Source organism: Telopea speciosissima, chromosome 3 (genome assembly GCF_018873765.1).
Source record: "Telopea speciosissima isolate NSW1024214 ecotype Mountain lineage chromosome 3, Tspe_v1, whole genome shotgun sequence".
Classification (NCBI taxonomy): domain Eukaryota; kingdom Viridiplantae; phylum Streptophyta; class Magnoliopsida; order Proteales; family Proteaceae; genus Telopea; species Telopea speciosissima.
In genome coordinates this window covers 35,721,200-35,793,288 of record NC_057918.1, presented here as the reverse complement: position 1 = coordinate 35,793,288, position 72,089 = coordinate 35,721,200, and the positions used below count along the sequence as shown (strand labels likewise).

The following is a 72,089-nucleotide window of genomic DNA, read 5'->3' as shown; positions in this document are numbered from 1 at the left end:
CATTAAATTCATTATTCATTACCCTAAGGTTTGGTCAACCAAGGTCAGGGCTCCAGCTAGTTTCACAGCAAGGTCGAGGTAAGTCATACTTGTAGTACCAGAGAATCACTCGTCACACAAGTCCAAGGTTCTAAGGGATATCTATATATATTTATCACACCAATATGTAGGCATAGATTCAATAATTACATTCAAATCCCTATGGACATATCTGTCATCTAGGTCAATCCACAAGAACAAGAAGTTCTCGTGCGGTTCGCTAAGTCCTTTCTTTGGAAAGTCGAATCACGGTGTAGGACTTCCTCTATGAGTCTAAACAAGGTTTGGATGGACCAAGTAAAGTCCAAATAGAGTCATCACTAGCTTGAGGTGTTATGAGTGACTTCCAAATACACGTGACCTTCATGGCTTACTCAAATAAACAGCCCAAACCAGCCTATTACTTTCCTTTCCTAGTACCTACCCACAAGTTTAGATTCTACGCACCCCCTTAAGGGTCTCTACCCGCATAGATTTAGGTTTCCCTATCCATAAGGTTTGAGTCCTTACATTCATAGGGTCTAAGGATCTTCATCCTCAAAGGTAACTCTTCTTCCTTTATGTAAGAGAGGAGTCACAAAGGTTACCAATGCCTGCTACTTTTTATTAGCTGGTCCAGTCGGGTACAAGTCCTAACCTCTTTCAATTCGAGGTATTGACTAGACTTAGGTGGTTCCCACCAATGGGTCACACAACGGGGTGTCCGATCTAGGGTATAGGCACATAATCATCACATATAAGTGTGGTCAAAAGGTCTCCAAAATAGGCTCAAAATCTTAAAAGAAATCGGGTGGACTCACAAGCGACGTCAGCATTCCGGGTGCGTTCGTGACTCCTCCGTGAAAATAGGTAGAGCGGATTAACGGGCGGATGTGGAATGCAAATCCGTTCATTCGTCCGGTCTCAGAAGTCTCAAAGGCAGAGAGAGTTGAAGTCAAACGGATCTATGAATGGATGCATGAGTGTGGATCCGTTCGTTGATCTGCACAGTTTTAAAATGATAATTTCGAGTTTTGTGCGGAGCGGATTCACAACAAGTGGATCCGTTCGTTCGTTTGTTCGTAGAATTTTAACAAAACAGAGCCACGAGTTTTAAAACGCATTTTTTGGCTCCAAAGAAAAGGACATAACCGCAGGGAGAAAAAGCTCTACAGGGACTTTCGTTCAAGCTCCCCTTAGGTGGTTTTCTTGTAATCTTAAGCCTCAAGGTTCAACTCTTACTTGTTCATGATATGACTTTCTTCTCATTCCTACTTTCTCTTTCTTGGATTTGGGATGAATCATCTCAAGTTGTGATCATGTCTTGATTTTGCTTGTAATCCCATGGCCATGTACACCAAGTCCATGCCAAAATCGATTGGTCGGAACTAGGGTTTTTAGATGTAAATCAAGCCCTATTTGATCGATGGCACTAAGTTGTTGGATCCTCGTTTGATTATTGCATCTTTTATAAATTTTCAAGTCTTTGCAAACATTTTAGAGATTGTTGCTATGTTTGTCATGTCTAGTTGAATTTTACTAGGATTATGTTCAGGTTTTGGTTGTGGTAAAGTCCTCAATTCACAATATTTTGGGAAAACTCTCCAAGTTCAAATCTAGTTCTTTTACATGCCATAAAATCTCATAGAAAATTATCACAATGTCTTATCTTCAAACATATTTTCTTGTATACATGATTGTTGATAAAATCCTTAGAATCTTTCCTCTTCTCTTTTGCCATATTTGATTCGGTCTTACTAGATAGGGCTTAGCTTACATTTTCTGAGTTATCACAAATCATATTTACTTGTTTCCCAAGATTCAAACTTCCAACCACAAAATCTAAAAAAAATTTCTTTGAAGTTCAAGGCATGCTCCATGATTGAATAAACCCATTTCTTGCTTGAACCCACTGTTTTGCATAAAATATTACTTTCTAGGCATAATTTGGCCATTAACCTCTATCATGTATGATTGCATTCATATAGTGGCCATGCATTCCCTTTTTTCCCAACTTCTTAGATCACAATTTGATAAAAAAATCAGAAATTTCTAGCCTAAGAATCCTGCTGTAACTTGATTGCCTTGGGAAAAGAATCAAAGGCTAGGTTTTAAACCCCATTACCTTACATTGATCATCTACTTAGGCCTTAGCATTCAAGGTATTAATTTGCTATCTACTTGGCTTTTGGCTGCAGGTTAAAACAATCAATGGCTCCAAGAACACGGCGTGCATGCGTGGAACAAGTTGCACCAACTGTCCTAGATCCACTTTGGTTTCAAAAGATAGAGGACCAAGAGCTTTATCAAGACTACTTCCGCTTCAAAAATATAGTGGAAGGGGCAAAATGTAGTGTTGGATGATCTCAAAGCATACAATGTGGAACAGAGATTCGAGGCATTGGGGTGGACCGACATTCTCAACCTCCCTGAACCATATTACCCAAAACTCATCGGATATTTCTATGCAAATCTGAACACCGAGAACCCGGGCACACAAAACTATCGGGTTGTTTCGTATGTAAAGGGGGTTCCTATAGCCTTCACTGCAGCACAGTTGGCCGGCATTATCAATGTCTCCATTGGGGAAGAGAAGACCTACTGTTCACCTAGAAGGAATCCCTATACCTTCATCAGGTGGGAGGTATTGACATTCTGACGACCATCAGGCGACTGAACCTGCGAGTGGTGGATGCTTCGATGAGGTCACGAAGCAACTCTTCGACCAGACTCGGCGCCTAGAGGGTATCGAGAGAGGGGTAGATGACATCAATACCTTTCTTGGTCGCGGTGGTGGCGGTGGTGCAAATGACTAGCCCAGCTTTCTCTCAACAAATTGAAGTTATCTCGGATCAGTTCTTCTAGTTCTTGTCTTAGGATGAACAACTAGGAACTTTTAGAAATGGTAGACTTGTATATTTAATCTGAGATAACCAGAATCAAAAGCTTCGAATTGGAACAAATGGGGTCTTGCATTCTGAGTTGGGAAAGGCACAGTTATGCCCAAACAGAGAATCTGAAACAATTATAGTGTTTAGATTGGTATCTTTTGATTGAGCAGGATGGGGTCATATGTTTTTATTGGAATAGATGAAATCATGAATGTTGAAATAGGAAGGATATGATTGCCTCCCAAGAAAATTTGGAACAATTAGATATTTGTAATTAATCTTATATGTATCTCGATGTATTTGCTTAATTCTCTCTTGTTTAAATCATTGCTGATAATTGTGCTTAGTTATGATTGATTCATTAGTGTTTATGAATTATAGCATATAATTTCCCATCTATGACCTACTTAAGACTCAACCAAGCAATTACATTGTTGTAGCTTAACAGCCTATGGTTCAAGTCCTAAGTTCCATGTTACCTATTATCTTCTAAGTCCTTGTTTCACCACAATCAGTCTTCTCCTATGTCTGCACACAATCATTTATGTTCTTGAAGATTTTTAATTTAGAACCTAATTGTGGAGAGTAAATCAAGAGTCCGCAAGACTGTGGTCGGTGCAGAGCATCATTGCTCTGATACCATGTTGTCACACCCCTATCCCGACAAGGGATAAAATACAATATCAGGGTATGATTGGGGTGACACGCGTCATCCCACCTCACCGCCAGGATCTCGATGCAGTGGCCAACTCACAGTCATAAACCAATATTACAATACAATAATATCAGAGTGCGAAAGATAAAGGAATATTACATTTCCAACGATCATAAAATAAGCGGAAGCGTTTACAGTAGTTACCTCATGTTCACACGGCTAAGTGATACATAAATAGTTTGGATGGATATCCCGAATGACCATAGCATAACTACCCCAAAACAAGTATAATAATAAATATTTATACAAGGCACGTGGCCCCAAAAAAAAACAAAAGAAGGGAACAAGTCCCAAGTATCAATACAGCCCGTAGGCACAATCATCATGGGCAACCATCGCCATGATCCTCAGTCACGGTCTCTGGCTCCACAGTAATCATCTGCATCAAAATCTAAAAAGAATGTGTACACGGGGGTTAGCTCCACCGAGCTAGTGAGAGAGAAAAGGGGATGCACAATCACACAATCACAAATAGTCCATGGTGCATGCTATTATTAATTCATTTACCACCTAACACACAATGCTAAGTCAATGGGTATATGCTACTGCAATAACTCGGGAAGACATTGTGGATCCTTCCATTCTCACCACAATGTAACCTCAATTATTACTATGGAGCCCGCGCCGGTCGTAGTCATCACCACCCAGAGGCAGACCCCGATAACCATTACTACCCCTGGCCTGGCCTCTCTAACTCTCCACAGACAGCAGGTGCTCTGGCTACCCAACACCTAAACCCCTGTTGGTAAGGGTCATAGCATAGGGAACTGAGCCTAACCACAGATATACTACATGAATCCTATCGTGTTGAGAGGTACATCCGGGTGTGTCAACGTCCCATTCCATCTAACACCCGGGTACCAGCACAACACGGCGCATACAGACAAGAATGAGATGCAATATATAATTCCACGTAATTCGGGGTTCCGGTGCCGTACTTCCGACCGTAACCCAACACAAATCCATATCATCCAAATCATCATCATCGAATAAGAATAAATGCAAATATGCAATCATGCTTGAATGATAATGTCACAATATAATTCATAAATGCATGAATAAGCAATAGTAAACAAGCTCAAACAGTCACCCAAACCCACTCACCAATTACTTCAAATGGAATTTGTATAAGCGCAACGATTCCTGCTCAAAATCACTCCATTGCACATATGTTGGCGCCTATGGAAGTGAATAAGAGTGTGAGAGAGTGTAGGGGAGGCCTCATAGAGAAACCCCACAGTTTACATAAGTTATAAGCCTTAAAAACTGCATCGGAGGCAACGTCGGACTCAGCAGGCTTGCCTCCGACCTTGCCTCCGACCTTCCTGCGAGCTCGGGGACACATCGGAGGCAAACATCGGACTCACGCAGCCTTGCCTCCGATGCAACCCAAGTGTGATTTCAAGGTCTTTAAAAGCCCAGGGTCGTCCCATTTGGTTCTCTAAGCCTCAAGGGACAAGGGAGGGGTGTCTTGGAGTCTATTTGGGTCTTAGAAACACCCAACATCCAAAGATTTAAGGGGGTTTAAAGGATCAAAAGCTCAAAAATCCAGATTTGGGGTTTTCTTTGGTGGTTGAAGCTTTAGAATCAAATAGATTCAGCAAGAGGTCAAATAGAGGTCTTTATAGGATTGTAATGAAATTGGGATAGCATCCTACAAGGGGAAACTACACATGGCTCGAGCTAACCCTTTGGGTTTCCAAAAAGAAATCCCCATCTTGGGGCTGCAACCAAAGAACCACCCAAGCTCAAACGAGCAAGGGGGAAAGAGAGAAAAAAGGGGGGGAAAAGGGCACTTAGCTTACCTGGTCTGAGATACACAAGATGTGCCCTCTTTAAAGCTCCAAACCCAGCAGCCGTTTCCTTCTTCTTCTTCCCTTCCTTCTCCTTCTTCTCCTCCTTCTTCTCCTTCTTCTCCTCCTTGCTGCCTCCTCTCTTCAAAGCTCTCCTCTCCTTTCACGATTAGGTTAGAAAAGAAAAAAAAAAGAAAGACTAAGGAATAGTCTTACCCATCTCTCTCATATAAAAAAAATCACATTTATTGGCCTCATATTTGGATAAGGCCTCATAAGTGTAACCTAGGGTCTATTTGGGTAGGGTCAAACATGGCGGGGACACCAATAGCACCTTAGCCACAGGGTCTCACCCACAAGAGTCCTTGTCAGCAGCATTGGATGCATGGTCGGAGGCAGCCAGTAACCTTGCCTCCGATGCGAGTAGGAAGGTGGTTCCCACCATGAGGTCAGGGCCTTTGGACCACACTCCGAGGGCTTTGAGAGGGCAGTAAGCACACAACAAATTCGGTCAACTACTTACCCCTGACATGTCAAGGTGCAACCTCCGTGGTCCTGACTAGTTTCCACAGGCAAACTCGTACTATGGTCAATAATTTTATAGCTGGGTTTGACCACCAGTGAGAACAACTCACCAGCATATGTGGCAGTGATAACTACACGTCACGGGGAAGAATTAATAATTAATTATACTCTCGGGGTGCGGGTATAACAGATACCGATTCAGTCATTGGCGATCTTGATACCAATGTGGATCTACAAAATAAAAACATATCAGTCCAATTTCAAATTAAACAGTTAATTTTTTTTTTTAGGTGAGAGAATGCTAACTGGTCACGCCTAGCGTGGCTCCCACACCTAGACACAAAAACCACCCTGTCGCCTAGAAATGACTGCCTTAGCCCCCATAAAAAGGCATGGGAGCCACGCAAGTGCACGACCGTATAAAAATCATTTTTTGATTCTATTGTCTAATCTAGATTTTAGAATACTTGCTTAGTATTGTTATCAGATTATATTGATCGATACACTGATATGATGCCAAAATTTAATCATACAGTGTTTATGTTCTATTGTATTGTTTACCAAAAAAAAAAAAAGTTCTATTGTATTGAGATCAGGTTTGATTGATGAACATAGACCAAGGTTATAGTTATCATTTATCAATGTCTAGATATTGATACGCATCAGTTGTATTGGGTCATATCAGCCTGATTCCAGAAATAACATTTCTTCATAAAGTATCATATTTGTTTTGCATTAGTCAATCTATAATGACTATGTGGCTATCATTACGAATCGGTCAATACGAACAATTTGATACCGATTTCCAAAACTATAGTTCAGTTGGTATCAATACTAATACAATAAGGATAAGATTGCATCGCACCGTATCAAATGTAAATTAAAAATTGAAATATTTTTTTATCGATACAATCAATTTGTATGACATTGTACCTAGAGATTTAATTCGGAATGTTCTTGAGAAGAGAGGGGTGTCAAGTAAGTATATAGAGGTAATTAAGGATATGTATGAGGGTGTGGGGATTAGTGTGAGGTCTGTATGGGGCCAAGGCAAGGAATTCCCAATAACGGTTGGGTTACATTAAGGATCAGTCCTAAACTCTTATTTGTTTGCACTTATCATGGATGAATCAACCAATAACATCCAAAACGAGGTACCATGGTGTATGCTCTTCGTCGATGATATCATATTGGTGGATAAGACAAAAGCAGGGATTAACGTTAAGTTAGAGGTGTGGAGATCAACCTTGCAAACAAGAGACTTTAAGATTTGTAGATCAAAGACGGAGTATATGATGTGTAACTTTATTCATACAATGATGGATGATGACACGATGAAAATTGAGGAATGAGAGATACCATCAAGTGACTATTTCAGAAATCTAAGGTCTATCATACACAAAGAAGGTGACATAGATGATGATGTTTCACAAAGAATTAAAGTAGGATGGATAAAGTGGAGAGGTGCGACCGAAGTTCTGTGTGACCGACACATTCCTTTAAGCTTAAAGAAAAGTTCTACAGGACTGTTGTCCATGGGGCGAAAATATTGGGCAGTTAAGAAATGTCATATAGCGAAGCTATGTGTTGCAAAGATGAGGATGTTAAGATGGATGTGCGGCATAACTAAGAAGGATAAAGTGAAAAACAAATGTATTAGAGCAGATGTGGGTGTCGCCCCGATCAGTGACAAGCTCCGAGAATGTCACTTGAGGTGATTTGGCCATGTACAAAGGAGGCCTAAGGATGCCCCAGTAAGGAGAAGTGATCTGATGTTGATAGAAGGAGCTAAAAGAGATAGGGGCAGACCTAAAATGACCATAGGTGAGGTTGTGAAGAATGACATGCACAGTCTGTGTGTTGTACCAAGTATGACCTCAAATAGAGCCTATTAGAGGGCAAGGATCCGCATTATCGCCACCATGTAGCTGAGATTTTTCTGAATTTCTTGGCTATCCACTTTCGTCTTACTACCTTTCTTATCCAATTTCTTTTAAGTTTCTCTTACTTTCCTTTCCCTTTATGAGGACTTCAGTTTTCCCTATTTTGTTTTTGAAAAGATCCATGTAGCCGACCTCATTTAATTAGGATAAGGCTATGTTGTAGTTGTTGATATTGATATATAAGTTGATATGCTGTCGGTACAACAGGATCCAGATCTTCTACTTTTGAGCTACCCGACAGGACGGTGCTGCCTAGACACAGTGATGCGTGTAATGACCGCTTTACCCCCACTTGGGCAAGGCACTTGGATAGGGGTAAGGCGATCATTGCATGTCTCATTGTGTCTAGGCAGCACGGTCCTATCGGGTAGCTCGGCAGTAGAGTATCCAAATTAGGTACAACACCAATACTAAAACCATGACATAGATATACATCCAATATTTGATTAAGGACGTGGGTTTGTCTCTGATTAGAATCGAACGGCTGATAGAAAAATATGAAGCACCTCCACCCGTCACAGGTGTGTTTAGTAAATGCAGGTAGAGGAGGGACATTGTTGGAATATGGGGGGAATGGAGGGGCAAGTGACAGAATTTCTTGGCTATCCTACACACAACAAGGCGGTAAAGGCCACCTTACCCCCGCTCGAGTAGAGGTAAGGCAGTCTTTTCGTGCCTTGTTGTGTGTGGGGCGCACATGGCAGTACGGGTAGGGCGGAAGTAGAGGATCTTTTTATTCCTTTTTTTATGGATCAGGTCATGTATCAGCCAAATCTTGGGATCGGATTAACCGATATTATCCAGATCAGATTGGTCAATATCAGTTGGTATCGGTCAAGATAAAATAAATATAAACAATAAAAAAAATTCTAAAAACTTTAAAAAAATAAAAAAAATTCAGTCGGATCAGTCAAGGATTGGATCGGATCGACCAATCCAAGGAATGATCCAGTCAAACCTAGTTGTATCGGTCTAATCTTGGGATCGGCCTCGATCGACACCGATCCGATCCGGCCAATATCAACCGATCCAATCCGAGATCCAGAACCACAAATTCCCAATTGGGGAAACAGATCGAGTCCCTAGTTGGGGGAAATCTTCTCCGAAAGATGGATCTTTATCGCCCCCAATACTGGGGGGGTCTTGTGCGCATCGTGTGGCTGGGCACCACCCATGTGTACACGGTGGGGCCCACTGTGCACACATGGGCGGTGCCCAGCTGCATGATGCGCAATGGACCACCCCCAGTACTGGGGGCGATAATTTTCCCCGAAGGACTCTACAACCTGTCGTCGACTGGTAGAGGGTAAATGAGGTAATTACAAATTTAATTAAAAAAAGAATTAGACGAATTTATGAAAAAAGGGAAAAAGATCGTGCCACGACCCATATTTTCTTTAAACGCAGCGTTAGACGCAACGGACCAATATGAACCGTTGATTTTAATCCAAAATCATATGTACTGTGACTACTGTCCAACATGTGAACCCATAACCTGCTAACACTTTTCCTTTAATCGACTAACTTTTTACCTTAACCGGTTAGAGGAGAAGACGAAAAAAAATAAAAAAATAAAAAAATAACCTCATCAAACATCGAAGGGTCTTCTTCTCGGCTGGTGGTGGGGAAAACCTTTTTTCTTGCGAATGTTCTTCCTTCATTTGTTAGAAATACCCCATTTGAGATCCAACATCATTCCGGAGAATCTTCTCCATATTCCGAGCAGTTGAGAGAAAATCTAACTTGTACTTTGTACAACCATGGACACATGAAGGAAGATAAAAACAGAAAAACAGAAACAGAGTAATGGTAGATTGGCTTTGAATTGTTAGTCTTCTTCTTCTTTATTAATGGTAGATTAATTTTTGTGGTTAAGGGTAAGAAATTTTAAACAGGTTCAGGATTTGCAAACCCAAATCCTACAAGGACTGATGTATGAGTATGACCGTGGAAACATAAGGGCTAACTAAAAATTTTCTTGAAAACCAGCTATTTTTTAAGACTATTGTCAGAGACCTCAATCAATAATGTGCTGAACAATATTGTTCTACGTGGAAAGTTAAGAAATTTATTTTTTTCTTTTTTGGGAGTGCGAGACTTCAGAAGATCAGAAACATAGAGTCTTTAGAACCCTGAGAATCCAACTGAGAAATCCCCAAATCAAGAACTTGAATCCAACGGAGTCATCCAGTATAGGTACCTCATGTAAACGGAGATGACTGTTGCTCTTTCAACCCTGTTCACGCCTTCCCTCTTCCCTACTCCTCCCTTAACCCCTCACCCCCATCCCAGTCCCTACCCACGCTCTGTTTTTTCATCCCATCTCAGTAGAGTTCCACTTTTTCTTTAGGATACTAGGGTTTATTGTAGAGTTCGTGGTTTTAACCTAATGTTCCCTCTTCCCTACTCCTCCCCTAACCCATCTATTGTCTTGATGATGGAATTGAAAGATCACATAGAACAAATTCTATGGACTAAGCAACAGAAATTGGAATTAGAAAGAAGAAGAAAAGTTTTCCAAAACTTGTATTTTTTTTAAAATTTTATTGAATGCACTTGGGAATCTTGGTACAAGAGGCTAGTTTCAATAATGCACTATTCAAAAAGAAGTTGCAGGAACCATCATTCCGCATTAGGGTTTGAAAAAACTTTCTTCTTCTTCTCAGATCTCCAACGATTTCAATGGTTCTTCTTCTTCATTTGTTGTCGTCGGCGTTGCCACGGGAGCTTTTCTTTTCTTGGCTGATACCAGGAAACGCTATTTGCTGTGTCCATAGACGATCTGCAGAACACATATGGCACTTCTTCTCCATATCCTTCTCCCTCTCCAGCAAGTTTATCTCCGGAGACTTCCTATTCATAATCAAAGAAGAAAGTAATCTTCATTTAAGTTGTTTTCATGACCGAAGATAGGAGGTGGTACCGGTAACCTTGGGATAATCAGGTACAATAAATATCAACGGTTAAGATTGCAGTCACAAGAATCAACGGCTACCATTGATATGTTGCGTTTAATGCTACGTTTAAGTAAAATAAGGGTTGTACTGCGACCAGTCACTCTAGAAAAAAACTGCAAAAGGAACAAAATCAAAGCCAGCATCTGACGACAACCTTATTAGTGTACGTCATCCTTTCACGTCACTACAGTAACCCTACTGCACCTATACAACCCCTATAAAGCCAATTTTCTTTTCTTTTTCCTTAGCTTCTCCTTCCTCTTTTAGAAGGACGTGGCCACGTGGGAGTGTCATTGATATTTTCATTATTAGATGAAGTTACCCTTAACGTATAAGTGAAATTATCATAATACCATTATGATTACCATCTTTCGAAAAATAGATTCAAAACGGTATGGTTTTAAACTTTTAATGCATGGTATCGGCATGGATCGTGCAGTATCGATATCGTATTGATCACCTTCAAAACCGTATAGTATTGGACGATCGGATACCAATACGATTTAAACCATGCAAAGTAGATATTTCATGAACCTTTTAGGTATCGGCCGAGCCATATTCATTATTGTTGTGAAATTGTGATTGATATTGTGAGGAGGGTAAAATAATCCAAATACTAAGGTCATGATATTTTAAAGGGCATAACAGTCCAATAAGACTCAATGCGGCCGATCCGTACTAATATTGGTTGGGACATATGGTATTGATACCAATACCTATGCCTATGAGTTCATGTAACCATTCCAATTTCCAACAACTGTTTTGGATAGAGATGTCTTTGTTTGAACCATGGTTTTAGAGCACGTTATCAGAACAAGTATCGGTCAACCCGTAAATCGGTATGATATCGGATTGATATGGATGGATTGGATTTTTTTTTTATGAGAGAAAAAAAGGGTTTTTAATTTGCCCCTGGTTCTCCTTTAAAAATGGTTTTTTAATCATTTTACCCCTTGTCTATACCATGTCACCGATATAATAAAGACATGGTATCAGGAGCGGTCACATGCAAAACCGATATATATCCCTCAAACCATAGTTTGAAGAATTTAGCTCGTTTTCAAGGAGCCCAGCACGCCTAGGGTACTGTCAACCGTTGGGCTGCGCCGCACACACCCTAGGCATGCGCCAAGATGTGTGTGGCACAGTTCAACTGCTGGATGCCCCCTGGGCGCTGGGCTCCCTGGAGTCTGGAGACGATCCTGATCCTAGTTTGAATTGCCTTTTTCTTCTTTGATAAAATCTTGGTTTGAAGTTTAAACTGCCACCTGATAGATTTGTAGCCTAATTCCAACATTTTGCCACGGGAATAAATCTAACAGGAGTAACATGAGTAGGGGACCTAGATACGTATTTGAGCACCTATCCGATGTGACAACCAATGGTGTTTTTCTAGTCCAACATACCTAGAATTTCTCTAGCTTGACACAAAAATCTACTGTGCTACAAACTAGATAGAACTGAAAATTTATGTATCTTTTCACATGAGGAGGGGAGAGATACGCTCATGGGAGTGCTGGTAAGCCACACTCCTGGGAATTTAGCTCGTCTCCAGGGAGTCCAGCATGCCCAGGGTGCATCCAGCCATTGGGTTGTGCCGCACACATCTCTAGGCATGTGCCGAGATGTGTGCGGCACAGCTCAACTGCTGGATGCCCCCTAGGCGCTGGACTCCCTGGAGACGATCCTGATCCCACTCCCGGGGAGAGTGTTTTTTTTCCCTACTTAAAATTTGTAGTTTCAATTAAACTGAAGTTTGTTAAATAACAAAATAAAGCATTGAAAAAATTAAAAGAGGAGTTTGAATACTCGATAAGGTATTTGATTGAATTATGTTCAGAAGCCCTATTTACCCGAGATTCTCTTGATTTGCTGGGTTGTACCTCTTCCCTCTTGTTTTCATCTTTCGTCTTTTATCTATCATTTTTTTTATTTTTCACTTCTCATCTCATTTTTCATCCCTCTTTTTTGTTCAACCTCAGTTTTCCCTACTTTACTTTGTTTGGATCCATGTTGGGATAAGGCTAAGTTTGTTGTTGTTGTATCCTTTCTACACAATGGTCAAAATAGGCACATCACCAATCCATACAACACAAATAGGTATGTATGTTCTTTCTATATCTACTAGACCAAGGGTATAGGTATTGGTATCGATATATTGTTCACATCATCACCATTGATATTGAAACTAATACAATATGGATAAGACCGTATCGGCTTATAAGGAGCGAAATGAATTTCTTGGGGGCTCGATGATCATTTTGCCCGCCACTATGTCTAGGAGCAGGGGTTGCACCGCACTTGTCCAGGTAGCGTTTTTTCTACCTTGAAAAAACAATCAATTGTCTTTTGTTGATAATCACTCAGGGTTATAGTGCATGGTATCGATATCGATAATTATCTCTCTCTAAGCTCTCTCACAATTTTGTGCAAATTCTTCTAATGATTTTTTCTCTATCATCATCAATCATCTTTGGCATATAAAGAGACCTAATTGAGGAGGTGGCAAACCTACGGTCTAGATCTAATCAAGTGGTGTGATCCTAAAGGGTAGCCCATAAGATTATCCTAAATTGCACATAAGGATAAAACTTATTCAAAGTCACAGTAAAAGACGATCCTACCAGGGCGTAACCTGAAAAACCTCTTGCAGTATGTAATTTTATTACATTTTCTCCCCACACTACTAACACCTATAATGAGCCATTGCAACCATGGAATAAATGTCACCGCCACAATTCTAGTCCATTATAATTTATCATGAGAGTATGGAGGACTTTGATTGGCCATAAAACTCTTTGAAAACTCTTTTCCAAAATACATTTAATTTAATATCAATAAAATAAAATACTTTTTGCAAACACTTTACAAAATATCAAGGCCTTGGATTTGACACAATCAAATCCATTCACTCCCTTTTTGGTGTTCTCCCTTTATGGGCAGTGGAAACTTTATTGAGCATCACATCCATAACTATTTACATTGTACACACCGAGCAGCCGATATTTAGTCAGTCCTTTCAGTAGACATCAACCATTGATACACCACAAATGTACAGAACATAAATAAAATGGCAAGTGTCACTCAAGTACAGAGAAAATAACTACCGGAGATTCCCATTGCAACTATAACTTGACGGTAAATAATTCGGGAATCCCCGTGGATCATGTTCAACACGAAATGTGTCTATATTTACATTTTGGTCCAATCACTATTGTACGAATGTAAAATATAGCAACCATAGAACAGATTGCCCAAATCTATCCGTAGTTGTGAACAAAATGGTTTGAATTGGGTAGATGCAATATACAATTATGACAAACACATAATTAAATAAAACTAAATTAATTAATTTAATCAAATTAAATTGGGTTTGATGGACACATAAACATTACATCCAACATGGGATTGTGGGGTAAGGTGCCATAAGGTGCAGTTGCAAGGTAGGGTGTTACAATGCGGGGTTGCAGGGTGGGTGGGAGAAGGTGGGGGTTGGGCAGGGGTGGGGGTTGCAGAGGTGTTGGGTGGAATTTGTAGGTTGCAAGAAGAAGAAGAGAAGAAGAGGAGGGGGTGGGTGCTGTTGAGAACCAGGAGAGGGGTGGGGAGGTTGCAGGGGGTGGGTTGGGTGGGGGGAAGGGGTAGTTGCAGGGTGGGGCATAGAAGCAAGGGTGGGGGGAGGGGCGTGGTTGCAAGGGATTACATGGGAGGGTGGTGTGGGGATAGGGACAGGTGGGGTGGCAAGAGGAAGAAGAAGTGGGGTAGGGGAGGGGCAGGTGGAGGCGTGTGGGCACAAAGGCATGGCTGGTGAGGTGTTAATTAGGGGTGCAAGTTTGGCCCTAACGGCTCTAGCCCACCCTAAACCGCCCTGAGCTCGAATAGGGCCTAGGTTAAGATACCTTGGCCCTAAGGGCGGATTAGGGTTGGGAATTTCTAGCCCTGAGTCAAGGTCGAGCCGGATCATGGTTGAGGCCTCGGGCTGAGCTCTGCCCGGCCCAACCTGACCCGACCCTGTCTTCTTCTTCCTATTCTTTCTTCTTTTTAATATGTTCTTCTTCTTCTTCCTGAGTAAGCCCAGCTTGACCCGGCCCTGAGGGCTGGTCAGGGTTGGATTTTTCTGGCCCTAAGTCAAGGCTGGGTCGGGCCTGGGCCCAGCTAAGGGGACTCAGGGTTGGGTTGGGGTTTTAAAAGGCCCGACCCAACCCGACCTTGTTGCAGCCCTAGTGGCAACAATGAGAAGAAGATGAAGAAGGGGAGGTAAGGGTAAAACTGTCAACAAAAGTCTTTAGATGAGCAATGAGCACTTTTTTGGATAGTTTTGTAAATCTAAACTCAAAACAATGAGTGATCAGTTTGCAAACACAAATCTAATAATGGCTAATCAGGTAATTTTCCTAATTTTTTTTCCCCAATAAGAATTGTTACTTCCTTTCAATGCATAAAATTATAACTATACCCCTACACTAGATTTTCAGAGGAAGAGCAAAGCGTACACCCCCCAACTGTTCCCCTTCACACATGCATCATTACATTGCATCGAATCCTGGTGCCAAGTATTCCTCCACCTGGAATGATTCCCAAGGACAATTTTGGCATCATAAACCATAACTGGTCAAGCAACACTCGCGCCTCAACGATGCTGCTATTTCTATAGTTTTCACTAAAACGAGCTTCTTCTAGAGTCTGTATAGAATCTCTTCACAGGGAGCTTAGGAAAGGTAGGGTTTAAAAACCCGGCCCAAAAATACCTGGAATCAGATCCCTAACTTTAGGCTCCGTTTAGTTTGAAGGAAAATTGAAAGGAACGTGAAATTTTTAATCTAATAAAAGAAAAACATTTGTAATCATTACCTCATATAATTATGTCATTAAAAATAACTTTTTTATATTTAATTATTAAATTTTTTTTTTTTTACTTTGCATCTAAATCTTTTTTAATTTGAAAAATAAAATAAAAATTACATCTAAAGAGCATCATTATTCATTACTAAATAAAGTAAGAAATTTAAGTATTTCATATAATCGTGTTGGGTAATGACTACAATTTTTTTTAGGTTTAAAAATTTTCATTTCCTTTGCAACCAAACATAAGTGATTCAATAAGGAATTGGGATAATGGATTTAGTGCAAGGTATTAGATCGGGCATCTGCTATTTCAAAAATCGATATGATATTGATACAATCAACAGATAGGTTCACTGTTGATCTGCACTGCATTGTTCCACCAATATGGGATTGGCCAGGTATTGGAATCGGTGGTTAGTGATACTGATACAGAATGCCCGTATCGAGCAATTCGTTATCGATACCTCAAAACATGATTGGGATGCGTACAATTTGGGTGGGAATCAAAATAGGCTTTGGTCAACTCCGATCCCGATCGATCCTAGTCGGTTAATCTGATCTGATTTTTAAATCCTTAGGATAGAGTACTCTTGAATCAGAATTGGTGTTCAACGATTCCGACTCTAGACCATTTGTATCAATAGTCACTAAAATGGAATCGCATCAGCCGATTCTAAGTCATTTTCTTTATTAAAAAAAATGGGACTGATTCCAAGGCCACTTCCAAAGTCCACAGCCGATCTCGTTTCTAGCACAAAATGACATGGAATCGGTTGAATCAGATCCATTTAGGATCAGAATCGGCACTAACCAATTTGATCCCTATTCTGCTTTTTAAGACTTTTTTCGAAACATTTAAAATAGGGACGCTGGAAGATGAGATCACATGTGTTTGTTCTAGTAATGGGTTTCAAAGAGGATGATGTGTTATGATTATCAAATGGGTTTCTCCTTCAGCTAGTCGCTTTACTATAAGTCATTGATGTGATCTTCAGCTCGCCGGAGGTACCTTGCCATCAAGCTTGGTCGGGGATACGCCATTGAGCCTTTTCTTAATCATTATTTCCTCTATAGGCTGCGTTTATATCTACCTGTAAGTCCCTTCAGCTTCTCTTGGTCTCATGCAAGTGGTTACTGCATTGCATTAAATGACGCTTGATATTTCCAAGAATTTTCAATCTATTACTGGTTTCGATCCTTTAAGATTCATCTAGATCTTGTTCAACAGCTGGTTGCATGTTATCATCATCACCCTATTGTTTCTTTCATTTTTCATTATGAGAGCTTTGCCATTCTTATCTGGAAATCTTTACCAGAGAACCTACTGTTATTTGGAGAAGAATTTTGGTTGTTGGGTAAATTGCAGGAATCCTTTGACAACACTTCAATTAAAAGATCGAGGATCTGGAGATCTCGATCGGCTTAATTTGTTTTAATCGAAATTGGAATACATAAAGATTAGTGAAGAGACAAGAGATCAAGACATTCATGGAGGTGTGAGAGTGAGAGGGAGAGGGAAAATAGATCTGAATACTTTGGAGGAGCGGGAGAATTTTTGCATTCTGGTCCCCCTTTGCTGTCTCCTTTCCTCCTATTTATAATCTTCTCCCTTATTTCAGTTCTCATAGTGCGTTTCCAAGACTGCCCCTCTGGGATCTTGATTCCCTGTTTGCGGGCTTACCTAATCTTCGTTGCAGTAGATCCTTTGCCCCTTTCCTCTGTTTATCATTTCTTTATAGATTCCTTCTTTCCACGTGTCCTCACAGGATTGAATAATGTGAAATTGTTCATATCATTTGTCCTCTACTCCTTATATTGTTTAAGTTGAACATAAGGAGTTATTATCCTTTCCTTGGATTTTAGCTTTGCCAATTACGGCATTAATGCGATTGTAGTGTGCACCTTTGATGATCGGTATGACTTCCTTGTTCGGCTTCATCAAATTATCTTCATTTTTCATACATACTCGAAATTGTTGCATCATTTCCCCCTCGAACCTATGGCCGTGGATGGGAACCGTCTTTGTGCGTGATGACTTGGTTGTCACTTCTCCGCCGCCACTTTTTACTTTTCATCCCCTTTTTCCCCAAAAAGTCTTTTTTTTTTTTTTGGTTTTGTATTTCTTCAGAAGATACTCGAAAAAGTCAAGATTGGAACTCTTCTTCCTCTGGGCGTTTACTTGTCACTTAAGCTTCCTTGGGTGAATCGATGTATCCCCCCATCATTTCCATTTCTTGGATTCTACTATTTGATCTCGGCTGCTTATTTGAACTTACTGATGTGATCTCGAACGTCCCTTTTTGCGCTCGAGTACTTAAATACTATGTCTCTTTCATCTTCTTTTTCTTCTTAATCGTCCTTTGAACCTCTGCAACTTTCCAAGTTCTTCAAGCATTTGGATTTTTCCCGCTTTCGATTCGCTCATCAGGGATCTTCTCAGCGTGCGCTTTTTCCTTCTTCAATCCCAACTTCTGTTCGAGTAAGTTTTCTTCTTCACTTACTGCTTTCTTTGTTTTACTTCAACGATGTCTACTTCTGGCAATTCTTCCAACTCAAAAACCGAAGATGAGACTGCTGCCCTGCTCCAACAGGGAGAGCATTTATATTATTCTGGTGAGAGCGAGGATCTTCCTCCGTATCATCCCAGTGGATCCTCCCAACTGCAATGAGTTCATTCCGGAGTTGGCGCCAGTTCTTCTAACCCCAACTTGTTAAAGATGAAAACTCCACAGAAGCCTTCTGCTTTATTGAGCTCCTCTCATATGAAGAAATTATCCAAGCCCACTAGCAAAAAGTCTGAATATACCCATCAGCCTCCTCCCGATGGAACCATTCGGAAGTCTATCGATGACTTCCTTCAGTGTTGACACTCGATGATGTAGTTGATTATCGAGGGTTTTACTCCATTCCTGACTCCATCGATCTTAGAGCCGCCAATCCTGAGGATAGGTTAAATTCTACATTTCCTGGAGAGATCACTGTTATTGTAGATTCCTTCGAAGCCAGATTTTGTCTTCCCTTTCCCTCTTTTGTTTCTCGGCTTCTAGCCCACTATGAGCTAGCTCCATGTCAACTGGTTTCAAACTATTGGAGGATGGTTTGTAGGTTCATGCTTAGGATTGCGTAGGCCCTTTTTCGTTGGCTTGTTTGTCAAATGTTTCCTACTTAGCACCCATAAGGAACAAGTTGGCGGTATACCCTCCGCCAACGAAGTCTTCAGGTTCCCATTATGAAGCCACCCCTTTCTTCAATCCACGCATGGAAGCAGAGGTTTTTCTGGGCTTCTTACACTGATCCCAGTTTTCCCCATCAATAGGGTTTTCCAAAGACCAGTAAACTAAATAGAATTCCCCTTTTGGACCCGGAGGATGAAAAGACCTTGGAGATGATTCAGAAATTTGGTCCTGACTGTTACACCCGTGCCCGAAATACACCCTAATACCCCGGGTCAAATTGAACTTTTATTGACGGGTGATACCACGATGGCAATGGTCAACACCTGTGACCTTGAACTGTAACAGTCAAGGAGGAAAACTCAAAACTTGAGGGTTGCATTCACACCTTAATGGGCGATTGGACCTCATCTTGGGTAAAATTTGAACCCTAAATTCTATTATACATATCCCCTTCGGAGTCCTAGAAGTGTGGGTCAAATCCCTGCAACTTTCCTTGTAATTTGGGCCCTTACAGTAGCAACGGAGTCACGAACGGACTCACCAGACTAGTTCCGTTCGTGGATCCGTCTGTGCTGTTTCTTGCCCTTTTGTTGTATTTTCATATGGGACTCACGTCCCCGTGTCTCGGACACAATAACTAGGTCCTCAGACAAGATGGACCCCCCCACCCTTACCTTCTTAGAGTTTGTTGGGCCATGAAAGTGGGCCCATAGAACTTAACTTAATTGAATAATTGGTTCTTTTATTTAGCTTGATCCAAACAAGCCCTAAAACTAAAATATTTTTATAGGACCTTAGGCTAAGCCGAATGTGCCCTAACCAATTAGACTTAGTAGGGTTTTTAACCTTAGCCAAATAGACCTTAAAGCCCACTTGAACTTAAAGAATTCTTAGCCTTGGGGGCACCTAGGCAAACAAGCCCTAAGGCCCCTTTATCTTTTATAAAGGAGGGCTTAGCTCTAAACTCGCCCATCTCTCCCCCTCTAAGCCAAACCGTGGAGGAGAAGAAGAAGCAAGGAAGAGGAATGGGAGGGGAAGGAAGAAGAAGGAAGGGGAAGCAAGAGGAGCCTTGTTGCCCTACCTCCTCTCCTCTTGCTGTCTGGATAAGGATTGAAGAAAAGAAGAGAAAGGGAAGAAGGAGAGAGGAGAAGGTGGGTCTTCAAGGCTAGCTGGAGTTGGGGTTTGAGGTAAACTCACTAAGGTATGTTTTCATCTTATGGTACCTCCCTCTTCTCCATCTATTCTTGAGTTTGGATAGGTTTATTAAAATAGAGCTGACCTAGGGTTCCATTTGGGACTCAAGGTGGGTCTTAGCCCTTAATGGGGGCTCTATTCATGAAGACCAATCCCTATTGTAAGCTCCACTTAGCCAAGTTACAACCATTATTGCTAATTCTATGATTTTCAAAACCCAAGCCCTATATTGGATCAAAAGAAGTTAGATCCTTGTGTGATCTTGGATCCATGAAGTAGGACTAGGTTCTAGTGACCTTAGGAAGGCCTATGACTCCCCTCCATGACCCTAAGGGCCATGTGAACTCCAGGTTCTAAGATGGAGGAGAAAATCTTAAGAAATCTTGGAAAGAACCTCGATGGATGCACGAACGGATCCAGCGTCGTGGTTCCGTCCAGTGTATGTTGGTGACTGGTTCGAGCGGAGCCAGGAACGGACTCACTTTGTTGCCTCCATCCGTGGTTCCGTTCCCTCTCGGGAATGTCTCAGGAATCGAACCGATGCAGGGTGGTTCCGTTCGCTCTTAGGTATGTCTCAGGAACTGAACGGATGCAGGAACGGATTCAGGTGGAAGTTCCGTTCGTGGATCCGTCCCTCGTATTTTGACTTGTTGGCCTGAACGGAGTAAGGGATGGACTCACCCTGTTGCTTCCGTCCATGAGTCCGTCCATGCTGTCTTGTTTGAAACCCAATTTTAATTTTGGGGGCATAACATAGGACCCCTCTATACATAACACTTGCTCTCGCGTCCTTAGGCTACCCAACTTGATGGAAATAATGTGCACCGGTGAGATTTATGTCAACCACATCGGGTGATACCCGAGTTATGTGAGTGGGTTATAGGTGATTTGTTTGGGCTTAAATATATATTAAATATTTAATATCATGCTATTATATGATTTATAAGCATCTTGCGCATTTGCATTATTTATCTTGATTGTGAGCTGGTATGAATGTGATGTGTTAATGGTTTCACTATTGTATCGGGTCACGGTGTCGGGTGTACCAGTACCGGAACCCCAGAAATATTTATAAAATATGTTGACTGTCATCCTGCCTTGTATGCGCCGTGCCGTGCTGGTACCCGGGTACTAGATGGAATGGGAGGTTGATGCACCCGGAATACCTCTCGGGACGATAGGACTTGTATATAGTATATCTGTGGTTAGGATTCTTGTTTTCTTATGCTACGACCCTTACCAACAAGGATTTATGTGTTGGATAGTCTGAGCACCTATTTCCTGTGGGGGAGAGAGGCCAAGTCAGGGGTAGTGATGGCTATCGGGGTCTGTCACTGGGTGGTCTGATGGCTTCGATTGGCGTAGGCTCCCTTGTGATAACTGAGGTTTCATTATGGAGATAAGCTAAGTGACCCACAGTGTCTCCGAGTTATCATAGTAGTATATACTTGACTTAGATGTGTGTGCTAGGTGAAAATGAATCTAACATGTGCATGCATCATGGATTGACTAAATTTGCTTGTTTATATGTATGTGCATTTCCCTGCTCTCTCACTAGCTTATGGAGCTAACCCTGCCAACCTCTTTTAGTTGATATGCAGTAATCTTAATGAGCTCCTATGGATGCGAATCGAGTGGAGTGAGTCACTTGGACTTGGATGTCGATGTACACCCAAGAATGGTGCCCTTCTGGCGTGATTTAAATCTTTACTTTTGTATTCATCTTTAGTCATGTACGGACTCCATGCATAAATTTATGAAATTTACTAGATGGATACGGGATATAGAAACTATAATATATGCTATCATTAGTGAACTGACATCTTGTATTATTCGATTTTAAAATCATTTACGTTTCCGCTGATTTTGATATCTTTATTTTAGAATGATTTACTCCATTGGTTTACGCACCCTGACATCATCATGCCTTGATATTGGGTAGGCTGTGGATCGGGACACTGTATCTGTGATCCTGGTAGTATTGGGATGACACCTGTCATCTCAGTCACCCCTTTTCTTATAAATTATGGCGTGAGGTATCAGAGTGTGATGCTCTGCACCGATCGCAATCTGGCGTAACCATTTGATTTACTCCCAACAATTAGGTTCTAATTTAAAAGTCTCAAGATCATAAATAAGTGTATGCAGACATAGGAAGAAGACTGATTATGGTGCAACTGAGAACTCTAGAAAATAATAGACAATTATGGAATTTAGGACTTGAAGTGTATGCTGTCTGGGTGTTAACTATTAGGTTGCATTGTTATACCCCTAAGGGAGTATGTTATGGACATCGCATGAATGTCCATCATAACCCATCATAATCCTAGATAATCCATAATAATCCATGAAATCCAAATTTAAATGAAATGAGTAAATATATATATATATATATATATATATATATATATATATATATATATATATATATATATATATATTTTCATATATATACCGAGTTAAAAATCCAACTTCCCATATGTTCAAACCCACCCTTGGAGGTAATTACATCTCTTTCAACCCAAAATATACATTTCCACCATCACCAAAGCCTCTAAAATTTAACTGATAAAAAAAAAAGAGAGAAAAAAATAGAGAAAAGTCAAAAGGAAAGGAATTCCAACAAATCCAAGACAAGTGAAAGAAAAGTCTAAATTAAACAACTTCTGATTCTGAAATGAGTGACTGGGCTAGTTCTCCATGCCATCACGATCATCTGTTCTCTCGTTTCCATCATAGTAGAGGAAAGTGTTGATGTCGTTCAATTTTTTTTCTATCCTCTCGAGGCGCTGACCATGAGAAGAGAACTGCCCCTTGATTTCTTCAAACCCCTTTGTCATCCTCCAATTCATGCGTCTTATGGCCAGAAGAACAACATATGCACCTGCATCCCTGGCACTGGAAGCCCCTTTGGTGTGCTGTCTAGATCCCACAAACTCTACATCATCATCTTCAATTCCTCGGGCCCCTCCACCCCCTTCATAGTTGATCGGCTCCCTGGAGCTGTAGTAATCACAATATATGCCTATTCTCTGCAATGCATTAAACCCAAAAGGCCCTTCGGAGCTTGTTTCTTTGGGTTCATCGTCGAGGTCTATTCCAAAATGAAGGAAGATCTAGGTGAGCAACCTATGATATGACAAGGTATTCTTGCGGCGAGGATTGGCCACCGCATGTGACATGTGCTGGATGATAACATAAGGGAGACATGTCTGCTGACCAGTGTAGAGGGAGTATGCCAGTGTTGCTGCCATCAAAGGAGGCTGGGTGCTATGTCCTTTAGAAGGAGACAAGTTGGTCTTGGCAATGAAAGTAAGGACCCGCTGGGAAGGACCGAATCTCGAAAGGTCATCACTATCATCAATCAAATCATTTGTAGGTGTCCGATACAGCAACTGACGATCTGTAGGGGACAAGCATCTGTTAGGGTTGCTCCCAGGGTAATAGTATACTCTGTCACCTTCTGCAGAGATGCTCAGGAGTATTCCCAATTCCACGTCATTAAAAGCAATAGGCACCCCCTTCACAAAAGAAGTCAACCTAATGCCCTCTGCATCCTCATTGACTAGTACCATGTTGGATTAAAACTCTTTGACTAGTGTGGGGTAGTAGAATTCGGGGTTGGTCAACATGCTACTCCACCTCAAATTGCTGAATCTGATGCGCACTTTGAATGCAATCAATTCCTCAACCATGATGTCCCCCTCCACTAAAATCTTCCTATCATGGAGATACTCTCGGTAAATGCCCTCAGTCTCTGCAGATATAAATCTCCCAGCATTGAAGGCTAGGGGAGGAGCTGGCACAATGGCTAGAGCATTTCTCCTGCGTGGAACCATGGATAAATCTGGTACGTGCACGGTCTTCCCTTGCTTTGCTATCTTGAAAAGAAGATAAGAATATGAAAGAGAGGAAATACGAATCGGTTTTGGCTAATTTGGAGGGAGCCGACCTCTATCTCTTAAGAGATTAATTGGGATTAAACTTCTCTCATCTTCATTCCATTACGGTAATGTAAATAAGAGATAACATAACTAACAAACCCATCCCTTGATCCCTTCCACAAAATAAGGAAAACTAAACCAACCCATCACTTCCACTAACACATAATAAGGAAAAACTAAACGATTTTACTAACTTCCTACTACACATCATACTAACTACACCCAACTCACACCCCACTCCTAAGAAACAACTCTTAATAACTACCCTTAAAACTCTTAATAACTACCCATACAAGGAAGGAAGGGAAAAGGCAAACAAGTTGCCTGGGTGAGTTTGGAGAATACAAGGAAGGGAAAAGGCTCCTTAGGAGCTTGGCCCAAGCCCCAGCATACACCCGAAATGTATGTCTCCTCCCTTTTTTTTTGGGTCACAATTTCAATATGGATATGCATCTGAATGAAATCTTGTAAGTTATTAATTTGTTTTTTTGGGAAAAAGATCTCTACTTGGTGGTGTTTCCTATGCCCCTCACAGGGCACCGTGAGATGATGCCTCAGCCCCTTGGGTAGATACCCTGGCATGCTCACCCATTGGCCCAGACGCTTGTATAGAGACCATGCGGCCAAGTAGAGATCTCTTGCCCATTTTTTTTTGGTACAATTTTAAGTTGTAATTCAATTTGGGGGGGGGGGGGGGGGGGAGCTTCAAAACTGAATCAGACTCACTCATCTTGTTCTCCTTCCAGGCTTCTACAGATTAAGAATCTTGAGGACTTTGAATCAATTAAGACTTATGTGGGCTCTTCAATAAGGCATCAACTAGGCTTGAAACTTCAGAAACGCCCCTGATCTTTTAACTCTGTCAATCTAATTTAGCTTTTGAGTTTAAACTTATTGGCACTACGTTGGTGATATTTGATGTGGCAAAACAAACCTCATTATGATAGCTCAAGCTGTCGTTACCTAATTAAACTACAAAATATCTACAAGAACAAGTCACTGTTGTTGGATTGATAAAATTTGCCCTAATAGTGTACATTGATTCAAGAGAAGAGTCTGTTATGGCATGTCAAAGCAATTCCTAGTCTTCCTGCGACAATATATAGATGTGGCTTCCCCTGCAATGGTATCAAGCTAGAAGGCAGTGATCATGTGGTGTGCCTGAGAGTGATGCTTGCAACTTGCAGGCATCCAGCAAATCAAGATGAAGGATTATGGCTGACTAGCTTACGATCGAGTTGAAGCGTGGCAAAATATGAGTGGCAGTTTGTCCCAAAAAACCAAAAGAATGCAAGGATGAGTGAATTTACAAGTGAACTTTGATTATACAATGAATTTAAATCAGTATCCATTCTTTTTTGGGGCCAAAGCCATTGGGTACCCAAACAAGAAAAAACGAAAAGAATAAAATGAACATATGATACAATTCGATAAAGGTGTCATTGTGTCAAACAGAACTACACAGAACCAGGTCAAGATTATCCCCAATGTATCCATCACAATCCCCGTTGATCTGTTTGAGACATCAGTATGGAACACAGTTCACTGTTGGAAGATATCTGAGTCAAGCAACCTGTTAACAATATGACCCCACCCATAGACGGCAAAATGTGAACAGAATGACATGCAGAAACCCAGAAATGTTTCATCTTTTTTCTGGAACGGCTGAATCAAACATGTATGTATTCCTACCAATGCTGTCTACTCTAAAACTACATCATTGTGGACTAGCAGTTTCCCATAACACACACCAGCCACAGAATCAAGGATTTTGGTCCTCTCCAGCAAGAACAAAATCCACATGTCCACGACTAACCAACAACCATCAAAACAGCCCTTAAAATAGAAGTTACCTCATATAATGCCCGGTTTTTTGTCTGTCCCGGCTGAAGTCTGACACAAACCTGAAAGTAAGACCACATTCCACAACCTTGCACTCATATGGTTGCTCCCTGTGTGCGCACTCGTAAGTGCTCAGTCCTTGCCCAAACTCACTTGAAGGACATATTACAACCCTTCCACGGGCATTTCAGGGGCCTGTCCTCAGCATAAATCTGCTGATGAAGCATTGCGTACTAGTGGGAACTGAATCGCCACACTCATCATGTGGGCACCAATTTCGTTTGTGGATAAGCATATCTGCCCTTGTCTTGAAACTCATATGGCAATCTTCAATGTCACACTTGTGAGCACCCTTCACTTTCTCTTTATTTTCTGTACAAGCAGCTGACCATCCTGCCATCTCTTCTCCTTCTTCACTGTCTTTTCAACGTTCTATTGGGGTCAGGTCCAGTCCCAGAAACTGCAACTCTCCCAGTCCTTGACTGCAGTCCCTCGCATGGGCTCTTAAGAAAGCCATTACAGCAATATTGACCTACTGTAATCTGTACTTCTCTTTTCCTTTTGTTTCCCTCTCTTCTATTTGGCTTAGACTCTGAAATGGTGGGTTGGATATCCTTCACCTCCATACTACTCTGTGGAGAATGAACCTCCCCACTCTCCTTAGGTTTATCTCTAGCTTGGATCTCCTCTGGGACTTCAAAACCTTCCAAGTATTGAAACAGGAAGAATATATTCATCTTCAGCGTTAGCATGAACACAAACCCTGGGATAAGAGTCAGTTCCATTGCAGTTTTGATATCTTCCTGCATTTCTGACTTTTCTGGTGTCATATAATTAGAAGACTTGTCAGTGGTGTTATTCACTTCCTCTGACTTTGATTTGAAAATTCTATCAGTTGACGAAGAAACTGTGGGTGAACCAGGAAAATTCTATATGGCCAGAAACCTGACTAGTCTAAGTAGAATAATCAGAAGTCTTACTCATCTTGCTGGTTTCATCAACAGACAGCATGTCATATTGCATAGCAGAACCCTGTCGAGTAACCAAATTACAAGGCTCACTATCCATGTTAGTTTCCTCAGCATTCTGCTTATCTGTCAGTACTTCCGAACTTCCAAAGATGGAGAAGGCAGCAGACAAACCTGCAGACTGCACAGGATCAGAAACCTTTCTCATCTTATTTGCTTCCTCATTTTGCTGGATTATTTGATGTGTGTTAAGAGTTCTTAACTTTAGAAAAAAAAACCTGACTCCACATTATTATTTCCTCCTTTCTCCATGGGACAGGAAGTGTATTCAGATGCCTTTCTGCTGTCAGCCTCCAGGTCTCCATCCTTAGTTTTTGAAATATCTCTTAGCAAGTGCTTTCTAGTACGGCCATGAGGCCTACTAGCTTCCCCCGTACCACTTGGATCAGCATTGTATTTTCTTCTCGAGTATTGACTAATTTTATTTTCTGAAACGACCTTGCAGCCATCTGATTGCTCCACTATATCGTTGTTCTTTATTAGTGTGTTCTCACACAGTTTGAATTTACTCAAGCCGGTTGCTGCCTTGTGATGAGTACGAGATCTCTGGGAGGCCAATTTATGCTTGAGATGTCTGGACCAGGGTTAATGTCGGAGAACAACCCACCCAAGGTGAGTGCATGCTGTTCTCGGCTCAATGGAGACATCTTTTTGAGCTTAACAAAGTAGCTAAGGTTGAGACCAAGTTTTGAAGTCCAGTCTTCCCCACATTCTTCCTGTTCTTCGGTGTCTATTGATATATAATCAAGTTCAATTCCTAGAGATGCACGCTCCAAGGGAATGTCTTTATAATTAAAAGAAGTACCAATTTCTTCTGCTATCGCTACAGCATGTGCCTTTACTTTAAGATAGTCTGCATCAATCAAATCACCAGGCAAAGCTTAATCACAACTAAGCAAATAGATAAAACAGCAGTCTTGAATTTCAATGCCATATGCAATAAAAAAGAAAAAGAAAAAAAGAGATGGGAGTAATACCAATAATAAAAAGACCACTATATTTAAGAAAAAAAGGCAAAGAAAACTACCACACCTGAATGGCAAATGATTAGTACATTTGCACCACCCTTTGGGTGCAACATTTCTGTGACCTCGAGGGTATGTTGCAAGCAGAAGATTCGCGGTCATAGATATCCATTAGATGTATTCCAGAACTTGTCATCTTGACTGTCAGCCTTCACTGTAGAAGGTATTTGCCTACCCTCAGGAAGTTCTGAACTGCAGGGGCTAACATGTGATCATGTGTTTGGGGAAGCATTGACTGGTTCAGTTTGGCAAAGGAAAATGTCTCAATTAGGTGGTTATTTGAATCGGTCTCTTTCAGCTCTCCATTCTCATTTGCTTCCGAAGGTGAAGTAATAGCTGTAGCATCAGTTTCATTTTTTGCATCTGTACAATATTTACATTGAAAAAAAAAATCTAGTTATCAAATACTGTAAATAACTTCAGAATTTTTTTCTCACAATGGATTGAAATTTTTAACACTGATTGAAAGAAGAAAGTAACTATTGAAAGCAATAAAAGTTCGTGTTAAGAGTCATGAACCAACAAAAAGTACGCATATAAAGAGAAAAAAAGAACCTGACAATACAAAATGAGTCTCCTCCCACTGAGCGAGATGTTAGCATTCCTAAATAGATGGGACAATCAATAAAGTTTTCAGTTATCTATCGCTTGATTGGGAAGTTAATTTATCTGACAGTCACAAGACTGGACATGTCCTTTGTTGTTGGGGTACTCAGTCAGTTTATGCAGTCTCCTCAGAAGGCACATTGGGATCCTGCTGTTCGTATTCTTCGTTACTTGAAAGGAGTTCTGCGTAAAGGACTTGTTTATCGTCCTAATAGGCATATGGAATTGGTGGCGTACTCTAATGCTGATTGGGCTGGTTTGGCTAGTGCTCGTTGTTCTACTACAAGGTATTGTACCTTTGTAGGGGGTAACCTGGTTACATGGCGTAGTAAGAAAGAGACTACCATTACTAGGTCTAGTGTAGAAGCAGAGTATAGAGCAATGGTGCATACTACTGCTGAATTAATGTGGGTTCGCTCCTTACTTCTTGAGATGGGCCTTCCTGTGTCAACTCTGATGAAGATGTACTGTGACAACCAAGCAGCCACTATATTGCTAGTAACCCCGTCTTTCATGAGAGGACTAAACACATTGAAGTGGATTGTAACTTTGTTCAAGACATAGTTGTCAAGGCGACCCAAGGCGGTGGAGAGGTGCCTAAGCGCTTAGGCGACAAGGTGCCCTCAAGTGTTATTTGTTTATTTCCCCCCTTTTCTAAAATTATTTAATGTGCTACAATATTTTAGTATGCTACAATATATATCTTATATCATCAAAAATCAACATTAAGCCTCCTCAGAAAGTCATACAAAATCAACATTAAGTCACCTTAAGTCATCAAAAATCAACATTAAGCCACATCAAGTCATCAAAAATAACATTAAGCCACATCAAGTTATAAAAATCAGCATAGAACTAGAAGACAACAGAGTTGAAGAAGCAATCTATTAGAAGGTTGAAACAATCAAAACATACATTTGGTTTATACTTTTTGTAGAAAATATGATCTTATCTATAAGTAATTAAATTGCTTTCGATTTAGAGAGATGTTCTTGTTCTCTAAGAAGTTTGACTAGTCAAATGATTTTAGTTTTACACGAGACTTTTTGTATTAGTTAGAGCACAAAACCAACCTTCCAACAAATCCAAAATTGCTTAAATTTGATTTATATTGAAAAAGTTATGTTCCGGTCAAACCTTATTTGGTCTGCGCAAAGGCTATCAAATCGCTCTGAATGAAAATATTTTTTATATATCAAAACAAATGAATATTTTACCGCATTGTTGGTTCTTAGCAATGTTTTACCATATTAGATTTATAGAATTTTTAGGTTTGAGAAAAACACCAGCATTTGAAAGTTGAAAATTTCACCTATCATCGAAAATCTAGTTTTTGTTCATGAACTAGGGGGGTGACTTTTTATCCTTTTGGAATTTGATTTTTAACTATTTTTATTGGATTGAAATAGGGGGTATTTGCTTATTTATGAATAATATCTTAAGTAAATGAAATTATCATTTACTTAAATGATATTTGGCATAAATACGGGCCAATACCAGGTTCAATACCAATAAAACCAGTTCAAGGCGCCCTGCAATAAGGTGGTTGTCGCCTAGGCCCCAACAAAACCGCCTGGACGGCGACGCCTTGACAACTATGGTTCGAGATACTATCTTGAAGAAGCTGGTCGAAACTCCTTTTGTATCTTCGTCAGATCAACTGATGAACATGTTTAACAAGTCTTTGTTTGCTTCTACTTTTTGTGTCTTGTAACAAGCTGAGCATGGGTGATATATATGCTCCAACTTGAGGAGGAGTGTTGAAGTCTCGGGTATTAGGGGCAGAATTGTCCACTGCCCTTATTACTTATTTTATTCTCTTTTTTGTATTAGTGTGTAAGTACAGGGGTAGTTCTGTACTTTTCATGTTTTTTTTTTTTTTTTTTTGGTTTCTAATAATATTTAGGGAGAGGCAGCCACGATAGAGATTAAGATCTCTTTACCGCAGGCTGCCTCCTCCCTTGGGATCACAGCTCCCTTTCTTCTCTTCTCTTTTCTTGAAGTTTGGTTACAGGATTATGGTTCTCTAACAACAGCATTAGGATAGAATCTTCTCCATTTGATGGGCCCACAAGATCTTCTAAAAAGCATCCCTACACAAGGCAAATATGGGCTGTGACACTGTTCACGTGAACTGTACCATGAACAGTGTTTTGATCTTTTTTTCTTCATATTTCGATATACATCAAGTGAAAAATGGCCAATAGTAGTGAGCTCTAGAGTAGAAGCTGAGTAACAGACATAAGACACTAAATCTTACAAATCTCCTGTGGCTTAAATTTATGTTTGCACGAACCCTTATAATTATAATAAGGTTGCTATCTATATTGTGCACGATCAGTTAAACATGATTAAACGAATCCATGTCTTCACATGCTGTTGGGACCATCTATATTGTGCACAAATCCAGTTAAACGTGATTGAATGAAATCCATGTCTTCACAGGCTGTTGGACCAGGTGGTCAAACTGCAATTGGACCAATCAGACTACCAATCACTGGGCCTAACAGTCTGGATCACCAAAGGATGATATGTCCTTTGAAAAATGGTTACCAGTCTCTGAACAATCCCATCTGAATGATTTAATTGCTTGGATCATCTGAACTGATTTTTGAATCATCTAGACGATTCCAAATTTCAGAATGGTGGACCATTGGAATGAACCGCAAGCCCAGATGGCAGAACAGTCCAATGCCGAGTTTGATTTAAGAATACTGAAAGGAACAAATTGCATTAGATCAATTTTTTATGGAGGAGAAACTCAAGGGTGATTGTATCTTGTGTGAAAACAGAAGAGCAACTGAAAGATTTTCTGATGAAGGTGAGCAAGACCTGCATAAAAATATTCTCAGCAAGTAAGGTCATAGCATCTATAACACTGATTTTTGAAGTCTTGTTGAGGAGGACAGAAGTTTCTCATTACATTACTAGGGCATTTTTATGTTCTGTTGCATTCAAGAAAAGTAAAGAAAGCTCAGGGGAGAGCCTCTCTTTCAATTCGATCTTCCCCACCAATTCTTCTTTCTTTTCTTTATAAAATGGCGGTTTCACCATGTTTTCATTGTTTTTTCATAATTTTCATGCACGATTAGGGATATTTCATCTTTGGATTTTCTCAAGTTTAATTCCTTTTATTTTCTGTCAATAAACTAATGTGTAAAATCAGTATTAATCAGTATTTGTGGAAGGTTTAATTTAATTCCAAGTTAGGCCCATATAATTAGGCTAACACATATTCTATTTCAAAATTCTAATTCTTTCCAATGGTTTATTTCATGCTTTACTACTTTCAGATGTATCAGTTTGTTGTTTTACAAGTTCAGCAAGATTAGAACTTTGAAATATAATCCACAGGAGTCAGTAGAGACCTGCCCTTACCAGGCAAAACCAGTTGTAGTTCAGCAAGATTAGAACTTTGAAATATAATCCACAGGAGTCAGTAGAGACCTGCCCTTACCAGGCAAAACCAGTTGTGAACCCTTCCTGTTTCATAACCAACTAGGTCAACTTCTAGCAGTTCTATACTTGCTCTTACACAAAATCAATCCCTTTCCTTCCCTATCCACCCCAAAAAATAATAAGATCCAAACTATCATGCATCCAGTCAATAACTTTTATTTGAAATTCTTATGCCTTCTGAATTAGGCTATCAAGAAATTCTATAACCACATTTAAATTTTGTGGTTTGTTCATGAAACAAACTTACAAAACCTAGGCTTGGTAAATAATGCTCCTATATTAATCAAGAACAAGAAATCCATATAGAAATTACCATGGCCGAATCCTACATGGTAGGCTTTTGGAAAGGTCAACAAATTCGCCAGGATTCTGCACTAACCTAAAGGAAAACCACAAATAAAAAATAGTCAAACTCACCAAATATAACAACCAGGAAATAGAAGAAGTCAGCCTAATATAGATGTTAGTTAATGGAAGAACAATTAAAAAGTAATTCTAAAAAAGTAGTAACAACCTGCAACAAGGAATCCCTGATGCAACAACTGCCTCAGGAGATAATGGAGTTGTCTTCTCACCTAGTATTGTCAGTGCAGCTGAGGGGGGAAAAGACATGAGTAATGTACCACAGTGATAGAATGCATGGTCATTTTCAAAAGCACTTTTGAAATGAAAAAGTGAAGAAAACTTGTTAGGTTGCACAAGAAGCCAATGGAGGGAGTATGCCCAAATGTATGAAGCGTAAACCTCGCTACATGAAGACATGCAAATATATTACAGCTAATCACTAGAGAGGAAAATGGAAACAATAAGGAATTAGAGAAGCCATACAGGACAAGGAAAAAAACACGAGAAAATCATTTTAGTCAAGGTTCATACATCGAAGGTAGAAATACAGAAAGAGATATTACATTCATCATAACAGCTAATTTTTACACCCTAAAATAGTTAGTACTAAAAACAGAAATAACTACATACACCAACTGAATGCAGGAGGCATAATTGAATCATAGTTGTCACGGCGTCATGGCGATCCAAGTCGGTGGAGGGGTGTCCCGTCGATATATCGACATGTCGCCCGCCATGGCGTTGCCATGGCGAGCATGTCGACCATGTTTTATTTTTATTTTCTCTATTTTTAATGTGTTAATAGATGTATACTCAAGCCATGTTTTATTTTTTCTCTATTGTTTCTCAAGTTTTAAGAAGAAAATTCAGAAATCGAAGAAGAAATCGAAGAGGGAAAGAAGAAATCGAAAGAAATCGAAGAGGGAAAGAAGACAGGAAGAAGAAATCGAAGAGGGAAAGAAGACAGAAGAAGAAATCGAAGAAGAAATCGAAAGAAATTGAAGAGGGAAAGAAGAAATCGAAGAGGGAAGAAGAAATCGAAGACAGGAAGAAGAAATCGAAGAGGGAAAGAGAGTCGGAAGAAGAAATCAAAGAGGGTCGCCATGGCGTAGGTCGCCATGCAGCCCTCTCCGCCCAGACGCCATGGCGTCGCCATGACAACTATGAATTGAATATTTGAAAATTTTCTATTTGAACTATTTTCAAGGTTGGAACACCTCAAAGCAAGTTTTTCAAGCCCAAGTTTCTATGACTTTCCAAAGCAATATTTTAGATGGATCGACTAATCAGAAAAATCAAGTTATGTACCTAGGCAGTCAAGATTTCCTCCATAACCCTGGCCACGAACAACTTCCTCAAAAGCAAAGGCATAATCTCCAGGAACCGCATACCAAGTTTTTGGTGAACCAGTATGGAGAAAATTCAAGCTGTGAAGCTCATGATCTTCCACATGCCAAGCAAACCAGCTGAACAGCATTCCAGTGTAAACCATGGGAGAAGTAACACCAGGGACTTCGTCCGGCATAAACCGCAAGTGAGCCACGCGACTGTGCAACACCTTGTAGATTCCAAAGACTGTTTGAAAGCTTCCAGCCAGCTGTACCTTCCCTGTCAGTGCAAGTATTTGGAATCATTTGCCTCAGTAGCTTTAAACCCTCATCTGGTTAAGGAGTTGATGAGCTTGAACAGGGATTCAAACACCCCGAAGATGGATCAGAAGCAGTCATCATAGAAGAATCTTTCCCTGCATTCTTGTGGGAGCTACTAATAATATCCCTTTCCTGACTCTCAATATTAATGCTTCCTCGATGTTTATTACCAAAATTCCTCTTTCTCCTCTGCTTATGGAAATATCGTAATGTTTCCTCCGGTTCTCCGAAACCTGAGCCGGTACATCATTCACATACTCCACATAAATAGGTTTCTCAGAAGATGCTATCCAAAACAATGCCTCTATAACAAGTGGGGTTACATCCTTTATCATATCCAAATGATTCTGAGCAAAATCCTTTGACTTAGTCTCGAACTGTTCCAGTGTGTACACCTCCCCACTTTGCCAAACTTGCTTATGAACTGCTGCCTGCCGAAATGGAGGAAGCCCTTTAGATCGTTTTGTTTTCTGTCCTCATTCTTGGTGTCTTGTGGTGAACACAACCCGAACATCCCCATCATTCCCATTATTCCCAGAACCCATTTGAAAAGAAGAAGAATTAGTTGAGGCCTTGGCATCAGGGCCCAATTCTGAGGACCTAGAGAGCGACTTATTCAAGTTAGAAAGAACGTATTTTTTGGAAGGTTTGGGCAATGGCGAAATGACTTTACAGATACCAAAAGCACTAGCCTCCTCGATTTTTGATATGTAAGCAATTGGGTCAGCAAATTTGGTATCCGTTGGGTGATATTCAGGTGCCAAAGGCAACCCTTCTAGCCAAAGGGGTATCTCCATATCACCCATTAACAAAAAAGGTTTAAAGAGCTCGAACGAAACAATAATCCACAGAATGTCAATCTTATACAATTGGAAATCAAATTCTCAAACAAAACATGAATGACTTATTTGTTTGCAGCCCTAGATTGAAGATTTTGATAGAAGGTACATGTGAGTTTCTTGTGGAATGAGATTACATTAAGTCGAAACGAAAAAGAAGATACATAATAATAAGATAAACAAAAGCTTAAAGGTGTAGCGAAGACATGAAGAACATAACCTGCAACTCTGTAAGGCTTCAGCTGTGACGTAGTAAGTGGGGCTTTTGCGAAAGAATACAGAGGAACTCTGAGAGAGGTAGATCGCTCGGTTCTAATAATGGGTTCCAAAGAGAATTTTTTTATCCTCTGCATTTGATGGTGGACCTTTATCTGCTCTATTTCTTAGACAACTCCATTTCTTCAAATTCCTCTAAGAAAAAGGATGAAAATAACCATCCTATTCTTGCCCAAACATACTGTCCGGATAGAGTCTACCCCTCTCTATTAGAGGAATTTGGAAAAATAGAGCGGACAGGAAATAAAGTAAATAAAAATACATTTGGTGGTGGCTATGGCCTATGGGACTGAGAAGATTAACTTTAAAGGTGCACTGTGGATTGCACCGTTGATCAACATCTTAGACAAAGCTTCTTTGTCACGCTTTTAACACCAAAGCCAGAGGGATCGTTTGATATTCGCCTTTTAAAAGCTGTCTCATCATTTGATGCAGGTTCCCAAAAGACATTGGTGCATCGTGAAACATGAGTGACAACGGTTGATGAAACAACAAAATCCTATGAAGTGCATCTCAGATGAACGGTCACTTCTTACAATGCATCGGTACCCGAGCATCAGCTCTGTTTCCATTGCTATGAGAAGAAATATGTTGTTTTAGGTGGGGGTAACAAATTGACATTAGAGCATAAGCTTCTACCACCTCCGCGATGAACAACAATCCTATGCGCTGTACGGTTAACAATTATGCTCGGTATTTAAAGACAATCCTCCCTCAGCTTAGTTCTAGCTTAGATGGGGGAGGGGAGGGGAGGGGAGGGGAGGGGAGAGGGGGTGGGGGGCGCAAATGATAAGGACAATTATATCCATCCAATAGATATTTGACACGTAACACTAAATGTGAAGGTACGATTGAATTACACATGTGATCAATGAAGATTCTCCCAAAAAAGAAACAAATTAATAAAAGATTGGCCTCCATGGTTGGCACCATATCACTTTCCTATTATGTTTGGCGGGCATCTTTAGAGCACTGCACTGAAAGTGGAAAGTCCGCCGAATCAGAGATTCCATCCTTATCAGGACTCTTGCTAATTCAGAGTTACTTGACTATATATCAAGGGAACTAGACGATCTGAATACTTAATAGCTCATCGGTTTCCCATTACTCAATTCTGATTACTGACTTGATCGTTAGAGAGTCCCCCCTCCCACTGGCCCTTTACTATATGAATTTTAGGTAAAGGGATCGCTCGTGAGGAAGAAGACAGTTACTGCCGAAAACAATGACTTCTAAAGAATAATGTGAATTTGCCACATGTCAGATTTTAAAATACCCTTCAATGCTAAACTATAATGGGAGATGGTTGTTTCTAGTTTCCTTTTTGGACTCCTTCTATGCAGAATCAGAGATATGGAGAACATCCTGACTCCATTAGGAATATGCTAAAGATGCTTAACACTAGGCCCTCCCATCCCCCATTTTTGTGGTAGTTGGGGATCTGGAACAGAAGATGGGGGTGTGACGCTTGTCCCAACTGTCTCTCAAATCAGTAAAAAAAGAGTTTTAATAGAACAATTTTGTGTGCCATGTTTCTGTCTTTATGGGCTATAAGTAATCTATGTAAACAAGCTGTTGAATCAGGTTAAACCAGAACAAGCTTCTTAATAAAGGGCTCATGATTTTTGTCTTTTATCTTTAATTTTGGTGAAAATAGGCACTAGATGGAAACCTAAGATTGAATTGTTCTTTCATACTTGTTTGATGCTTGAAGTATTAAATTCACACTTAAGCTAGAGAATCAAGGTTTACATAATTGGATCGGTCCAATCGAATTTGAATAATTATCACCTCCAATTCGTAGGTACTTTCAATTCCTTCAATTCCTCTAATAGAGGGAGTGGACCCCACCTTGGACAGTGTTTTCGGGCAGAGGGTAGGGTGGTCATTTCTGCCCCCATGTGAGAAATTGGAGGAATTGGAGGGAGGCAGCGAATTAGAGGGGATAAGGATTCGTCGAATTCGATCCTTCCCCCCATTTAGGCTACTGGGACCAATTTAGATCCCGATTCCAAGTTTTTGAACCCTGAGAATAACACTATTAAATCAATTAACAAATAAGATTAATATTCTCAAGAACCATCACAACCATGTTTAGGTCATCACCAAAACATACAGTAAAATATTATATACCAACATTCTCAAGAACCATCACAACCATGTTTAGGTCATCACCAAAACATACAGTAAAATATTATATACCAACAATCTCCTCCTTTTTAAGTGATGCCAAACATGATGATTGTGGACTCCGACCTGGCTAGCTACTCAGTTTCTATGCTTTGGATAGGATGAAACCATTGAGCTAAATCCATCATTAATTTCCTACTTGATTAGTGCTCCTCTTAGTGGATGCTTATTGTGGACCGAGATATCGGTTTCGTAATATGTAATTTTGTTTTGTTGCTTGCTTTTTTTTCTTGCAAATGGCAATGTCATAGGTGGGGCTAAAAGGGTTGTACCATTTTGTTTTTAGTTCTCTTTGGATTGTAACTCTTTTTTTCTTTTTAATACAAATGACCTTTTAGCGATAAACCTACCTGATTAGCAACTAATTAACCAAATATATTATTGGATATCTTCCATTAATACATGCAAAACAATTTCTCTATATAAAAAACAACATATATCAAATTGGATTGATTAAAATTTAAGATCTTATTGATGGAAATACATAGGGAATCCAACAAGTACAAGGAAATTTGGCTTCATACCTTACAACACCCACCCAAACAACATTATATGTAGAATAGATATAAAAAAAAAAAGAAAAAAGGTTGTATAGGGTGATCGATGAGAGAGATATTTTAAGAAAATTTATTAGTCAAGAATGGCATTGAATTTGGCCTGGACCTTCTCAAAATCTTCTGCGAATTGTTTGCAAATCTTCTCAACACTTTTCTCACAGACACCCAGGGTGGAACCGTCAACTTTCATGCAAAGAGGCATTGAAGCATGCCCACACTGTGTGAGGGACTCGCCCATTTCAACACAAGCCATCACAACCAAAGCAGAGATAAGGAACATGGCAATCACCTTGTTGGAGGCCATCTTTCTTCTTCTTCTTCTTCTTCTTCTTTCTTTTTGGGATATAAAGATCTTTACTTGGTTAGTGTGAAAGAAGAAGAAGAGATGAGATGATTATTGAATGGAATGCAGTTGAAGAGATGGTGAGGAAGAATGAGAGATTGGAATGTTATTTATAAGGAGTTCTAGTGGTTTTCATATCTTATTTTGGAGAAGAGAACTCGCCGGCAGTTTCTCAGGGTGGTGTTGTAGAGGAATTCTCGGGTCATAATAGGTGGGATATGATTCAAAACGTTTTTTAAGGTCTTGAAAGGAATAAAATAGACAAAGTTAGTTTTTCTTGTGGTAAAAATAGACAAAGTCAGTTGGTTCCATTGTACGTACGTTATGCGTGTAACCCTGAGTGTATATCATGGTTTTAGTACACGGTGTTACATCGGATATCAGTCACCTTCAAAATCGATGTGATATTGATTAAGTATCGGAACAGATCGACTGTTTCGTACAAGTTTTAACCCTCAGTTTTTCTTTAAAATGATTTTTTTTTTACGATTTTACTCCATATCAGCTAGATATATCGGGGATCACCTTCAAATCGTGCAGTACAACTATATCGGGGGAGTATTCGACTCTCGTCCAGCTGTGGCGGGAGCTAGAGGATCTAGCTAGCCCAGCAAAAACAGAGGTGTTTGGGTTATTTCATAATGGGACACCCTATGAAATGCCCAACCCTTGTTTTTGTTGGACTGGATCCACCAGCTCCCGCCACGGCTGGAGGAGAGCCAAATCCATTGGGAGATCCGTTACTGATACTTTTTTTTTTTGGGTGTAAGTTAGTGATACCTCAAACCATAGTGTCCTTACCTCCAAAAAAAAGATTTTACCTAATTGATTTCTTGGATGGTTGCCTGGCAATGGTGAAGGGCATCTCAAACTTTCAATAAATAGGGAGAAGTAATAACAACCCTAAACAAGTAGGCGTTTCCTTCATTGTGGATGGAAAAAAACCATTTTCCTAAGAAAGAATAGAAAAAGAAAAAAGAAGGGTTTTTTTGAATCTACAACATTCCCTACGTTTATTTACAATAACAATTTTTATTCATTTTTATGAGAGAATTTAAAAAAAAAAAAAAATTCATATGTAAGAGGGCATCATTAACACTTTTCCCAAAAACAAATGTGAGAAAAGTTCTCTGAGCCGCTCTAGTAGGATATATTAGCAATTCTCTGTCTATCACTCTCCTCTTCATATTGTTGCTCTCCAATGTATGATACCTTTTTGTCTCACCCTATTGATGCACTCCTCTAATCCAGTTGCTCACAGAACCATATCCCAAAAAATAAATCTAACATATCAACATTGATGGTTTGTTGAGAGGAAATGAAAAGTTATATTTAGGATTGTATTAGAAGCAATTCTTCGTAACTACTAATCATAAAAACTACATTATTACAAAAATCCGTAGATGAAATGGATCTTTTAATCATGAATTGGCTATATATTATTATTGGTGAAGATTGATCTCAACTCTAATTCATAAAGTACTATAGTGAATCTTCATTGTGTTATTTCATCTTCGAAATGCACATAAAAGGCCAAAAAGTGCATACATTAGCTAATGCTGATGCTTGAAGAGCTCGTCCATAGCTTCGATTTGATATGTAGTTTGTCCTATGTTGGTTCAGATCAAACCGGGTGAGTTTTTGGAGGCAATTTTGTACTTTCATGGGTTAGGGTTTTCCTATATATTGTGGTTATCTCTTTGAGAGATGTGTGAGAGGGTTTGTATTTTTCTTCACAAAAATAGTGGATTCGGACTATCGCTCGACCGTGGATGTAGCATTCCTTTTTGGAGGTGAACCATGTAAAATCGTTGTCTTGTGTGCTTAATTTCACTTTCTCTTTGTTTTCTTTTGCAAAATCGCCATATATGTCATTTAACTTTGACGATTATATTGCTATCCTCCTTGCATGGACATAGATATAGAAATTCAAACTCTTATTAAGGTTAAGCCTCCCATTAATATTAACACAATTTAATAGAACTATACAATTATTACTTATAGGAACATGTATATATGAACATCAACAATGGTAACGACAGACTACAATACTGCAGGCTTGGATGCACATCCAACATCCAAAACATATGTTCCCCTCAAATTCGGTGAATCTTCACGTATGTGAGCGTACGTGAACGACTCAGCCATTCAGATGGAATATTCTCATAGATTGGATTTCATCTGAACGGCTGTGAGTTGTTCACGTACGTGAAGATTCCCCCGCTCACGTTCCCCTCAATGTGTTTTACGTAAATGTAGGGATGTCAATACATTGGGTGGGTCATGCTGAATCGGTTTCAGTTGAGTATTAGCCAAACCCAAACCAAATAGTTAAAACAAATTTTGATTTCGGTTGGTCTAGTCCGATTTGATGTTTTATCAGATTGACTTAATAGGCTCTTATCCATTATCAGGCTTTGATTAAAAAAAATAGGGAAAATTTCATAGACACACCCTAAAAGTATCCAATATCTCAGAAACTTACCATACTTGGTCAAAATAGCAAACTTTCCCTTGACGTTAATCAGGGTGAACCCCCCAAGATAAAATGTTGATTTTACCCTCTTAGTAATTTTTAGGGAAAAATGACTAGGGAAAGAGCGGATTCTTCCCGTTGGAGCACGAAGAATAGAACCACCATGGCCGAGGTCAACTCCGGCGATTTCTTCTAGCTTTGTCGAGAATAAAGTCTTACGATTTCTTCTCCAACGACGATTACTTGTAGCAACTAATCATCATCCATCTGCAGAAAGGGGAAACAAGAAATCTGAATATACCTCATTCACATCTCTCGATATCTCTTCTCTCGATACCTCATTCGCTCTGCCGTCTTTGCTTTTGAACAATCAATCTCTCGTTAGTTTTCTTGTATCTGTTTCAACTTCTATGAATGTTGCAGGAAAAAGAAAGAAGAAGAAGAAGAAGAGGAAGAAGGGGTACCTGTGTTACAAATGACAAAACGTTAGGGCTGGATGGAGTATTTAATTTTGTCTTCAATAGGAAAGACTGAAGGGGGGAAAACATACATGTGTTGGTGTTTTTCCATCTTCGTCTTTCGAGCATGGAGATGGGTCTAGCAATGGCGTCGAAGCTCACTGTACTACACAGTTCTACCGTCTTCTTCCTTCAGCCCAGCGGTGGTAAAACGATGATGTGTTTTGTTTTTTTTGGGTAAAAGAGGGTTTTACCCTTAAGGGGTATTATGGTACATTTATTCCTTCTAAGGGTAATTTGGCCATTATGATAAAACTAACAGCAACTTAACCCCAAAAGCCTAACGGAGTGGATTAAGTTCAAATATCTTCATAAAATAAGGGTAGTCTGTGCTTTTTTGACCAAGTATGGTAAGTTTCTGAGATATTGGATACTTTTAGGGGCTGTCTGTGAAATTTTCCCAAAAAAATATGGAAAAAACATGTTTTCTTTATAATATTTTCCAGTTTTTATCATCGCCTTTTCTTTTTTATTTTTGGTTTTAATATGTCTGGTTTGGTTCGGTTTTCTACCAGTTAATTTCATGAAAGACCAAACTGAAATTTGTCTTTTGGTCTGATTTTTGTCGGTCGTTTTCAATCGGTCAACCGGTTCGGGTCAGAAATTGACACCCCCTACCCAAACGTGATGCTACATGTATTACAGGGATGTAAACGGATCAGATTCGGCTCGGATACAGATCGAATTTGTTTCAATCCGGATATTCCCTGGCCGAATACGAATACCTCTAAATGGATTCGGATGCGGATCGAATTCAAATTTTCGATCATCCGTTTATATCTTTGCCTTGTGTAACCCAGACCTTCCTCTCCCTAGCGGATACAATTCACTCTCACTTTATATCTTTTACATCATGATTCTCTTTTCCTCATATAGAACATGTTGAATCTTAAAAAACCCTCAAGATCATTATTTAATTAATTTTTTATTATTAAGCATTCGGATTTTTTTTCTGACGGATTTTTATCAAGTATTCGATTTTTTTTCCAGATATCTCTAAACAAATACGGATGTCCCTAAACAGACACAGATGCGGATCGGATTTGGATTTTTGATTATCCATTTACATCCCTACATGTATAGGTAGGTGATGATATATCTGTCCTTTTTGTTTCCATAAATGCCCTTCTATGCACTCTCACTGGCAGCATACACACACACAATATATATATATCCAGGTAAGTCCAGGTAAGTGATGCGTACGGATTCTTGCTTTAGTGCATGGATTTGGATGAAAGACATTCTTTATTCACAATACGTTTCTATTCCTTTCTCCCTCTCTCATATATACGAAGACATAACTAAGTACTCAGAGAACAGAAAAAAGTACTGCTAAAGAAAATATTGCCAAACAAAGCCTAGCTAATTACGTATTATTACCCATTACCATTCCCACTGTTATCCCTAGAGCTGCCATTCCAGTTGTTGAAGTCTTCTCGTGGGATGCCATGGTGGTTGTCGACTTTGTTTCCAGTACTAGGGTACCCACCTCTACTGCCACCTTCCTCCTTATCGCCTTCTACCCCCAGAGCTTTCTCATAAAGCTTCTGGCCCTGTTGATCAGCTCGTTCATGTATTTCATTCAGAAAAGCCTTTCTCTGGATCGCTATGCAAGAGCTTAGCATAATCAGCAACAGAAAAACAACAACAGACTTCATCTTCAAACCAACAATAGAGAAACGAAGAAGAAGAAGAAGAAGAGAAGAGGTCTGAGGTAGTATTGGTGGCTGAGAAGAGGGGAAAGTGATGCGGCACTTATATAGAAAACAAAACGTGATTTATAATTCATATTTATGGGATGGTTTTATGGAGTCTCCACCAAGATGAGACATTATTGAGTGGGATTCTGATATTATGTGATTAAATTATTTTTAATACAATTTAAATGATGGGTTTTGATGATTTCTTTGTCCATTATTAGCACTCAAATGGGAAAGGAGGTATTGTTTCTTAGTGGAATGGCCGAAAATTGAAATCAATTAATCAAGCTTATTAATTGTTCTCTAGATGTTTCTTCATAACCAACCAATTTTGGGTAATCAGACATTTTGATATCCTTTTACGTTTATTAGTTAGTTAGTTGGTTGATCCGTCATTTATGTCCTAACCCTTCATAATCGAATCAGCCATTGTCGAAGTGGTGTACATGTGTCACATTGATAGTGATCATGGAAGATATCACCTGCATTCCCACCTGAAAGACAACCTCATCATCAACTACATATGAGAGAGGAATCGCTATAAAGCAGATAGCAATTAATGAGGAGAGAGAGAGAGAGAGAGAGAGAGAGAGAGATAACCTAAAAGACAACCTATGTGAGATGATATCAAGCTAAAAGACAACCCACATCATGAAACTTTATACATTTAGGAAGAGGCCGGGTTTGCTATGATGTCAAACTGCAGTTTCCCACCGGGTGGGTGATCAAATCGTCTGGAAGGGAACATTTAATGAGGAGAGAGTGTGAGGTCCACGAGTGGGATGTGAGAGGAAGTTCATAGAAATCTGCACAACGTCATGGGCAATTTTTTCCCTATAAATGTCTTAGAAATGAATGAGGACAAAAAAAAAGAAAAGAAAAGAAAAGAAAAGAAAAGAAAAAAAAGAAGAAGTGGACAACAATTCTAAAAGAAAAAAAGAAAACTTAAAACGTTTTACACTATATAAACGAGTTTGGCCATGCATATCTTCCATTTTATTGGTGATAGAAATCCCAAATACTCACACGTATGGATACGCACGTGGTGCAAATAGCGCGGACGTGCTAGAACCTTTGTGTAGATTCAAACAAAGCTGAGAACAACCTAATCTTACTCCTTACCAGGCTAGTAGGTTTCTTTCCTGCCTGAGTAGCTCTAAGGTCTTTTGGGTTAAGCCAACAACTATGGACTACAGCCCGAACTACTATTGATCTATGATAAGAGAGAGAGATTTGAGACACAAACAATAATGAACTGAAATAATAAATATATTAATCAATCATACCAGATACAAGTGTGAGCCATGTGCGTACACCCCTGTTGCCCATAGTATGTGATCGTACATCCTTCTAGTCTCAAATGATGATAAGAACAGCAATAAAGAATGCAAAAATGAAACAAGGAAAAGTAAAATGCAGAGCAAGTAAAATAAATGCTGGTTGTTAGGTGTGTTTGTGTATCCCCCTCAAATCTGTTGTCCCCCTTATATAAGATAAGCACCAGCGGTTATTAGTCTGTGCAACTGCTTCCACCATGACCACTCCTCTCGGTCCACGTCTCCTTTCCCCCTAATCAGGCGCTGCCATGTATGCCACCAACCTGTTCTGCCTCCACATGCCAAGGCAGTGGCGGGGCCCACCTTCGTTGCTTCCATTCATGTTTCTCGCGAGATGTGATTCTGCACTCAGTGCTACTTGCGTCTCTGACACGTGGGCCAATCCCCTAACTGTCAGTGTGCAGCCACGTTTTTGCATCCCTGTGTTCTCGGCCTCTTAGCAGCAACCTTGCAGCCCAGGCCCCTCTGGCCCGGCCTGACTAGGACTAGGGGTTTTGGGCCACAAACAATGCCCCTCGCAACCTCCTTGAGCAACGCCACGTGACCCAAGCTCAGAGGGGGTTGTGGCCAAAATGACAGTCATCTCCAGCTAATCCATCGCGCAAAAACCCCTTTGCCGCTTCGTCTTCTCGGGCTGTTAGGGTTTGAATTTCAAACCTTGCGCCATAATGACGGCCCAAGTTCCAGTCTCTCATTTAAGCACTCGCCCCTTACCGAGGGTCTTCCAACGAAAAAGCCCCTCGCCTTCTCAATCTTCATTGCTCTTCATCAACCTTCTCCCCCGTTCTCTCCTTCTTGTCTTCGCCCAACTCCTTCTCTAGACGCCATGGCCAAGAAACCTGTAGAACCCACAGCGACAGAGGAGGCAGAAGAGTTGCTGGCCCAGAAACGCTCACTCCTGCCCACCGCAGTCCTGACCGAGGTACAGATCCCTTGCTCTGAGCCCTCTGTCTATAGACTAGGTCCAGCCTTTGCTTCGCATCCCCACAGCTTGTCCAACTTCCCAAAATATGAGCGGGATATTGCACTCCAGTTCTGGTCATGGTCCACAAGCACCTTCCATTTCGACTTTGGGATGGCAACCCCAACCCTCTTGGACGTCGGAGCCCTCACCGGCCTGAAGGCCGAAGGAGAAGAGTTCAATAGCTCCTCCCCTGGCCTGATCGATGACCTCGAGGTTAAGATACACCACGGTCTTGAATTTACCAAGTCTTCCAGTTATAATTTCTATCTACGGGCCTACCGGGAGACCCATGGCTCCGTTTCCCCCCAAGAGCTTAAGGCCTTCTTTCTATTTTGGATCTGCCGTTATGTCACCTGTGTTCGGTCCAACAAGATTTCAAAGACCTACCTACGCTTGGTCAATGCCCTGGGGCAAGGCCGTGTGGTCGATCTAGCTTCTTTTGCTCTGGCCGCCCTTTTTTGGGGTTGCAACGACGTTACTGAGTTCAACTTCAATTACGATGATGGCCCGTTCTGGCTCCTCTAGATGTGGCTTCACGCTTATTTTACTGAGTTGTATGCCGTGCCCTCACCACTCCCAGTCTGTTTGTGGCTAGTTATCTGTTTGCATCGTCTCCCCACCATGATCTGAGGACCTTACAAGAGTACTACCAGTTTTTCTCCACCTTCGAGCCCGACTCAAGTAGCAATTTCTTCCTCCCATTCCAGACGCAGGAGGCTTTTCCTGAGTGGCTCTCTCTGGCCATTGATTGTCCCACATCCGCCCCAGCTTTGTGGGGTAAGTTTTTAGTCTGTCGAGATCTTCACATCGGAGTCACCCTAGAGCCGTCAGGGAACAACACCTGTGGCTTCGAGATGTGCTATCCCCATTTATGCGTGTGCCAATTCGGCCTCTGTCAGGCGATTCCCTGCCCCAACTACTACTCCATTACGGACTGCGAGCTAGACAGGATGGTCTATTCAAGCACACCCGACATACTTCATGCCTCGGCCATGAATGCCTTGGTCCTCTCACAGTTCAACCTGCAGTTCTTTGTCAGGGAGCCCACAACAACCAAAGACTTTACGGCCTGGTAGGACACATACTTTACCTCTCTCCTCACACTTCGTCCCTGCCCCAAAAGCAGCAAGCGTCCTCCCTCATCCTCAGGTACTACCAGTCATCAGACCGCTGCCCCAAAGTGAAAGAAAGCATCAGTCTCCAAGCAAGCCACTGGTAAGCATCGTCCTCCTTTTCTCGTTCTGCTACCCTGCCTATCTTTTGTTGATCGACCCTTTTGTGATCGCAGCTAAATCCTCAGTGTAGCCCACGTTCTAGGTCCAGTCAGCCCGAAGTGATCATGGGTCAACCCCAGAAGATGATGAGGACTCTGAGGACGAGCCCCCTCTAGTGAGCAAGAGGGTGAAAAGCATCAGCCCATCAAAGGTAGCCCAACGCCAGGCCCTCCTTCGCTATAAGCACCAAGCCTCGTGCCCCCACGGCAGCATCTCCCTCGGTCACCTCTCGCTCAGTGAAAGATCACACTCGATCCAGGGTATGCCTATGGCTTGGTGCCCCCACGGCAGCATCTCCCTCGGTCACCTCTCGCTCAGTGAAAGATCACACTCGGTCCAGGGTATGCCTAAAATAGGCCGTTACTATGAAGTCCCCCCAGGTTGTTCTCACCAGTTCCTCAGAATCTAAATCCTCCTCCCACTCAAACGGTGCCTCCAAAAGTGGCCCCGAAGAAGAAGAGACCGACGCTGATGTGCCTGGTAATTATGATGTGGCCGAACCCAGCGGGTCCAAAACCCCAGTACATGAACCGGCGCCTCCTTCCCCTCCAAGCCACGTCGTCCTTGTAGTGACTCCCACAATACGTGCGCCTTAGCTTTAACGCTAGTTTCGATGCTTTGCCAGTGCTGACACGTCTTTCCTTTCAGGTTGTGAGTCTGGAAGCCCTTCTGGCTGATTTGAGCTCATCTGATGAAGAAAAGGAGACTGGCGATGCCTCAGGTCCTGGATCCGTTCCTGCCCAGGTGACCGAGGCAAAAACACTTTTGCAGTCCTTCCTGCAATCTCCCTTTCGTGAGGTTGTGAGTGCAGGCAATCTGACATCCATCGCCAAGGCACTTCGCACACTACTGTCACTGCCCGACCTTCCTGCTCCGGTCAAAGAATGGTTAGATGAGGTCATTGCCTTCATGTTCGACGTGACCACCGTGGCCCCCCTCGCCCTCAAGAATGTTCAGACCTATGAAGCCCTTCTCAAAGAGAGCGACGCCCTGGATGAGAAACTGCAGAAACTACTGGATGACCTTATGACGATCCTAGATGGAGTACGAGAAGGGCAAGATCGGCTGGCTCGCATGGATGAGGACATCCAAAGTTTGGAAGCCCAGCTTGCCACTCTTCGGTCTGAGAGGATCGAATTGGATCAGGAAGTCAGGAAGAAACTTCTCAACTCCAAGGCCGGGTCCGCAGAGGCGACCTCAGCCAAAGCCCAAGCCAAGTAGCAGAAAGCATTGAGACCAAGCCGCCAAGCCAACATGGCCGTAGCCAATGAGCACTTAGCAATAATGGAGAAGAAATGGAATGAAATCCAAGGATCCACTCCCCAGGACTTTTTCAAGTAGGCCTGCGTGCCTTCCCTCCCCTTGCTAGAAGAATAGTGCTACTTTGTTTGTTTCTTTTGTTGTGTTTGGCCTATTCAGGCTGTGTTCACTTTCCTTGTGAGTAAAGCCTGCTCCCTTTCTTCCAATCCACGGCCTTGCTCCTATGGTGTGATACCCTTGTCTCGTTCACCCCAAGTCCCAGATCGTGGGATGAAAAGTCTTAACGAACTTACCATTGGTAGGCCTGGTCTGGTTGCATCCCTCCAAGTCACGTAGCCTGTAAGCCCCACCCTAGAGCACCTGACAGACCGTAAATGGTCCCTCCCATGTTGGGGACCACTTGCCCAGTTTGGGGTCCTTCGCTCCAACCAGGAGTATGGCCTTCAGGACGATGTCCCCTTCCTGGAAGTTCTTTGGGCATATTTGTTGTAGATGGCTGCAACCTTCCTCTTCTGAACCTGCATCCTATCTAGCGCGGCCAAGCGCTCTTCTTCCAGGTCATCGAGCTCAGCCATCATGGCCTTGCTATAGGTTGTTGGCGTGAGTCTCTGCTGGAAAGCCACCCGTGCTGACCTTATGCTAACTTCAACGGTTAACACTGCATCTTGGCCGTATGTTAATGCAAAGGGCGTAGTGGTCATGCTGGTCCGCTGTGACGTCCTGAATGCCCACAATACATTAGAGATCATGTCTGCCCATCTTCGTGGGTTGTCATCCACAACCTTCGCTAAAAACCCCTTGAGAATCTTGTTACTTGCCTCAGCCTATTCGTTGCCTTGGGCGTAGTATGGGGTGGAATGGGTGAATGTTATTCCTAACTCAGCCACAAATGCCACCACCTCATCCCCAATGAAAATGCTCATGTTGTCGCACGTGACAGTCTCTGGAAGCCCAAACCTATGAATGATGTAACTCTTGAGGAACTGGATGACCTTGGCCTAATTGACTCCCTTCATTGGCACGGCCTCAACCCACTTGGTAAAATAATCCGTGGCCACGATAATGAAGCAATGCCCCCGCGTAGCTGGTGGGGTAATCTTCCCTATAAGGTCCATAGCCCATCCCCTGAATGGCCATGGCTTGACCACTGGATTAAACTCCGTCCCTGGTAACCGCTGCACTGGTCCATGGGTCTGACATGCCTAACATCCCTTGGCGTACTTGACATAGTCTGCCGTCATAGTTGGCCAGTAATACCCATGGCATCAAATCAACCATCTCATCTTAAGACCAGCCTGGTGCGCTCCACAGATGCCTTCGTGGACTTCGGCCATGACCAACGTTGCCTCATTCAAGCTGACACATTTGAGCAACAGGTCATTCTTCCCCTTCATGTAAAGGTCGTCTCCAATCAACACGTATCCCGTGGCTCTATCCCTGATTCTTCTGTCAAACCCTGGCCCATGTTTGCTCAAATACTGAACGATTGGCATTCGCCAATCAGGCTGGGTATCTTCGACGTGATTGACCTCTAGATAGCTACCCTCCTAGATAGCAAATCGTGTTCGCCTTTTAATGAAGATGGTTTTTTCCAAACTGCCTTCTGGCAGATTGATGCTAGACATCGCCTGGGCCAATCCGTTTATAGCCTGATTCCTTGACCGTGGGATGTGGCGAACCACCACATCCTGGAACCCCTCGATTAGCTTCTTAGTCTGCGCAAGATACCCTACCAAGTGTTCGCTCTCACACCGATACTCCCCGGCTAGCTGCTTGATCACCAGCTGTGAATCTCCGATGATCTCCACGGTATCAGCCTTTAGGTCAAGAAGCAGGCCCATCCCCAGTATGAGAGCCTCGTACTCGGCCTGGTTGTTCGAGCAAGGGAAATCGAGCCGAAAGGCCATTTGAGTCTCTGTCCCTTCTGGTGACCGTAAGATAACCCCCGCCCCGGTGGCCTGCTTGGTCTTAGACCCATCGAAGAATAGCTTCCATGGTGTCAGGCTGACAAGTGGTACCTCCATCATATCCCTGGAGACCTCCACGGGTAGATGATCCGCAAGAAAGTTTGCCAGCTCCTATCCCTTGACTGCTTTCTGAGGCACATATTGGAGGGCGAACTCGATAAGAGCGAGAGTCCACTTTCCAATCCTTCCCCTAGAAATTGGGCGTGTGAACATGTAGTTGATGACGTAGGTCTGATAGTCCACGTCCACCATTGCTGGCAAGAGATAGTACCTAAGTTTGCTGCAAGAGAAAAGCAATGCCAAACAGAGCTTCTCGATCGTAGGATTCTTTCATTCTACATCCGTCAAGGCCCGGCTTAGGTAGAACACAGCCTGTTCTTTCTCGGCCTCATTGTCCTGTGCGAGTAGACTCCCTATTGAACCTTCCGCTGCAGATACATACAATTTTAGAGGTACCCCTATTTTTGGAGGCATTTGAACTAGAGGCCTTATTAGGTAAGCCTTTATCTGGTCAAATGCTTCCTGGTGAGCACTATCCCATCTAAACTCTTCGCCGGCTTTCAACTTAGGCAGTGAGGAGAAAATCTTTGTCCGACTTGTGGAGTTAAAAATGAAGCGCCTAAGGAAATTCACCTGTCCTAAAAACTTCTGCAACTCCTTTTTATTTGAAGGCGGCCTCGCATCCTGGATGACCTTGGCCTTATTTTTGTCGATCTCAATTCCTTTCTGATGAACCAAGAATCCGAGGAAATTACCGGCTGCTACTCCAAAGGCACATTTTAATGGATTCATCTTTAGGCCATAAGTCCTCATTCTGGAAAACACTTACCTCAAGTGCTCAAGGTGTTCATGCTCTCGCTTTGACTTGACCACCATGTCATCAATGTAGACCTCTACAAAGGTGCCGATCATGTCATGGAAAATAGTATTCATCCCTCTTTGGTAGATGGCGATGGCGTTCTTCAGCCCAAACGGTATGACTAGCCATTCATACATCCCTAGGGCATCTGGACAGTGGAAGGCTATCTGTGGGACATCCTCCTCTGTAATGAAGATCTGATTGTACCTGACGTGGCCATCCATAAAAGACATGGTGCTATTCTTTACGATCGCATCAACCAGCATGTCAACCACTGACATCGGATACTCATCCTTAGGGGTGGCCTTGTTCAGGTCTCTAAAGTCGATGCACACCCTTAACTTCCCATTCTTCTTCGATACCCATTCCATATACCTGGCGGTCCGTATGAAACCTGCCTTAAGCAATCGTTCAATTTTGTCCTTGATTTTTAGGACGACATCCGGTGCCATTTGTCTGGGCAGTTGCTTTACCGGTCTGTAGTTATCCCTGATGGGCAACCGATGTTCAACTAACTTTCGGTCTAGACCAAGCATCTCAGAATAGTCCCAAGCAAAACAATCTTTAAATTCCTTCAATAAACTTATAATATCCTCCCTTAGCTTGGGTGGGAGTAGACCACTAACATAAATAGGCCGGTGGTCCTTGGTCGTCCCTAAGTCTACCTCTATCAATGGATCCTGGACCTCCACCAGCGTCTCTTCCATCTTTGGCGATGCAAGTGGCAGGTCTTGCAGCCTAACTTCAGGGCCAGCCACCGTCTGCTCCTTGGCTGAGACCTCAGCCACCACTCTTGTTTCATCAGACATTTTTTGCTCTAGGCTTGCAACTGTCAGCCGGCGCATTATGTCTGCTACCACCTTTTGGCTTGTCTTCATAAGTAATCTTGGTCAGTCTTCCTTCGCCATTCTCTGAGATTTGGCAGGGCTTCTGTCCGTGGCCCCTTCAACTGGAAAAATTCCTCCAGGACTGTAGACGAGGTAACCAAGGACATAGGCCTCCCATGTTCATCCTCCCCAGTGAACTGGATGGGACCTATGCATCCGTCGTATAGAGCAGCCTCCGCATGACTAGCGTCGACCATGAATGGCCGGTTGTTGGCCATCACTAACTCAATCTTTCCCCCTTTACACCAAAGCACCAAAAACTGGTGTGGGGACGACAGGACACAAGAGTTTGCATGGATCCAATCTCGCCCTAAGAGGGCATTGTAGTTGGGCATAGCGTTAATGATAAAGAAGGTCGTCAAGGACGTGTGATCTCCGACTCTCAGATCGATCGAGAGCACTCCTCTCGGCCTAGTGGAACCACCCAAGAAGTTTATGACCGATACATCAGCGGGTAGCAAATCGGTCTCGTCTCTGCCAAGACGTTTCATCATCCTCGAGGGTAAGATATTTACTGCTGCTCCATTGTTAACTAAAACCCTGGCTACTGGTTTGCCATCCATGTGAGACTGAATATATAGCAGCTTTAAATGCCTCGTCATCTCACGAGTTGGCTCCTCGAATATGTCGGCCATCTTTCCCCGTGGTACTGGGGTGTCAAAGGTTTACTCTGTCTCCCTTGTGATGACCATCCTGACATTATCCTTTGGGCCCTGCTGGTCTGGCTCATCGCAGCCTATCCTCTTCTCGGCCTGTTCCTAAGTGGGCACCAGCTCTATCCCCAGTATTTTTGGATGCGAGTCCCCTTCGTCTATGTCTCCTTCCAGTTGCATCACCTGGCCAGGCTGATACTGGAATGTCTTTGGCAAGACATACACCATTGAGATCTATACCTGAGTTGGGATCGTGCCGAACATCATCTTGACCAACCCGTCGAAGTCAATATCTGGTGAATGGATGGGGCCACTGTTGTCTGTACTGTCAACTCTTGGGTTGGCGCTCGTCATGATGTCCCCAAAGACATCAGGGTCACTATCCTCGGTCTTTTAATCTGACACGTCTGGCTCTAGAGCTCCTCCTTCCCCAATGGCAGTGTTTGGGTCTTTTTCCCCTGATGGCCCATTGATCGCCTGACTTTGTTCTTCGGAGCTTATGGCTTCCTCTATTTGGACCTGGGGAGGGCATTGATGCGACCCTCACTGACCTGGGTCTGCTGGTTCCGTCTTTGGGCCGCCCTCTTCCTCTGTCGCCTTCTTTTCTGTGCCCTGGACGTACGGGCTGGATCGGGGCTGGCCGGGAACTTCGGATGCCTTGTAACCTTCCACTCTTCTCCATCCGTCTTAGGAACAACCATCCTGGGCCTATGGCCCTCTTGGTGTTGAGGGGCCTCCCATCTGGAGTACTCTAAGCGCGAGTAGTCTAGCCCATGCTGTTCATATGTCAGGCATCTCCTTACTAAAGTCCTCCTAAGCCGGTCTTCAGCGGACGGCCTGGAAATGTAGGTTACTTGATGAGGGATCGGCCTCCTATCTCATGCAAGTGCTAGATTAACCTCCTCTTTGGTTCATGGGGAAGGCCGTGTGCCCTGATCAGATGGCGCCTGGCCTGACCAAGCTGCGTTTTTGTTCTATTGCCCCTCGATTAGCTGACTACATCTGGGGCAGACTTCCTGATGCAGCCTTGGTGCCTCACTCAACCTGGGTGTGCCAGTCTCGCGCTCTTCTAGTCCCCTTACTTCCCCTTGCGGACTAAACTCATAACGGGAACTCACTGTGGGTCATTTGCCCCTCCTTCGTCATCTCTGAACCTGACTTATTCCTCATCTTGAGCTGGCACATTACTGGATTGGCCTACAATAGGCACCCTGGGCCGCTCGGGTGGGGCCAAGCATCCCTACGCCGTTTCACCCGTTGTAACCTCCAGATTGCTAGCTGTCCGGTCACTGTTGGCCTGGGTATGGAAAGGAGTGGCCCATGGGTTTAAACGAGATTCTAATGACCACGCCGGTGGGTTCGGACTTGGTGGAATGCTCCACTGTCTGAAACTCAGGGCTGGCTCGGTACTCCCTCTTGGTCTGGCCATCTTTGAAAAGTCAGCGCTGACCATGTTAATTGGGAAGGGGTCTTCATCAACCATAATGACCCCCTTTTCCTTCCCTGGGAACTGTAAACGTCCAGCCATAATTTCTTTCTATAAGGCATTCCGTAAAACCACACAGTTAGTAGTAGTATGGGTACGAGTATTGTGTCACTTACAGCACTTTTGGTCTTTTAGCTCGTGACTGGGTGGTATCTGGTGCCCTGGCGGCAGCTTAATCTACTTATCCTTGAGCAGCTGGTCAAAAATCAAGTCAGCCTTCGAAATGTCGAAGGAATACATCACCTTTGAGTCAAAGGTTCTCTAGGGTCTGACCTTAGATTGTTCAGCCTACTTGGCCTGATCATTCGGCTTGGCCAAGGCCTTACACACATAGGGCTTTCCTTATGCAATTTCTGCAGTATCCACCTCAAATTCTATGTAATCAACCTATTCTTGGTCGCTACTCCCCAGCAATGGGAAAGCATGACCGGCGGCATCCTAGTAATACATTCCAATAAAGGCCGCTTTCCGCTGGCCCTCCTCCTTCAGGAGTTGTTCATAGGGCATGGCCTGCAGTACCAGCTGTCCGAGGTCAGCAAAGTATTGGCTAGCAAACCTCTTTCGAAGCTTAAAGTTGAGCCCTCCCAAGGCCATCTTTGCATATTCGGCCTCGGGTAGAGTGGTCAGGCATTTGTATTTGGCCGTCTTAAATCGGGTAATGAACCCTTCGACGGCCTCACCCAGTTCCTAGGTCATTTTGGCCAAGTCTCCTAAGGTGATCTCAGGCTCAATGCGATAGAACTAAGTGTGAAAGAGCTCCTCCATTTCCTGCTAATTTTGGACCGAGTTAGCGGGCAAATTGAAGTACCAGGTGAAGGCCGATCCCATTAGAGAGTTAGGGAACAGCCTGAGCTTGGCCGCTTCCATTTCGCCCAAATTACAGCACTGTACGGTGAAGCGGGCTATATGTTCATTAGTGGACACCTTGTCCTCGCCTAAGAACTTGGTAAATTCTAGGATCTCAGGGTTCCTCCCGAGGTCCACTTCATCAAAATACTCAGGGTAGGGCTTTCAGTATGCAGGATGTGGGGTCGTCCTATAGACAGGGTTAATGCTGTCCTGGATGATCCTAGTCAACTCTCCCTGGTTGATTACCAATGGTGCTCCCTGGGCCGTAGGGTACCCCGTTGCATCGGGTGGCCATGGTTTATCGTGATAGGCTAGGCCGGGCTGGGTATTTAGGAACGCCTCAGGCCTGGGTTCAAATCCGGGCACACTTTCCCTGGTGCTCACTCCAACGGGTCTGTACCCAGATACCTTGGTGGTGGCATTGCCTCGTCCCAGAGGGGGGTATCCCCCTAAGGGAACAACGTTTGCCCCTATGGCGGCCGTGTTACTGTACCCCAGGCTAGGCCTGGTGCCTCCTGTCTGGGTCGTGCTTGTGGAGGCTGGCCACTGCAGTCCAACGGGGATAGCTGGTGCAGGCACATTGCTTGCCCCTAAAGTGGTTACCTGACTAGTGCCCCCAGGGACGCCTGTGGGAGGACTGTTAACCACGGAACTCCCAATGGGGTTGACGGCGCCGGGTGAGACAGCTTGGTACAGGGGGTTGACGAAAGTCATCGCTGGCAAACTGACCCTGGGTCGGTCCCCGACAATAGGATTTTGGCTCTAACTGCCGCCATACGCGGCCAGTGCTGGCAAGCCTATTCGGCCTACCTCAAGTCCTCTACCTTTGGCCGCTACTGCAATCCCATCAGGTGGTGTGACCATCGTGTTCGGTCTTGCCCCCGATGTGGCCTGCTGCCTTAAGGTAACGAAGGTTTCACGGAACTCTTCAAACTGATTTTGCTGGCTAGCTGCGGACTTATCAACCGCAGCCATCTTGTGTCATAAGTCATCAAAAATAGGTCTGAAGACATCCACAAGCTACTGTATACTGCCCGCAAGGGGGTCTATAGTATCATGCACCATAATTGCCAGCTGATGCGCTGAGTCATGGCTAGCATTATTGCCATGTGAACCGCATGGTTCATCCTCGGCTTGGTCTGCGAATTCGACCGCCATGGGGTTCTCCATTTCTTCATCCACCATGGTTTCCTTTTGAATTCAAGGACGTCTTGGCCCTTTCTTTTGTTTGACCATAGCAGTCGTTGGCTTATGAGGGTCCCATCGGGCATGCCAAAATGTGTTGGTGATAGAAATCCCAAACACTCACACGCGGGGATACGCACGTGGTGCGAATAGCGCGGGCATGCCAGAACCTTTGCTCAGGTTCAAACAAGTCCGAGAACAGCCTAATCTGGCTCCTTACCAGGCTAGTAGGTTTCCCTCCTGCCTGAGTAGCTCTAAGGTCTTTTGGGTTAAGCCAACAACTATGGACTATAGCCCGAACTGCTATTAATCTATGATAAGAGAGAGAGATTTGAGACACAAACAATAATGAATTGAAATAATAAATGTATTAATCAATCATACCAGATACAAGTGTGAGCCCTATGCGTACACCCTTGTTGCACTTAGTATGTGATCGTACGTCCTTCTAATCTCAAATGATGACAAGAACAGCAATAAAGAATTCAAAAATGACACAAGGAAAAGTAAAATGCAAAGCAAGTAAAATAAATGCTGGTTGTTAGGTGTGTTTGTGTGTCCCCCTCAAATCTGTCGTCCCCCTTATATAAGATAAGCACCAGCGGTTATTAGTCTATGCAACTACTTCCACCATGACCACTCTTCTTGGTCCACGTTTCCTTGCCCCCAATCAAGCACTGCCATGTATGCCACCAACCTATTCTGCCTCCACATGCCAAGGCAGTGGCGGGGCCTACCTTCGTTGCTTCCATTCATGTTTCTCGCGAGAAGTGATTCTACCCTCAGTGCTGCCTGTGTCTCTGACACGTGGGCCAGCCCCCTAACTATTACGGTGCAGCCACGTTTTCGCATCCCTATGTTCTCAACCTCTCAGCAGCAACCTTGTAGGCTAGGCCCCTCTGGCCCGGCCTGACTAGGACCAGGGGTTTTGGGCCACAAACGCATTCATGTGTGTAGGCACTGCATTTTGACACCTTGGGGGGAACCTTCCAATGATGTTGATCAGAGCTCACTTTACTCCCGTGGTGATCATGTGGCATAAATTATCATTTTACCCTTCATATTATTTCAGTACCTAAACCTTCCCAAATAGATCCAAGACTCCTACGATAACCTTGTTTAGCAATTTTGAGTTTGTATGTAAAATTTCACCCACATCTAGAACCATTTGCGAAAATGATCGTTTTGTTCCTAATATTTTCTTGATACTTCGGACCCTCAGGACCCAACACAGCTATGAATCCTTAAAAAGATGCAAAAGGTGTTGATACGTCTGATCCACATAGAAAGCTTACACTCTTCCACACATTACCGGTGGATGCTACAGCCACTATCATCCGAACCTCCTCACTTTGAACCAAAACTCTTTGATTTAGTCTCATATAATTTTAAGCATGTGCATAAAATTAATTCAAATTTGGTGACGTTTAATTACCATTTTATTTGAAAATAATGCGTACCTCCCCTGCTTTCCAAACTAACTAATAATTAAACCCACTTCGTTAACTGTCCCCGTTAGTTGCAAACGGTAGGAGTGTTGAAGTCATTTTATTGCCAATATACCCGTGATGGGGTAGAATGGCATTAATGTCCTCTTCTTCTTCTTCTTCTTCCCTTGCACCCTCGAGATTCAAGAAGCTCCTCGGGTTAAATGAAAACAAATTATTTTGGAGAAATAAGAGGCCGGGTTTGTGAAATAAAAGTTAGAAATTTTACTGATTCTAGCAAGCCGATTAACTCAATGAGGAATGGGTTTCCGTTGAGATCCATGGGATTAGCATCTTATTGCTTTACATTAGGCTTCACTAGGGTTTTATATTATTTTTCCCTTTTCCCTTTTTACCATCTTGGGTTCATTATAAATAAAGAGGACCTCTGTCATAAGTGACAAGTCAATTATTCTTCTCACTCTGATTTTGAACTTGGTATACCATTTCACCTAAAAGCTCGAACTATTATGGAAGGGTAGTGTAAATTTATACATCAACACTCCCCCGCATGTGCAGGCCAAGATCCCATGGTCCTTGCACATGGAGCTCACGCGGCATTTCCTTCGTAGGGCACCAAGGGAGAAGAAATGTTGGGAAAACTCTTTCGATGCATTTCCTATTAGTCGAACATTTGACCTCCCTGCTCTGATACCATGGTCGCTACCATTTCACCTAAAAGCTCTAACTGTTAGGGAAGGGTAGCGTAAATTTATACATCAACAGTTTTCCAGTCAATCTGAGGCAAGTATTGTTGCAGAAGTGATTATAGTTCTTGGTGATGAGATTGTAAGCAATTCCAGTGTACTCCTCAGCCAACTTCTCCATCAATTGTAAGATTAAAGGTTGGAGGATATTTTTGTAGTAGCAGAACTTCTTTGGGACCCTAATCTGTTCTCCCAATCAAGATTGATTTCCTGAAAGTGAATCCAGGGCATTGCTTCGGTTCCCCTTCAAACCCTCTTCCCTTCTCGCTTCCCCTTCATTTCTGAATTTTTTTTTATATTTCCTTGATGATATTTTAGGTCAAACTACGGTCTTGGGATCAAGTCATGGTTCCCCAGGGAAACCAATCATAAACCAATTAGGGTATTGCATGCCCTAGGTTAGCCCATAGTTGCCTATGGGCGCCCTATTTAAATTTTAGGGTTTCCCATGGTCGCCCATGGGAACCATAGTGCATCCCAATTAGGGTTTGGTCTGATAAACCAATGCCTTACCCTTCTCTTTTGTGTCCTATGCAATTATGGAAGCCAAAAGAGATGGAGAACTTCATCTCTAATCCATCTCATGGAAAGAGGGATCCATCCCATACCCGAATGCGCAGTGGAAACAAATCGATTCGGGTTTCTTTCGTATCCCATAAATAATCAATAATTAAAATCAAGAGGAATTAATAAAGAACTGTTAACCTGATGAGCCTCAATTGTTGCTCCTCCAATAGACAATGGTTCTTCCTCCAATGAGCACTCCAAGTAAGCAGATTTGAACCTCTAATGGTGCAGCAAAGGTTCTTCAAGCTAATCCCAGATGCTCTTCAGTTCTTCAAGCACTGATCTGGGTTTCTAAAACCCTAACTCTCAAACACAGTAGAGAGAAACAAGAAGAAGAAGAAGAAGAGATCACAAGAGGGAGAGAGAGACCAAAACACATCCAAGAGGGGGTAGCCAGAAAATGTGGAGACTGTGTGCCCCCTCTGCATTTTGGTCCCCTTTTATAATAATAGGGTTTAATTAAAACACTGGATGGATTTAGATAAAACCCTGTGAGAGTCTGACTCTCTCTCTCTTTGTTTGGTAGTTCTGTTTAAACTCAAAATGCTTCTAATTGGTGAAGAAGCAGATTCTAATAGGGAATGATTTAATTAGTTACTTTATTTAAATTTATGGATAATTACAATTAGCACCATATCCATTAATTAAATAAAGAACCAATTATTTTAGCAAATTCCAAATAACTCCCTACATGATAATAAATTATCAAGTGCAACCCCCCACTAATCAACACCATCATTATGGAATCTAGGGCATGTACACTTGTACTGCCAAACCCCATTCCATAGTACATGTCCATATAAGAGTGTCTGTGCATCTGATCGGGTCCCGCAAAACTCGATAAAACACTTTATTTAAATAAATATATATAATCCATTATTTTATGTAAAATAGATTTTGCAAAAAACATTTCTAAAACGGCACTGGATCCAAATTCTGATCCGACCATATACAGACAATCTCAATCTTGGTGTTGTCCAATCGGATAGTGGTGACCATGTTGAGTAACTCCTTCACTCACAAAGTGTTCACACATTCCCAGAACACCGACTTTGACTCACTTGAGTCTTAGTCATTGATGGACCAAAGAATGCGATCATACTTTGCAGCGACAGGGTTCCCTCAGGTAAAGGGTGTTGGTGGCACATGTCTATCCCTTCCTACATCTGGCAGTAACACATGAGGGAATCGACAAAGTAGATTCTTCGCCAATACACACATCAATCATGCGAGTACTCGCATTCGTACCCTGACATCACTTGTCTAGGCATACCCAAGCGACGACCATATGATAAGGGTGCCCAGCCCAAACCCTAGTCGTGACTACAATTTTAAGTTAAGCTTACGGACACATAATGCTCAGAAAGTTTATATCACATGCAATAATATTAAACCAAAATGTATAAAAGTTCAATACAAAGTAAAACTGGATTGAACCGAACCGAACCGGGTTTGATGGACACATAAATCCAACAATCTCCCACTTGTACATCAAAGCCAATTTCCCATACATTTTAAACCCATGCCCTCCATGTGATCACTCCAGGAGACAAACCCTTTGTCATGGCATCAGACACATTTTCAGTTGTATCCACTTTGGAGATACTCATGTCGCCCTAGTGGATAATCTCTTTGATGAGGTGATACTTCCGCTGCACGTGCTTGTTCCTGTGATGAGCCCTAGGCTCCTTAGCTTGTGCAATGACCCCTCTGTTGTCACATAATAGGGGAATAGGGCCCTTGACAAGGTCAGGGACAACCTCTAAATCTGATAGGAATTTCCTCAGCCAAACACCTTCTTTTGCTGCATCGCAAGCTGCAAGGTATTCTGCTTCGGCAGTGGAATCGGCTATAGATTTCTATTTTGCACTCCGCCACACAATGGAACCTCCACCCATTAGATATACCATCCTAGACGTGGATTTTTTGTCATCCTTGTCAGTTTGGAAATCTAAGTCTGTGTAACCCAGAACTGACAACTAATCAGATCCAAAAACCAAGAAATATTCCTTAGTCCTTCTCAGGTACTTAAGGATATTCTTGATAGCACTCCAATGCTCCCCTCCAGGGTTAGATTGGTAACGACTTATGATACCTATTGTGTAGCAAATGTCTGGCCTCGTACACAACATAGCGTACATAAGACTCCCTACTACAGAGGCATAGGAAATCCTCTTCATCTCTTCAAAGTCTGTCTGAGACTGAGGACATTGAGATCTGGAAAGACTGACTTCATGTCGGAAAGGGACACTTCCCTATTTGGAGTTCTCCATGCTAAATCTGGCCAGGACTTTGTCTATATAGGTAGCCTATGAAAAGCCTAGCATCCTTTTTTGGCGATCTCTCACGAGTTTGATCCCAAGGATATAGCTAGCTTCACCAAGGTCTTTCATCGAGAACGTTGTGGATAACCACTGTTTCACTGATGAAAGAAACCCCACATCATTACCCATCAGCAATATGTCATCTACATATAAAATAAGAAAACATACTGCACTCCCACTGATCTTCTTGTAAACGCTTGGTTCATCTATGTTTTGACCAAAACCAAAAGATTTGATTGATTGATCAAACCTAATGTTCCAGCTTCTGGAAGCCTGCTTCAGTCCATAAATGGACCTCTGCAATCTGCACACTTTTCTTTCTTCCTCCAAGGAAGAGAACCCCTCTGGCTGTTGCATGTAGATTTTTTCTTGAAGAAAACCATTCAGAAATGCAGTTTGCATATCCGTCTACCAGATCACATAATCAAATTGTACGGCGACAGCTAAAAAAATCCTAATGGACTTCATCATCGCCATTGGTGAAAAGGTTTCCTCATAGTCTATACCCTCTTTCTGGGTATAGCCCTTTGCCATCAGTCTCGCTTTGAATCTTTCGACCTTTCCATCCGCGCCCTTCTTCTTCTTGAAGATCCATTTACATCCAATCGGCTTAACGCCAAGTGGTGGATCGACTAGAATCTAGACCTTGTTGGAATGCATCGAATCGATTTTAGAGCGCATTGCCTCTAGCTACCTAGTGGCATGAACATCCTTAAGAGCCTTAGAGTATGTTATCGGGTCATCATCCGATTCAACCGACACCATGTGGAATTCTTCCACTATTTGTTCCTCTTCGGTCAAAAGAGTAAGCCTGGTGGGTGGTCTAATAGTCCTCTTACTACGTCGAGGTTCTTGAGGTGTTGGTATTGTAGGCATAACTACGGTCCAGGGATTAAACCATGATTCCCTAGGGAAACCAATTAACTAAAAATTAGGGTTTTACACACCCTGGGTTATCCCATGGTGTCCCATGGGTGCCCCATGTTAATTTTAGGGTTTCCCATGGCTGACCATGGGAACCCTGGTGCATCCCTGTCAGTGTTTCTCCTTCCCTCACTTGTCCCATGCAATTTTAGAACACATTAAGGACAGAAAAATGCATCTCTAGTCATCACATGGCAAGAGGGATCCATCCCATACTCGAATGCGTAGCGGAAATAAATCGATCAAGTTTCTTTTGCATCCCATAAATATTAATAATTAATAACTGAAGGAATCAATCAAGAATTGCTAACCTGGTGAGCCTCAAGTGTTGCTCCTCCAATAGACAATGGTTCTTCCTCCAGTGAGCGCTCCAAGTAAACAGATCTAAACCTCCAAATGGTGCTACCAAGGTTATTCAAGCCAATCCCAGATGCTCTCAAATTCTTCAGCACAGATCTGGGTTTCTAAAACCCTAACTCTCAAATACAGATGAGAGAAACTAGAAGAAGAAGGAGAGAGATCACAAAAGGGAGAGAGAGTGACCAAAACGCAGGAGAGAGGGGGCCAGGCTGAAACGCAGAGCACTGTGTGCCCCCTCTGCATTTTGGTCCCCTTATATAGATGAGGGTTTAATTAAAACCCTGATGGATTACTTTAATCCTAGTGAGAGTCTGTCTGTCTGTCTCTCTCTCAGTTTAGCAGTTCTGTTTAAACTCAAAGTGCTTCTAAAAGGGGAAGAAGCAGAATCAAATAAGGAAAATATTGATTAGTTACTTTATTTAATATTTATGGATAATTACAATTAGCACCATATCCATTAATTAAATAAAGAACCAATTAAAATAGCAAATTCCAAATAACTCCCTATATGATAACAAATTATCATATACTACCCCCCACTAATCAACACCATCATTATGGAATCTAGGGCATGTATACATGTACTGCCAAACCCCAATCCATAGTACATGTCCATATAAGAGCGTCTGTGCATCTGATCCGGTCCCGTAAAACTTGACAAAACACTTTGTTCAAAATAATCATAAATAATCTATCATTTTATATAAAATAGATTTTTGCAAAACCATTTCCAAAATGGCACTGGATCCAGATTCTGATCCGACCATACACAGACAGTCTCAATCTTGGTGTTCCCCAATTGGGCAGTGGTGGCCATGTTGGGTAACTCCTTCACTTACAAAGTGTTCACGTATTCCCAGAACACTGGCTTTGACTCGCTTGAGTCTTAATCATTGATGAACCAAAGAATGCGGTCACACTTTACAGCGACAGGGTTCCCTCAGGCATAGGGTGTCGGTGACACATGTCTATCCCTTCCTACATCTGGCAGTAATACATGACAGAATCAACAAAGTAGATTCTTCACCAATGCACACATCAAACATGTGAGCACTCGCATTCGTACCCTGACATCACATGTCTAGGCATACCCAATGCGACGACCATATTATAAGGGTGCCCAACCCACACCCTAGTCGTGACTACCATTTTAAGTAAAACTTACGGACACATAATGCTCAAAAAGTTTATATCGCATGTGACAATATTAAACTAAAATGTATAAATGTTCAATACAAAGGTGAATCGGGTTGAACCAGACCGAACCGGGTTTGATGGACACACACTTGTCCATCAAGTATTTCAGTGGGTATGCCAATTGGTCTCACTTCTGGAAGTGAAGTTTCTGAGCTATCCAATAACTCTTTAATGACTGCAAGTTTGGACCTCTTGGTCAACATTTCTTCTTCCAGAAATGTGACGTGTTTACTTACAATGACCTTTTGGTTAACCGGATCATAAAAATAGTAACCTATCATGCCTTTGGGGTAGCCTAAGAAATAGTATCTTGAAGTCCTGGATTCCAACTTGTCTGTCTGTTACTTTCGCAAATGTGCTATGTAACCCCATACCCTAAGGTGTTGAATGCTAGGCTTATGCCCTTTCCACAACTCAAAGGGTGTCTTAGCTATAGACTTGGATGGAACCCTATTCAAGATATAAATTGATGTTTCTAAAGCGTACCCCCAGAAAGAGAGAGGTAGCTCACTATAAGTGAGCATAGTACGGACCATATCCAATAGAGTCTGATTGCATCGTTTGGATACACCATTTTGTTGTGGTGTTCCTGGATTAGTTAGTTGACTAACTATCCCTTGCGATATGAGGTATTCTTTAAATTCATCCGATAGATACTCCCCTCCACGATTTGATCGTAAGGACTTGACGCGTTTATCGAGCTATCTTTCAACCTCGGCTTGGAACTCTTTGAATTTATCAAAGGCTTCCAATTTTCTACGCATCAAGTATACGTAACCATATCTAGAGTAATCATTGATGAAAGTTATAAAATACTCATACCCATACCTTGCTTGTATGATTATGGGTCCACACACATTAGTGTGCATTAACTCTAACAGATCTGTGGCTCTAGTACCTTTATTGCTAAAGGGTTTCTTGGTCATTTTGCCCTGAAGACATGACTCACAGGTAGGGAATGGTTCCACCCTCAAACATTCTAAGGGCCTATACCTCACCAATCTATTGATTCGATCCAAATTAGTGTGATCTAATCTTAGCTGCCATAGATATGTTGAGTTCACTAGAGCTGCTTTCCGTTTCAAATCAACATTCGAAACAACATTCGTTCTAATAGGAAAATCTAGGAAGTACAATCCACTTTGCATATATCCAGATGCCACAAAAGAATTATTAAAATGAATAATTAATTTAGAATTAAAGGAAAAACTATACCAGTCCAAAACAAGTTTTGAAACTGAAATAATCTTCCTTTTAAAAGAGGGTACATAGTAGCAATCCTTTAAAACCAAATTAACAGAACTAAAATTTAAAATAAAAGTTCCCACAGTCATCGCCATGGTTTCAGCTCTAGTGCCCATCCGAAGACGCACCTCATTTATTTCTAGATTTCTTGTCTCCTTGAACTCCTGCAAATCATTGCAAATGTGAACAGTGGAACCACTATCCACCAACCAAGAATTAGTCGGTTCAAAAGATAAATTAGACTCATAAAGAACATAAACATCATATGTACCTTCTTTAGCAGCCTCAGTTTCATCTGACTTTGTGTCTTTCGCTGTAGCCAAGAATGCACGACAGTTCCTTTTTCAGTGACCTTCCTTGCAATAGAACCACTTGCCTTTACCTTTATTGCCAGACTTACCACCCTTGGTTTTCAGGGGCTTATCCTTATTTCCCTTTTCCTTCTTCTTTCCATTTGAAGAAGGCTTCACATCAGTGACATTGACCTCAGCCTTATGTTGGGGTAAATTTCATACATCACCTATTATGATTTTGATGATAACAAATAAGTTAGTTGTACTAACTTGTGTTATATTGTATAGGGAGACTTCAAAAGAGATGAGCACCAAGTAAGGCGAAGCATGTAAAAGCTAAATGCACCAAGATAAAGATTTTAAAGAATGTTGTGAAGTGAAGGACTACTTTCAAGACTTCTATTCAAGTAACTCATTGAGATACAAGACCACAAAGGACTTGTTTATTTTTGTATCAAGTTGTATCATAATTAAAGTCATAATTGATGTAATGCACACACATGCATGCATTCATTTAAATGGACTTTAGGAGGTTTAAATTAAATCCAATCCATGTGATCAAACCCATTTGGAATCATCCAAGTAAGTCCAATAAAAAACTTAATAAATTTCAGTAGAAATTTGGTGAAAAGGTATACCAGATCAGGAAAAGACATACCGGATCAGGTGAACTGGCATACCGGATCATGAAATGACATACCGGATCAGTGTTGCAATCTCAGGAAATTGCCTACAGTAGTCTTCCAGCCCACATCGGATTATAATCCAACATACCAGATCATAATCCAGCATACCGGATCAATAAAAGACTATTATAATTTGACTGTTATTCCTTTGTTTTATAAGGAAATTCGGTGATCCGGCATACCGGATTATATATGGCTTTTGAAATTCGATCTTAATTTAGATTCCTAATTAATTTAAGGCATCTAGTCTATAAATACCCACTTATTTAAGGCTCTAAACATCATTGCTAAACATAATTAAGAGCCTCCAATACAAGTGGCGCTCAAGTAAGAATTCAAGCATTCATTCAAAGCACACTCTCTCACAAGCTCCTTCACTTAACATTAAGCTTTAAAGTTGAAAGGTAGCAAACTCTACTAAGGTTGAGGTAATCCTAATCTTTAGTACTTTTTATTTTATATATTGGTTTGAGTCTTCTTGCTCAGAATCAAGAGTAGTTTGAGTCCTCTTGCTTGGAATGAAGAGTAGTTGAGTTATCTTGCTCTTAATCAATATTTGTACGAGTTCTCTTGCTCATACTCAAGATTTATTTCAGTAGAATTCTCTCTAAGGTGAGAGGAGTGGACGTAGACAAGTTTTGGCTGAACCACTATAAATCTCTTGTGTTATCTTTGCAATTTTTTTTGTCTCTTTGATAATATTTTTATTTTCGCATTATTTAGCATATTCCGCTATCTTCACCTATTCACCCCCCTTCTAGGTGAATTCACATCTGGTATCAGAGCGGGAGCTCAAGACCGTGATTATTTTTTAATCAATTAAAAGTTTTAAGACCATGGGATCATTTGTCAATCGTAAGGTTGAAGGATACAATATTACCCGACCCCCCTTCTTTGAAGTTGAAGGATTTTTCTATTGGAAGAATCGCTTCAAGAACTTCGTTTGTGCCAATAACATTGATGCATGAGAAGTCATTGAGAATGGATTAAACAATATAGATAAACCCAAAGAACAGTGGACTCCAGCTGACAAAGCAAAAGTTCAACTCAATTATGTAGCCATAAGTTACTTCTAATGTGCTTTGGGAGAGAAGGAATATAATAGGACATATATGTGTGACTCCACTAAGGAGATGTTTGACAAGCTTATTGTTACCTATGAAGGTACTTCAGAGGTCAAGCAATCTAAAATTGATATGCTTGTAAATGAATATGAATTATTTAAAATGAAAAATGATGAGGACATACATGCTATGTTTACCCGTTTTACTAACATTGTAAATAAGCTGAAAGGTTTAGGGAAGGTCTACTCCAATGGTGAAAATGTTTGAAAGATATTGAGATCTCTCTCAAAGGAATGGAGACCCAAGACTACAACAATCAAAGAATCTCAGGACATCGACAAACTGAGTCTAGACGAGCTGTTGGGATCACTCCAAACCCACAAGATGGAATTAAAACTGGACACTAAGGAGGTTGAACCAAAAGAACCGAAGAAGAAGGTTGTAGCGTTCAAATCATATGAAATTAGTGATTATGAAGAAGAACTATCCGATGATGAGATCGAATATTTCTCAAAGAAGTTCTCAAAGTTTCTGAAGAACAAAGGCAAAACCTCATTCAACAAGAGGAGACTTTCAATAGACCAAAAGGGTAAGAATGCTTTTAAAGAGAATAATGAATCTTCTTCAAAAGACATTGTTTGCTATGAGTGTAGGAAATCAGGACACTATAGGGGAGATTGTCCAAAGATAAAGAAATACAAAAAAGTATACAAAGTCGAACACTCATTCGATTCAAGCGATGAAGAAGAGGAAAATGAAGAATCTTAAGAAGAAGAGCAAATCAACCTTGTTTTTATGGCTATTGAAGATGAAGAAAGTGAAAATGAAGTAACCCCTACTTCTCCATCTCATAAAGACTTTTTAGAGTTAGAAGAAGCTTTTGAAGACCTCTACCAAAGTAGCATGGAGTTAGCTACTACTAAAAAGAATCTCTTAAAAGAGATAAATACTCTCAAAGACCAAAACAGAACTCTAACTTCTCAAGTTAACAACTTAGAAGAAGAAAAAGAGAAATTGTGTAAAGACTTAGAATCTTTTACTAATGGTAAAAAGAATCTTGATATTTTACTTGGATTTTCATCTAAAGCAACTTTCAACAAGGAAGGGCTAGGCTATGATATGAGTTCAAAGCAAATCCAAAAGCCAAGTTCAAGTAAGATAGCAAGCAAGGGAGCAAAGAAAAATAAGTTGTGTAACTACTGTAGTAAGAAAGGACACTCGATTGAGGAATGTTACTCAAGGAATAAAAGTCCTTAAGTTAAGAACCCCAACCCCAAAGGAAAGACTCCATATATCCCTCAAATTATATTATGCAATAATTACAACAAGAAGGGACATACAATCTGGGAATGTTACCACATGAAACAACCTTTTCACCATCCTAGAAGACCTTACAATGGTCAAAATAGGAAGAGTCAACCAAAGGTGCAAAGACCTACTAGAATTCCACTTAAGGTGCAAAGCCCACCCAAAGACCAAGGTTCATATAGAGTACCCAAAAATCAAAGACTTTGGAACCCCCAATCATACCCAAATTGGTATGGTAACCAAATGGTTTGGAAACCAAGAGAAAGATACGATACTAACATTGACGGACCCAACATATAATGGGGACCAAATTTTATTAAGTTTTTCCTTTCTATCCTCGCTTTTTGATAATGCTAAAGGAGGAGAGAAATGGAGAGATAAAGTTGTAGTTTATCTTTTGAACATAAATTGTCTTGATATTATCTCTTTATATCATTTGATATTATTTATTTATCATCATAAAAAAGGGGGAGATTATTGGGATAAATTCCACACATCACCCTTTGATGATAACAAATAAGTTAGTTGTACTAACCTGTGTTATATTGTATAGAGAGACTTCATAAGAGATGAGTATCAAGTAAGGGAAAGCATGTAAAAGTTTGATGCACTAAGACAAAGATTTCAAAGAATGTTGTGAAGTGAAGGACTACTTTCAAGACTTCTATTCAAGCAACTTATTGAGATACAAGACCTCAAAGAACTTATTTATTTTTGTATCAAGTTGTATCATAATGAAAGTCACAATTGATGTAATGCACACACATACATGCATTCATTTAGATGGACTTTAGGAGGTTTAAATTAAACCCAATCCATGTGACTAAACCCATTTGGAATCATCTAAGTAAGTCCAATAAAAGACTTAACAAATTTCAACAGAAATTTGGTGAAAAGGTATATCGATCAGGAAAAGGCATACCGGATTAGGTGAACCGGCATACCGGATCATGAAACGACATATCGGATCAGTGTTGCAATCTCAGGAAATTATCGATAGTAGTCTTCTAGCCCAAGCCAGATTATAATCCAGCATACCGGATCAATAAAAGGCTATTATAATTTGACCGTTATTCCTTTGTTTTATAAGAAAATTAGGTGATCCGGCATATCGGATTGGTATCCAGCATACTGGTTTATATATGGCTTTTAGAATTCGATCTTAATTTAGATTCTTAATTAATTTAAGCCATCTAACCTATAAATACCCACTGGTTTAAGGCCCTAAACACCATTGCTAAATATAATTAAGAGCCTCCAATACAAGTGACTCTCAAGTGAGAATTCAAGCATTCATTCAAAACACACTCTCTCACAAGCTCTTTCACTAAGCATTAAGCTTCAAAGTTGAAAGGTAGCAAACTCTACTAAGGTTGAGGTAATCCTAATCTTTAGTACTTTTTATTTTATATATTGGTTTGAGTCCTCTTGCTCAGATTTAAGAGTAGTTTGAGTCCTTTTGCTTGGAATTAAGATTGGTTGAGTCTTCTTACTCGAAATCAAGAGTAGTTGAGTTCTCTTGCTCTTAATCAAGATTTGTACGAGTTCTCTTGCTCATACTCAAGATTTATTTTAGTGAAATTCTCTCTAAGGTGAGAGGAGTGGACGTAGGCAAGTTTTGGCTGAACCACTATAAATCTCTTGTGTTATCTTTGTAATTTTTATTGTCTCTCTTTGATAATATTTTTATTTCTGTATTATTTAGCATATTCCGCTATCTTCACCTATTCACCCCCCTCTAGGTGAATTCACACCTTTTCCTTTTTCAAGGAAGTTTCTGCCTCTACTAATGCATTTGCAAGCTCGGTGAGCTCCATCTCCTTATCTGACATCTTGTAGAACATCTTAAAGGGTGCATAGGCAGAAGTGAGTGACGCCTAGATCACATTGGTCTTGTATTGTAAATCAAAATCAGTCTCCATAGATTCCAGTTTCTCAAACAGATTGATCATTTTTATGACGTGGTCCATCATTGAAGTCCCTTGGGACATCTTGGAGTTATAGATTTGACTCACCACATCAGAATGGGTGTGTGTTAACTACATGTTGAATAATTCAGCAAGCTTATCCATTTTATCCTCTAAAGAGCGTATATCCTTGACCGAATCCAGAATTGACTTTTCCAGTGATCTTAGGATGTAAAGTGATGCTTTGGAATCCCTCTAGAGGAAATCCTGCATCTCTTCATGTGCCTCAAAATCATTTGGATCAGGTTGAGGAAGAACTTATTCATCGAGAACTATGTATAGTCCTTCTACAGTCAGGAGCAATTTAATGCTCCGGTACCAATCGACATAATTTGTACCATTTAATTTGTATTCGTTAATGAGTGTTAACAGGTTAAAATTAATGACAGCCATTGAGTAATAATCTACACATGTACAAGTAAAAAACACATGTATATTAACAACCATTGATAAAAAATTGAGCATACACATCAATGGTCTTTCATGATTTAGGTCTCCTTCATGACCCAAAAGATGAATTGGATACCTACAGCCCTTGCATGCATAACTTATCTGTCGGGAGTCATTATACACACCGTGGTAGGGTAGACTAAGTTGTTCACCTCATGGACTTCCAATATTTTTGGCCACCTAGGTGTCACGCTCAGATCTTGTCGGCTGACATACACCCAAGTCATGTATTTACCTATTGCATTAGTTAGAATCATGGAATCATGAAAGATGGCCCACTATCGTAGTGCTCTCTCACTATCCATATCCTAACGTATCTAGATAGATGTAAATATAGATAACCATATGATAACGAGCCTGACAATGTCCTGTCGGTGTATTTGGGGTCATATCACACAATCTCTACATTTATCTTCAATAGGAGGTCATGGACATGTCTACTGACTTAGACTAGTCCATATCATATATGTATTATGATTAAAGAGGGATTAAGCAACTCTCACATACCGGATGGAATAAAATAACATAATTAATCAACATTAATTAAAAGTGATTATGGGATGGTGGCATTTTCATCAGAAGCAATTAAAGAACCCTCCCAATAAAAATAAAATTAATAACTTTCTTTTAATTATGGGTGCATCAATCATGCCATGGATGCCACGCCTCGATCATTTTCTCCGCCCGATCACGTCTTCAAAGTAGGTGACTTGCATCTCCATAGGCTTTTAGCGCCACATGTGGATCACCATCAACATGCCGTGGGAGTCCTAGTTCCTCTAAAATTACAATGGAAACCTAGAAAAAATATTCTATACACTTTCCTTTCCATAATAAAGAAACCCCGCATGAAAAAACCAACCCACCATTTTGGGCTGCCCATGGGGTGGAGTACGTTTGTTTATAAAAAAGAAAAGAGGAGAGAGAAAGAGAGAGAAGCATCACATCCACCCAAAATCCCAATGCATCACATACATCAAATTACCATCCAATTTATTAGTAAGCCAATCCCATAATCATATTATAACATAATATCATGCATGGGCATCATTAAAGCAAGCAAACAAAAGCCATGGATTTCTTCAATTATTGAACCATCACATCACGTGTGATAACATGTATCCAAGCCCTTGATTAATTAAAATCATAGTTTAATTCCAAGTGGGTGGAGAGAGGGATCTCTTCACCCATCTACTTCCTCCAAAAACAAAACAAAATAAAATTCTGTTTTGAAAAAGAAATACCTTTTTTTTTTATTTAAACTGGAGGGTAAACAAAAGAGGTGCATGTAGCCTGTATAGGTAGGCCGCGTGCGCTAGGTGCACAACCGGCAGGCCACAGCCCCACGGGCAGCAGCCTGCAAGCCACCACCCGTAAGTAGCAGCCCGTAAGCTACCACCCACAGGCAGCAACGGGCTCACAGGCCGCGCACGCGTAGCCCGTGCGCTGGCTACTGCTAGGGCTTCTCATTGGCAGTGCGCAAGGGCCATGGGCAGGGGGAGCGTGCCAGAGGCTTGGCAGCATGCGTTCCCCCCCACAGATCATTGATATAATTAAAAAAAAAAAAAAAACTATCAACCCTACTTGGATACAATGCTTTCAGTAATTGAAAAAACAAAACAAACATAAATCCATCGTCACATGGGCAAGTTGTTAAATCTAACAACCTTGTAACTACCCATGTGCACGTGGGAAGGTTGTTACAACAACCACATAACTATCCATGTGCAAATTCAATCAAGAATTTGAAACTTGCCTCCTATACATGATAATTACATTAAACAATTAATTATATGATATTCATGGATGAGAAAGGTGACTCTGATACCACACTGTATGTCAAACTACGGTCCTGGGATCAAGTCATGGTTCCCCAGGAAAACCAATCATAAGCCAATTAGGGTATTGCAAGTCCTGGGTTAGCCCATGGTTGCCCAT

General features: G+C 41.5%; 2 protein-coding genes, 1 long non-coding RNA gene and 1 pseudogene across 3 annotated transcripts; 1 reads left to right on the top strand and 3 right to left on the bottom strand.

Moving 5' to 3' along the window:
• Positions 1-25,847: 25,847 nt before the first annotated feature.
• On the bottom strand, positions 25,848-27,949 carry LOC122655122 (annotated as a pseudogene).
• A 556-nt stretch (positions 27,950-28,505) lies between these two features.
• On the top strand, positions 28,506-29,063 carry LOC122655121 (uncharacterized mitochondrial protein AtMg00810-like). Its single transcript, XM_043849356.1, has one exon. It carries the CDS (start codon positions 28,506-28,508, stop codon positions 29,061-29,063), a length of 558 nt encoding a protein of 185 aa, XP_043705291.1.
• A 3,155-nt stretch (positions 29,064-32,218) lies between these two features.
• On the bottom strand, positions 32,219-34,541 carry LOC122653854 (probable lysine-specific demethylase ELF6). Its single transcript, XM_043847804.1, has 3 exons — positions 33,612-34,541; positions 32,473-32,551; positions 32,219-32,337 (listed from the first exon to the last, which is right to left on the bottom strand). The coding sequence occupies exons 1-3, from the start codon at positions 33,826-33,828 to the stop codon at positions 32,268-32,270; spliced, it is 366 nt and encodes a 121-aa protein (XP_043703739.1). The 5' UTR covers positions 33,829-34,541; the 3' UTR covers positions 32,219-32,267.
• A 3,418-nt stretch (positions 34,542-37,959) lies between these two features.
• LOC122656961 lies at positions 37,960-60,552 on the bottom strand. The gene is made up of 3 exons (XR_006332196.1): positions 60,543-60,552; positions 52,276-52,286; positions 37,960-38,128 (listed from the first exon to the last, which is right to left on the bottom strand). It is a non-coding gene; the product is annotated as an uncharacterized LOC122656961 (long non-coding RNA).
• Positions 60,553-72,089: the final 11,537 nt, after the last annotated feature.

Coding starts and splice junctions, on each gene's coding strand:
- LOC122655121 (XM_043849356.1), top strand. CDS start 28,506: ATGGGACAATCAATAAAGTTTTCAGTTATCTATCGCTTGATTGGGAAG.
- LOC122653854 (XM_043847804.1), bottom strand. CDS start 33,828: ATGCCGGACGAAGTCCCTGGTGTTACTTCTCCCATGGTTTACACTGGA. Junction 32,552..33,611: donor AGGAAATCTTGACTGCCTAG/GTACATAACTTG, acceptor TTCCCCCCTCAG/CTGCACTGACAATACTAGGT. Junction 32,338..32,472: donor TCAGGGATTCCTTGTTGCAG/GTTGTTACTACT, acceptor GTTTTCCTTTAG/GTTAGTGCAGAATCCTGGCG.